We start from the raw sequence: 72089 nt of genomic DNA on the forward strand, positions 1-72089 counted from the left end.
TCTAGGCGATTCTTTTTATTTTCGTGTGCGGACTATACACGCGTGTATGCAGTATTTGGGAAAGAGTGGATCCCTGATCAACTTCGCACGTTTAGACTTTCTATCATTGAATTATTTTCAAACTCTTGGTGATTCTTTTTATTTTCGTGTTCAGACCATACACGCGTGCATGCGGTATTTTGTACAAGAGTGGATCCCTGATCAACTTCGCACGTTTACACTTTCTATCGTTTAATTATTTTCAAACTCTAGGCGATCCTTTTTATTTTCGTGTGCGGACTATACACGCGTGTATGCAGATTTGGGACAAAAGTGGATTCCTGATCAACTTTGCACGTTTACACTTTCTATCGTTGAATTACTTTCAAACTCTGGGCAATTCTTTTTATTTTTTGCGGACTATACACGCGTGTATGCAGTATTTGGGAAGAGAGTGGATTCTTGATAAACTTTGCACGTTTACGCTTTCTATCGTTGAATTATTTTCAAACTCTAGGTGATTCTTTTTATTTTCGTGTGCGGACTATACACGCGTGTGTGCGGTATTTGGTACTAGAGTGGATCCCGATCAACATTGCACGTTGACGCTTTCTATCGTTGAATTATTTTCAAACTCTACTCGATTCTTTTTATTTTCGTGTGCAGACTATACACGTGTGTATGCGTTATTTTGTACAAGAGTGAATCCCGATCAACTTTGCACATTTACACTTTCTATCGTTGAATTATTTTCAAATTCTACGCGATTCTTTTTATTTTCGTGTGAGGACTATACACGCGTTTATGCAGTATTTGGGACAAGAGTGGATCCCTGATCAACTTCGCACGTTTACACTTTCTATCGTTGAATTATTTTCAAACTCTAGGCGATCCTTTTTATTTTCGTGTGCGGACTATACACGCGTGTATGCAGATTTGGGACAAAAGTGGATTCCTGATCAACTTTGCACGTTTACACTTTCTATCGTTGAATTACTTTCAAACTCTGGGCAATTCTTTTTATTTTTTGCGGACTATACACGCGTGTATGCAGTATTTGGGAAGAGAATGGATTCTTGATCAACTTTGCACGTTTACGCTTTCTATCGTTGAATTATTTTCAAACTCTAGGTGATTCTTTTTATTTTCGTGTGCGGACTATACACGCGTGTGTGCGGTATTTGGTACTAGAGTGGATCCCGATCAACATTGCACGTTGACGCTTTCTATCGTTGAATTATTTTCAAACTCTACTCGATTCTTTTTATTTTCGTGTGCAGACTATACACGTGTGTATGCGTTATTTTGTACAAGAGTGAATCCCGATCAACTTTGCACGTTTACACTTTCTATCGTTGAATTATTTTCAAACTCTAGGCGATTCTTTTTATTTTCGTGTGAGGACTATACACGCGTTTATGCAGTATTTGGGAAAAGACTGTATCCCTGATTAACTTCGCACGTTTACACTTTCTATCGTTGAATTATTTTCAAACTCTAGGCGATTCTGTTTATTTTCGTGTGCGGACTATACACGCGTGTATGCAGTATTTGGGAAAGAGTGGATCCCTGATCAACTTCGCACGTTTAGACTTTCTATCATTGAATTATTTTCAAACTCTTGGTGATTCTTTTTATTTTCGTGTTCAGACCATACACGCGTGCATGCGGTATTTTGTACAAGAGTGGATCCCTGATCAACTTCGCACGTTTACACTTTCTATCGTTTAATTATTTTCAAACTCTAGGCGATCCTTTCTATTTTCGTGTGCGGACTATACACTCGTGTATGCAGATTTGGGACAAAAGTGGATTCCTGATCAACTTTGCACGTTTACACTTTCTATCGTTGAATTACTTTCAAACTCTGGGCAATTCTTTTTATTTTTTTGCGGACTATACACGCGTGTATGCAGTATTTGGGAAGAGAGTGGATCCTTGATCAACTTTGCACGTTTACACTTTCTATCGTTGAATTATTTTCAAACTCTAGGCGATTCTTTTTATTTTCGTGTGCGGACTATACACGCGTGTATGCAGTATTTGGGAAAGAGTGGATCCCTGATCAACTTCGCACGTTTAGACTTTCTATCATTGAATTATTTTCAAACTCTTGGTGATTCTTTTTATTTTCGTGTTCAGACCATACACGCGTGCATGCGGTATTTTGTACAAGAGTGGATCCCTGATCAACTTCGCACGTTTACACTTTCTATCGTTTAATTATTTTCAAACTCTAGGCGATCCTTTTTATTTTCGTGTGCGGACTATACACGCGTGTATGCAGATTTGGGACAAAAGTGGATTCCTGATCAACTTTGCACGTTTACACTTTCTATCGTTGAATTATTTTCAAACTCTAGGCGATTCTTTTTATTTTCGTGTGCGGACTATATACGTGTGTATGCGGCATTTTGTACAAGAGTGGATCCTGATCAACATTGCACGTTTACGCTTTCTATCGTTTAATTATTTTCAAACTCTAGGCAATTCTTTTTATTTTCTGTGCGGACTATACACGCGTGTATGCAGTATTTGGGAAGAGAGTGGATTCTTGATCAACTTCGCACGTTTACACTTTCTATCGTTGAATTATTTTCAAACTCTAGGCGGTTCTTTTCATTTTTGGTGCGGACTATACACGCGTGTATGCAGTATTTGGGAAGAAAGTGGATCCTTGATCAACTTTGCCCGTTTACACTTTCTATCGTTGAATTATTTTCAAACTCTACTCGATTCTTTTTATTTTCCTGTGCAGACTATACACGTGTGTATGCGTTATTTTGTACAAGAGTGAATCCCGATCAACTTTGCACATTTACACTTTCTATCGTTGAATTATTTTCAAACTCTAGGCGATTCTTTTTATTTTCGTGTGAGGACTATACACGCGTTTATGCAGTATTTGGGACAAGAGTGGATCCCTGATCAACTTCGCACGTTTACACTTCTATCGTTGAACTATTTTCAAACTCTAGGCGATTCTTTTTATTTTCGTGTGCGGACTATATACGTGTGTATGCGGCATTTTGTACAAGAGTGGATCCTGATCAACATTGCACGTTTACACTTTCTATCTTTGAATTACTTTCAAACTCTGGGCAATTCTTTTTATTTTTTGCGGACTATACACGCGTGTATGCAGTATTTGGGAAGAGAGTGGATTCTTGATCAACTTTGCACGTTTACGCTTTCTATCGTTGAATTATTTTCAAACTCTAGGTGATTCTTTTTATTTTCGTGTGCGGAGTATACACGCGTGTATGCGGTATTTGGTGCTAGAGTGGATCCCGATCAACATTGCACGTTGACGCTTTCTATCGTTGAATTATTTTGAAACTCTAGGCGATTCTTTTCATTTTCGTGTACGGACTATACACGCGTGTATGCAGTATTTGGGACAACAGTGGATCCCTGATCAAGTTTGCACGTTTACACTTTCTATCGTTGAATTATTTTCAAACTTTAGCCGATTCTTTTCATTTTTGTGTGCTGACTATACACGCATGTATGCGATATTTTGTACAAGAGTGAATCCCTCATCAACTTTGCACATTTACACTTTCTATCGTTGAATTATTTTCAGACACTAGGCGATTCTTTTTATTTTTGTGTGCGAACGATGCACGCGTGTATGAACTATTTGGGACAACAGTGCATCCCTGATCAACTTCGCACGTTTACACTTTCTATCGTTGAATTATTGTCAAACTCTAAGTGATTCTTTTCATTTTCGTGTACGGACTATACACGCGTGTATGCAGTATTGGGGAGAAGAGTGGATCCCTCATCAACTTTGCACATTTACACTTTCTATCGTTGAATTATTTTCAGACTCTAGGCGATCCTTTTTATTTTCGTGTGCGGACTATACACGCGTGTATGCAGTGTTTGGGAAAGAGTGGATCCCTGATCAACTTCGCACGTTTAGACTTTCTATCGTTGAATTATTTTCAAACTCGTGGTGATTCTTTTTATTATCATGTTCAGACCATACACGCGTGTATGCAGTATTTGGGAAGAGAGTGGATTCTTGATCAACTTTGCACGTTTACGCTTTCTATCGTTGAATTATTTTCAAACTCTAGGTGACTCTTTTTATTTTCGTGTGCGGACTATACACGCGTGTATGCGGTATTTGGTACTAGAGTGGATCCCGATCAACATTGCACGTTGACGCTTTCTATCGTTGAATTATTTTCAAACTCTAGGCGATTCTTTTCATTTTCGTGTAAAGACTATACACGCGTGTATGCAGTATTTGGGACAAGAGTGGATCCCTCATCAACTTTACACATTTACACTTTCTATCGTTGAATTATTTTCAGACTCTAGGAGATTCTTCTCATTTTCGTGTGCAGACTATACACGCGTGTATGCGGTATTTTGTACAAGAGTGGATCCCGATCAACATGGCACGTTTAAGTTTCTATCGTTTAATTATTTTCAAACTCTAGGCAATTCTTTTTATTTTCGTGTGCGGATTATACACGCGTGTTTTCAGTATTTGGGACAACAGTGGATCCCTGATCATGTTTGCACGTTTACACTTTCTATCGTTGAATTATTTTCAAACTCTAGGCGATTCTTTTCATTTTTGTGTGCTGACTATGCACGCGTGTATGCAGTATTTGGGAAAGAGTGGATCCCTGATCAACTTCGCACGTTTAGACTTTCTATCGTTGAATTATTTCCAAACTCTAGGTGATCCTTTTTATTTTCGTGTGCGGACTATACACGCGTGTATGCAGTATTTGGGACAAGAGTGGATTCCTGATCAACTTTGCACGTTTACACTTTCTCTCTTTGAATTACTTTCAAACTCTGGGCAATTCTTTTTATTTTTTGCGGACTATACACGCGTGTATGCAGTATTTGGGAAGAGAGTGGATTCTTGATCAACTTTGCACGTTTACGCTTTCTATCGTTGAATTATTTTCAAACTCTAGGTGATTCTATTTATTTTCGTGTGCGGAGTATACACGCGTGTATGCGGTATTTGGTACTAGAGTGGATCCCGATCAACATTGCACGTTGACGCTTTCTATCGTTGAATTATTTTCAAACTCTAGGCGATCCTTTTTATTTTCGTGTGCGGACTATACACGCGTGTATGCAGTATTTGGGAAGAGAGTGGATCCCTGATCAACTACGCACGTTTAAACTTTCTATCGTTGAATTATTTTCAAACTGTAGGCAATTCTTTTTATTTTCGTGTGTAGACTATACACGCGTGTATGCGGTATTTGGTACAAGAGTGCATCCCTGATCAACTACGCACGTTTACACTTTCTATCGTTGAATTATTTTCAAACTCTAGGCGATTCTTTTTATTTTCGTGTGCAGACTATACACGCGTGTATGCGATATTTTGTACAACAGTGAATCCCGATCAACTTTGCACATTTACGCTTTTTATCGTTGAATTATTTTGAAACTCTAGGCGATCCTTTTTATTTTCGTGTGCGGACTATACACGCGTGTATGCAGTATTTGGGAAAGAGTGGATCCCTGATCAACTTCGCACGTTTAGACTTTCTATCGTTGAATTATTTTCAAACTCTTGGTGATTCTTTTTATTTTCGTGTTCAGACCATACACGCGTGTATGCAGTATTTGGGAAGAGAGTGGATTCTTGATCAACTTTGCACGTTTACGCTTTCTATCGTTGAATTATTTTCAAACTCTAGGTGATTCTTTTCATTTTCGTGTAAAGACTATACACGCGTGTATGCAGTATTTGGGAAAGAGTGGATCCCTGATCAACTTCGCACGTTTAGACTTTCTATCGTTGAATTATTTCCAAACTCTAGGTGATCCTTTTTATGTTCGTGTGCGGACTATACACGCGTGTATGCGGTATTTTGTACAACAGTGAATCCCGATCAACATTGCACGTTTAAGTTTCTATCGTTTAATTATTTTCAAACTCTAGGCAATTCTTTTTATTTTCGTGTGCAGATTATACACGCGTGTATTCAGTATTTGGGACAACAGTGGATCCCTGATCAAGTTTGCACGTTTACACTTTCTATCGTTGAATTTCAAACAACTTTCAAACTCTAGGCGATTCTTTTCATTTTTGTGTGCTGACTATGCACGCGTGTATGCGGTATTTTGTACAAGAGTGGATCCCGATCAACATTGCACGTTTACGTTCTCTATTGTTGAATTAATTTTTAGCCTTGCCGGCATGGTTTTACTTTATTCGCTTTAATTATTTCTGGGTTTTAAAGTAGCCTTGACCGGCACTTGAAGCCTAGATGACAATAGTTAGGGTTGCCGTCAGGCTTCCCTGGCCTACAAGTTGCCAGTTAAAGTTTTTAATCCCGTTTTTCGGGGTACATGATGGTTTTAGCCAAATCAACGCCACTCCAAGCATTTCTAGAATTTCTTCAGATTGAAATCGTGCATCGGAGAAGAAAAGTCACAAAGTGCGGTGTAACGGTGGGAGGAAATATTGTGTTCTTTCGTATTGTATTGTGGGTAAACGGCGGGAGTAACTATGACTCTCTTACCTCTCACCATAGGCTGGGGGCGAGTGGCTTCCCCCTGTTATCCAGCAACATGGAAGCCGGACAAGAGGAGGGGACGACTCTTGTCTCAATGCCGGGGGCGGGTGGCTGCCCCTTGTTATCCAGCGACTAGGAGGCAGGTGTTGAGGGACAGGAAAGGGTCCGTACGTGCCTGTCGCCATTAGCGGGACCGTGTTGTGGCGGTCTGTCACCCAGTGAATTGTGCGCTGGCGCCTCGTGTGTGCGGTTAGGGGTCATACGATGCCCGCTGCAAGCCGTGGTGATGCGGAACACATAGCCTCTCCCATGGAAATGGTCAACTCCACCTTCTCGTGGTGCTACCTGTTACCCCTGGTACCGCTTCGGCGGGGCAGGGAACTGACGGAGCTCTGGCCTACCCCCCGCGGACCTGGGCTGCCAACCCGAGTCGGCGGAAAACTCACTGGGTGCAACAGCAGAAACAAATCAAAGGGGTAGCCAGCGTCCTAGCGACGCAGGCTCCCAGTGCGAACCTGCGCCCAACGGACCAGCCCACACCGGCCCAACATCAACAACATCGCTCAAGCCCTGGCAATTTCACCTGTTCCTGTGGACGAACTTTTACTACTACAAGAGGCCTGCGGGTGCATGCCACCTACCATCATCACCCCATTGAGAAGCTAGCCCCCGTCTCCAGTCTTCCTGCACAGCAGATACCCCACGTGGGGGAAGTCCATCTACATCCAGAAGCTGCGACGAGTTACACCAGCACCAATGACCGTCGGGACCATCGGGACCGTCCCGAAACAGTACAACAACCGCCATCGAGTGTTTCCGCCTCAACCTCATCAGAGGGCCCAGCACCGAGGGCGGCTTTAAACACTTGTCCGGAATGCGGCTCCAATTTCTCCAGCAAGAGAGGCTTAAGCCTCCACCGTCGGGCGGCACATCCCGTGTCCTACCACCAATTCATCAACACCCAGCGGGTTAAGCCTAGATGGTCTGTCGAGGAAGATCAAGTTCTCGCCCGAGCGTAAGTCCGACTCAGGCCTAATTCTGGTCGCGTCCTCCCCCGTTGGACTCGAGCACCGTCTCCACGAGGCTGCCACCTACCTAGCGTCGCGAGGCCTTCACATCAATCCCGCGAAAACCTTCACCGTGGCGCTAGTGTACTCAGGTCGGGATAAAAAGACGAAGGTTGACTCCGCAAGGACATTCAAGGTCGCAGGCAACCCAATACCGGCAGCAGAACCCAACTTTACATGAAAATATCTTGGGGTTCCTTTCACCTTGACAGGCAGACCATCGCCTCCAACGCAGGAACTGTCGGATCTTCTACAGCGCGTCCAGCGGGCACCCCTCAAGCCACAACAACGTTTGGTGGTATTGAGATACCATCTCCTACCCAGGCTCTTCCACCGCCTGGTGCTGGGGCATTGGTCGAGGGAGCTCCTGGATAGACTTGACACGAACATCAGAGCCGCCGTCCGCCGTTGGATCAAACTGCCCCACGACACCCTGGTGGCGTACTTCCACGCCCCAGTGGCGGGCGGTGGCCTCGGGATCCCTGCCTTGCGGACTAATGCGCCAACGCGACAACCAGCCAGGGTGCTGAATCTACGAGAGTACTCCCATCCAGTGGTAAGGGAGGCAACTACTACATCGTGTATGATGAAGATCTTAAGGAGAGCCGAAGCGGCTTCGACTTTCGACAACCGCCTCCTTCGTACTATGGCAGCCGTGAAGAAATATTGGTGCCGAAGATTATACCAGTCGAACGACGGAAAAGCCTTAACCGACGCCTCACTAGTTCCCTTCGCTCATTCTTGGGTGGCGGAGGGAACCCGGATTATGAATGGTCGCCAATTCATCGACGCCATCAAGCTGAGAGGGAACGCCCTCCCGTGCCGAACAAGATCAGGCAGAGGACTGGAGGTGGAGAAGACATGTCGGGCGGGTTGTCAGTCCCATGAAACGATATCGCATATCCTTCAGACGTGCCATAGGACGCATGGAGCACGAACCCGCCCACACGACAACATCGTTAAATTCGTGAACGAGAGACTGCGGGAGCTCGGATGGGAAACCCAAATAGAACCTATCATTTCGGCCACGCAGGGCGTCATCAAGCCTGATCTCGTCGCGAAAATGGACGATCCCACTTTTCTGCTCGACGCACAGATAGTGGGCACAGGGATAGCCCTTGAGTCGGCCCACGGGCACAAAGTTTTAAAGTATAACCGACCGGAGGTATGTGATCATGTACGTGGCACAGGACAAGACCCCATCGTTTCAAGCGTCACCCTATCTTTTAGGGGGATTTGGGCCCGTGCCAGCGCCGATATCCTCCTAGACATGGGCTTAAACAAGAAGGACATCTCCACAATCATCATTATGGCACTACAGGGCGGGGCGCGATGTTACCATGCATTCGGGCGGATGACCACGGTGGCCCTCCACCGGTGATGTAGGTGTGGGCCCCGAAGGCACGCAGTGTATTTGCCCCTATTGTTAGTTATTTTTGGGGCGAGTGTACAGGTATGTCTTCCCTTAATAAAGACAGAACTGTGAAAAAAAAAGCTAAATCACCGCCACTCCACGCATTGCTCGAATTTCTTCAGATTGAAATCGTGCATCAGAGAAGAAAAGTCACAAAGTGCGGTGTAACGGTAGGAGGAAATATTGTGTTCCTGGGGGGTGTGGCTCAGTTGTTCGTTGCTTGTGCGTTTGAGCGATTTTGTATCGAGCAAATTATTATTAAACAACTGGGTCACGGGCGGACCAGCCTCCTCGTGGCGCCCCCTGGGAACGGCTTGCAGCCGGCTAATGGTGCGCCCACGGCACTTTGCCGTTATGAAAGTGCAAATATTTTGTATGTCCTACTTTTAGGCCCTCGTGCTACGTCCCGCACAGGGGGCAATGCTTTTATCGACCCCTAGCTGGGTCATCTTCACCAAAGCATAAGTCTTTTTACTCTGTGCCAAATCTTTTAGTCATGGAAGAAGTGGTTATCCCCTATTCACCTGATGATCTGGTCTGCACTCTTTGTAAGGCTCAGGTGTCGTCAAGAGTCAAGTTTGAGGCGCACCTTGCAGAAGTCCACGCCAAGACTGTGGGGGTGGAGATGCGGCGTCTGCAACACCAAGACCGCAAAACTCTGTAAAACAATGTCGTCCCACCATTAGAAATGTAGAAGAAAGAGGCCTCAAGAGGTTGTGGTCTCATTGAGGGGCTCTCCTCCGGTGGCTGTGGCTGGGCCGTCTGGCTGATCTACAGCCGTCCTGATCTACTGCAACAGAGCTTAGATCCTTCTGGATTCAATGCGTCCTTGGAGGGGTCCGCCTTGGCGGCACTTCTGGAGGAAGATGGGGCTGTACCCTACGGATCTGATGCGGGTGTCGATATCGGTCCGCAATCGTCAGATCAGCTTGTTGATACCACAATGCATGGGAGAGACATTCGCTCACCTGAGCTGGACCAGATACAGCGGGTGGGAGCAGATGCGGCGGCGGTGGCGTCTCTCCTTGGGGTGGGATCGTCCGGGCCTGCGCCGGTTGGCTCGGGCGGGCCAGTGGAGGTAGTGTCCTACGGGAGGTGGACAATCGCGGAGTTGAAGCTGCTCGCCCAGAAGGAAATCGATATCGGAGCCCATCCATTTATCAATCAAGAATTACATAGACTCTATCCAACCAGAAGTCTGTCAAGCATTAGAGGCATCCGTCATCTTCGGAGATACAAAGGTGTCCTGAGTGATCTTCGTGCGCAGCGTCTAGCTTCTAATCCTGACCCCAGTGGGATGCATCAGCAAGAGGAGTGTGCCCTCGCATCGCCAGACGTCCCGAGTACCCTTCATGAATTACAGAGGGCTGGTATTGACTTGGAACTGGCTAGAAGACTGATTGACCTGCCATTACAATATGAGGATCTCTTAACTATCTTGAGAAGTTTTTGGGGTTACCCCAGGAGGATTGCGGGTTGCTAGGCAGGCGCCCATACCACCTACGCAACCTCGCGACTCGAAACAGGCAAGGCGCAAGAGAAGATATATGTTGCACCAACGATTGTACCGAAAGGGACCTAAGGTCTTATTGCATCACATGATGACAGAAGCTAACGAAGACGTTGAGGTCAGCCTAAAGGGCATACATATCTATATGATCGCCTTTTCTCTACCCCCTCGAAGCGTGGGGTGTCGATTCCATCTACGAGTTGTGAGATGAGGGTTCCTGTGCAGCCCATATCTACAGAGGAGGTGTCCTCTTCCCTGGAGGCTCTTAATGTGCATTCAGCTCCTGGGCCGGACGGTATGACCGTATCCCAGCTCCGAAGAGTTCCTGTCTCCGTGCTGGTCCATGTCTTTAACAACCTGCTCAAATTCAAGACATTTCCTGGGAAATTTAAGAGGTCGCGCACCGTGTTCGTGCCAAAGAAGAATAAACCTACCAGTGCCTCTGAGTTCAGACCTATCACTGTTTCCCCAGTGTTGATGAGACTATTCCCCCGAATACTGCTGCAGCGTTTCAGTGCTCACAATACCTTCCACGATTTCCAAGAAGGCTTTGAAACGGACCGCAGCACAAGCTCCAATCTTTTACTGCTGCAAGCGATCATGAGGGATGCGAAGAGGAAACATCGACGCTTCTACGCAGCCAGTTTGGATATTAAAAAGGCGTTCGATACTGTGAGCCAGTATGCTCTTTATGCTGCTCTCCAGGGACGCAAGCTGGACGAGAGCTACATCACTATAGTACAAGACATGTATTCGGGTGCTACAACCAGCTTCACCCTGAATGGAAAAAGTGACAACATCTCTGTTGCAGTCCGCCACGGTATTAAGCAGGGCAACCCCCTGTCCCCATTTCTATTTAATTGTGTGCTAGACCCGCTTCTGCAGATTCTAAATGACTCTGGATTGGGGTACCACATAGGTGACGCCACTGCTTCGGTCTTCGCCTTCGCCGATGATTTAGTTATATTCTCGGAAAATCACGCTGCCCTGGCTAATTTAATTCAGAAGGTCGAAGCTTACCTTAAAGATGTGGGACTGATGTTGAACCCCAATAAAACGCAGTATTTTGGGTGGACGTGGTCTTGTAGCAGAGGATGGTTTAACTAAGACATCCTTCCTATACAGATCATGGGGGAGACCATTCAGTCTGGTGGTATAGGGGGCGCCTTGTGGAATATCTGGGACTGCGCATTTCGATCAATCGTGGCCCCTGCAACCAAGACCCAGTGGCTTCTTCAGTGTCCCGACTTATCAAGAAAGCGGCTCTGAAGCCCTTTCAGAAGGTGCGGTGTTATAAAGAATTGGTAATACAGCGTAGGATGTATACCATCTCAAACTCTTTGGCGGTCATATCCCATAGCAAAAAGGACGACAAGATCCACCGGGAATACATCGAAGATGTTATGCATCTGCCCCACTCAGAACCACAGGGCGATCCGGCCTCCACGTGGCGCCCCCTGGTAATGGCAGTAGCAGCCGACCAACAGGATTGCCCGCGGCATTTTGCCGTGGATAGAGCCGAAACTGAGGTGTCAGAGAGTTTGCTTAGTCAGAGAGTTGCTTAGTTTGCAAGGAGGTCAACGATTTTATCCACCCACCTGAGGGTCTCGATTTGCAGACTACCCCTCACTGTAAGTCTACGAAGAATTGCCCCAAGATGTCATTACAAGAGGAAACTTGGACTTAAATTCCTGAAGAGCTTGTATGCAGATTGTGTGACTTACGTCTTACATCAAGACCGAAGCTTGAAAACCATGTATCGCAACATTCTATGCGACTGGTTTGGGAGTGTGGAATGTGTCAAGTAAAGACGTCCACGTCCAGTAAAGTCATGTCCTCCCACTACACAAAATGCCGGCGAAAGGCAGGACAGCGCCAGACTGGGAGCGAGGATGCTGCTGGTGCGATGGCTGCTCCCCCCTCGGCCTCGGTCGGGGGTGTGTCGGCCTCTGGGTTGGATGCGGGGTTGGTGTTTGTCCCACGAGGCGGTAGCTCGCTTGTGGCCAGTGTTAAGGTCTCTGTCGCAGCTGACACGGACGTGTCTCATCGCTCTACTATCCGAGAAGGCGAGCCTATTCATTCTGCGTCCCGGAATAACTCTGGGGGAGTGGAAACATCCAGTATAGTACTGGAATCGACGGTAATGGCACCCACATCAGACGATGTCTATGAGGCATCGGAAAATGCCGATATATCTCAGTTGGCAGAGGCCATTGTGGAATTTCAGGCTCAAAATGCTGCTGACGACTATTCTTCTACTGAGACCATGCGTGGTCACATGCAACCTTCGGCCAATGTTCCGCTGGGGGACATCCCTCCTTGCTCTGACCCCGGTGCCCGCTCGGCCCCGGTTGGGGTACTGGGGGGGGGGGGTCCTCTGTACCAGTAGTATCGTACGGACGGTGGACTACTGCCGAGATGAAGTTGCTTGCATCTCTTGAGGTGGAAATTGACCCCCACCCCTTTATTAACTTGCAGTTGTCTCACAAGTATCCAACTCGGTCTCTAGCAGGCATACGAGGAATAAGACATCTACAGAAATACAAGGACATTCTGAGGTCGGTCCGAGCTACCACTCAACAACGCTTGTTGGAAACAAGAAGAGTCGTCCCTTCAGTTTATCCCGACACTGATTGCAACATTGCTAGTATCTGCCGGCAGGCTATTCAAGAAGGACTGGATGCATCCGTGGCGGAGCGAATCCGAGATCACCCGCTCCAATACCGTGATGTTAACGACATCTTCCGGCACTTTAAGGCGGTTCAGGACGAAGGATCCAAGAGAAATCGGAAGAAGCGAAACAATAAAAAGGATGCTGCTACAGAAGAAGGCAACAAGGCTGGAAGGAGAAGGCGTTACTACGAACACCAACGCCTGTATCATAAAGGCCCGCGAGTGCTATTGCACGAACTTATGATTGAGGGCAGTGAGTCACCGATCACCTTGGAGGCGATCCATACAACATACGACCCCATCTTTTCTACACAATCGGCCAGTATAACTTCAGATGTCATCTCCATCCATAAAATGAGCGTTGGGGTGGCGGCCATTGCCAAGGAAGAAGTTGATACGGCGCTGCAGCAATTAAACGCAACTTCAGCTCCTGGCCCGGATGGGGTGACCACCCAGCTACTGAAGAGAGTGCCCTCTGTTGTGCTCGCGCTCCTCCTTAACAACATCACGATCCATCAGTCATGATCCATCAGAAGCATTCACGGACAGTGTTCGTACCCAAGAAGGGAAGCCCTGCCGATCCCTCTGATCTACGTCCCATTACGGTACCATCCATCTTTATGCGGCTGCTATCCAGAGTCCTGCTGAGCCGTTTTACGCAGAATAACCGTTTCTCAGATCTGCAATCCGGATTCGAAGATGACCGCTCCACAAGCTCTAATCTCCTCCTCCTGCAAGCTTTGATGCGGCACGCGAAGCGAAAGCACAAGCCATTCTATGCTACTAGCTTGGGCGTACACAAAGCTTTTGATTCGTTAAGCCACCTTGCTATCTTCGCGGCCCTCCGAGGACGTGGAATGCCAGAGATCTATGTGTCATTGATCCAGGAGCTTTATTCAGGATGTACAACAACGTTTTCGTATAAAGGACAGGAGGATCCGACTGTTATAACTGTTCGCCAAGGCATCAAGCAGGGGGACCCTCTGTCCCCCTTTATCTTCAATTGTGTGCTTGATCCCCTCCTGCAAGAGCTCAATACATATCGACTGGGATATCATCGAGACTCGTCTACGGCGTCAGCTATGGCGGTCGCCGACGACGTCTTGCTAGTTCCGGAGAACAACCCAGCACTCCAGGCTCTGTTAAACAAGACTCAAGAATACTTACAAGGTGTGGGCTTACGGCTCAATCCAGTAAAAACCTAGTACTTTGGGTGGGTCTGGTCCAGCCTAAAGGGCTGGTTTGACTATGCTGTGCCCCCGTTATTCCTTCAGAACGAGCGAATAGACCCCGTGGACAGAAATACACCAGTGCGTTATCTGGGATTGAACATCCTGATCTACAAAGGCCCTGACCTCCAGGATCCAGTTGCCACTCAGATCGAGCATTTAATCTCACGTGCTGCGCTCAAGCCCTTCCAGAAGATCAAATGCTACAGGGAGCTGGTGATTCAGCGTCGTCTCTACCCACTGGCGAACTCTTTGGCTGTCATCCCGCGGAGCGAGAAAATGGATAAGGAGAACAGAAGATACGTCAAGAGGGTGGTCCACCTGCCTCACTCCTATCCAAACACGCATGTTTGACTTTCAGCCAAGGAAGGAGGGCTAGGCATCCCTAACACTCAATGGACTGGCCCAGCGACACAGTTAAAAGCATTGGCCCGTTTACAGAGGTTAGGCAACTCCTTCGTGGATGAAGTGTTTAATGCTGTCCTATCTGTGCACGCTGATAAAATATGCACGCACCTCAGAATCCCGCATGGCCTTACGTCTCCAGCTGATCTAGAAGCCATATTAAAGGATGGCCGACAACAGTGGTTTGAGGATTTGAAGGCTCGCTATGCCAACAAGGGTCTCTTTGCCCATCAACGAGATTCTCTAGGAAACAAGTGGCTAACGCATGATAGTCGGCTACTCAAGGATGGGGATCGAATTAAAGCATTACGTCTTCGTACCGATATTTACCCCACGCGTGCGCTTTTTAACAAGCATGCGGCCGACCCCTCCACAAGATTATGTCACCATTGAAGGACATCCGAAGAAACTGCAGCCCACATATTGCAGCATTGCGAAAAGGCTCACGGGCCGAGGACAGAACGCCACAATTACATCGTTAAACAAGTATGCCGACTAGTCAGACAGTACTCACCCCAAGCTAAGATTACCACAGAGAAGACTCTTAGTATTAACGGGGAACGACTTAAGCCGGACATGATTTTCGAGCAAGAAGATGAGGTTGTGCTGCAATCGATTGGGATAGCTCCACAGCTAACCTAGAGCGCAAGAATACGGAAAAGATTTTAGAGTACATCAGTTTCTCTCTTGTTCAACAGGTGCCGCTTGTGTCGATTTCCGTCGTATGAATGTGTGTATGAGTGAGCAAAAAATGTAAGAGTGAAAGGAGGGTGAGTGAGAGTGAGTGGCTGGTTGTCGTCCCTTCAGATGACGCACCCCGAAAGTCGCTGGAGAGGCGTGTTAGCTTAACTCAATTGGTAGAGCCCTGGACCGGTAATCCAGAAGATGTGGGTTCGACCCCTACAGCTGGCTAACCTTTTCAGTGACTTTCATCTTTCATCTTGATTTCTTAGGCAATTTGAGGCTTTGTTTGTATCTGTCCCTTGTTGTTCCAGCCTCAGAACATCAGTTTCTCTCTTGTTCAACAGGTGCCGCTTGCGTCGATTTCCGTCGTATGAATGTGTGTATGATTGAGCAAAAAATGTAAGAGTGAAAGGAGGGTGAGTGAGAGTGAGTGGCTGGTTGTCGTCCCTTCAGATGACGCACCCCGAAAGTGGCTGGAGAGGCGTGTTAGCTTAGCTCAATTGGTAGAGCCCTGGACCGGTAATCCAGAATATGTGGGTTCGATCCCTACAGCTGGCTAACCCTTTCAGTGACTTTCATCTTTCATCTTTAAAGTATAGCTGTCTCTCTTCATTATTTCCCGGTAAAAAAGTCACTGTTTCGGGTCTAGTCTCTGGAGCGAGAGGTATGACCTGTCCCTCAACTCGAAGAATCTGCAAGAGTCTTGGTCTATGGGCGTCCGACGTGGCGTTGCTGGGCAGCATTATTTGCTTGGGGCGGTTTGTTCGCATGGTCTAGTTGCGACCCTCAGCGTTATTCCCGAGGCAGTTCGGCAGTTTAGTTCCTGTTTCTTTTACCGGTTTTATAAATTGGCAGTAGTCAAACGTCTAACTGTCAATAACCAAAACGGCGCTCCGCGTCGTGAGACAAGCAGACGCTGACTCTATCCTCAATTTTTTTTACCCCTGTTGGGGACATTAACGTTTTAGCCAAATCAACGCCACTCCACGCATTGCTCGAATTTCTTCATATTGAAATCGTGCATCAGAGAAGAAAAGTCACAAAGTGCGGTGGGTGTGGCTCAGCTGATTTTTTCTTGTGCTGTGTGACTCAAAAAGTGATTGGATTGGTGCGAGCTCTTTAGGTGTCAGCAGCTAAGCTGACAAGCAACAAGCAACAAGTATAAGGCTATCCTCCAAGAATGTATAGCGGCAACAACTCGGCTTGACACCATATCTCAAAATCCCATACCAGCTGCCGGATCCAGTCCCTTGCCTGACTCGACGAATCCGGGAACTATACGTTGAGACTTCGCAGCAGTTGGGATTGAGAATGAAGCCTTATGGCGCAATTTAACTCAAGCACCGCTGGCGATGCCAGACCTGAAGGCTCTGTACGACCACTTCGGGGTTCAGCTTCGAACTCCTCCTCGAGCTCCTCGCCCACTCCAACGATTTCATGATGGGAACCACAGTGCCCGGAGAAGGGCTAAATTTAAGGAGCACCAGCGTTTGTATAGACTGGGGCCGAAGATATTGGCCCATGAACTTCTGATGGAGCAGGAGGATGGCGCCAGCAGTATTAATCTGCAAGATGTCCATGAGTTATTTGATCCCTTGTTTACCACACCATCCACTGCTGTGCAGCAAGGTTTGACTTCAACAACCAAGATGACAGTCCCTTTGGGCCCGATACGGTCTCAACGGCCTCAACGGTCTTCATGATAAGGCTGCTCCGGGGCCTGATGGTTTGACGGTTCCTGAACTTAAGAAGATACCGGCGGCGAACTATCCCATGTTTTCAACAACTTCATGACATTTCAGGATGAGCCTCAGGATCTTAAAACATCCAAGACTGTATTCATACCAAAGGTGGCGGCCCCAAAGACAGCAGCAGATCTCAGGCCGATTACCATGTCATCAGTCATCTGTCGAGCATTTTCAAGAATTATTCTGGGTCGACTGTCACAACACAATACCTTCCATCCTATGCAGGGAGGGTTTGAGGACGATCGTAGCACCAGCTCAAACCTGCTATTGTTACAAGGCATTATGAAGTATCTCAAGAAAGGCAAGCGTAGTCTCTACGCGGCTAGTTTGGATATCCGAAAAGCCTTCGATACCGTGTCCCATGAGGCCATATTCACTGCTCTCCGTGGAAGGGACTGCCCTGAGAACTATATTGCTTTGATTAAGAATCTGTATAGCAACACGTCGAGATTCTTCCACCTTAACGGCAGGACACACGGCCGCCGCATTCCCACAAGACAAGGCATTAAGCAGGGGGACCCGCTGTCCCCGTTCCTATTCAGTGTTGTGTTGGACCCCCTGCTGCAGGAGCTAAACAGCTGCGGCCTAGGAGTGTAAGTTGCGGGGGCTAAGGCCGGCTGTCTTGCCTTTGTCGACGATGCCATTCTGTTGTCTTCAAGCTACGAGGGTCTCAGGGCTCTTATTCAACGCACGGAGGCTTTTATGTCCCATGTCCAGCTACAGCTAAACCCAGCCAAAACACAGTACTTTGGGTGGCGATATTGTGGAATTAGAAAATGGTTTGACTATGCCCTCCCACCCATTGTAGTAGCTGGCTCTACTGTCCAACCACACGAGAAAGGCAGGCCGGTGACGTACCTCGGCTTGCAGCTATTCGTCAACAAGCCGCCGAGGACCACCAACGATGTCACAGAGGCTACGGCCAGGGTAATCCGACGAGCTGCGTTGAAGCCTTTTCAGCGCCTGAGTGCATCTCAACGCTGGTGGTGCCGAGATATCTTTATGTCCTTTCAAACGCATTGAATGTCCTGCAGCAGTCGAGGAAGAGAGACAAAGACACTAGGCTTATCGTTAAGAGGATGCTCCACCTGCCCTTATCGTTCCCGAATGTACATGTCCATTTGTCGGCCAGGGAGGGAGGACTTGGCGTTCTCCAACTGGAGTGGACGGCTGCTACCTGCCAGCCCAAGGCTCTGGCCAGATTAGCCCGTTTAGCCGATCCATTCGTGGACGCTGTCTTGGCAGAGGCTCTTCAAGACCAGGTGGTTAAACTGTCGGAAGTCCTTGATGTCCCAGTTGGGATTACTAGTTGCACCGACCTCGCCAGGGCTCTCCATGAGGCTCACAAGAAATGGACTGCAAAGGCTATCCAGGGCTATGACAATGCGGCCCTCTTTTCCCATGTCCAGGAGCCTGTTGGAAATTTATGGCTTCGTCCGGACTCTCGTTTCTTGGGCGACGGTGACCGGATCAAGGCTCTGCGTTTACGGACGAATCTATACCCCACCAGAGCGCTTTCGAATAAACAATCCACTGATCCAACGGCTACGCACTGCCGATTCTGTAAGAATAAAGTTGAATCGGCCTACCACATACTACAGGAGTGCGACCGTATTCACCTACCAAGAATCGAGCGTCACAATTTCATCTGTAGACAGATCGTCCGGCTTGCACAGAAATATGATCCCGCCCTGAGTGTTCAACAGGAAAAAGTCATGACGGCGGTCGATGGAACAAGGCTGAAACCTGATTTGGTGTTATCTAAAGAGGATAATGTGGCCATCCTCGACGTCGCCGTGGATTGGGACTCCTCACCGGCATCCCTAGAAGTAGTAAACAATGGGAAGGTCGCTAAGTATTCAGTCTTGTCGGCTTCCTTCCCTGATAAGAACGTTACCATTGCGGGGCTTTGCTTCGGTGCCCGTGGGGGAACCTGCAGCAGCACACGACGGGTCCTCCATCATCTTGGACTTACAAGGAGCGACATCGGCTGGCTTGCTGCCAGAACTCTTGTGGGCAGCCTTATTTGTCTCTCACGTTTTAATACTATGGTTTAAATTTGTTCCTTTAGCTTGCTGCGAGTTTTTAATCGTCGGTTTTTAAGGACAGTGGAAGTATTTTATCCCGCTTGGTTTTTTTTTTATTCTCCCTCTTTCGGTCTGGCTAAGGGAAGACTGTTGGGGCCCAATGGCTGACGATCGCTGGCCCGTTTTCGGGCCGGGCCCCAAAGCATCCACTTAGACTAGACGCTTTATTTTAACCCTTCTTTAAGGCAAATTGTCGTTTTAGCCAAATCAACGCCACTCCACGCATTGCTAGAATTTCTTCAGAGTGAAATCGTGCATCAGAGAAGAAAAGTCACAAGGTGCGGTGTAACGGTGGGAGGAAATATTGCGTTCTTTCGGGGGGTGTGGCTCAGTCGTTGGTTTCTCTTTTGTGGGAGTTCGTGAACCAAGCCTTCTTGAGTGTTTTGATTGAGCCACGGTGCGGTCCGGCCTCCACGTGGCGTCCCCTGGTAACGGCCGAAAAGCCGGCTAACAGGACCGCACAAACGGCAGTAGCCGTACTAGAAGTGAAAGATTTTGTGTCAATTGCCTTTTAGGCTTCCCTGCCCAGTTAGCAGGGACGCCCACGCTTTTAGACCAGCACAGCAGTGCGATGGAAGAATGGGTAGTGGACTACCCGCCCGAACAGTCGACATGCCACAGGTGTGATGGACGGATGTCCTCAAGGCCTAAACTAGAAGAACATTAGAAAGGTCACGCAGTTGCCCTGATGTGGAGGTGTACAATCTGCAGGGTGAAGAACTCTGCCTCGAGTAAGATCTTGTCTTCGCACTTTACAAAGTGCAAAAGAACAGCCGAGAAGAAGGGGCTCCCTCGCCTGCGGATGCGGCCGACAAGGAGGGGGGGGGGCTGGGTCGATGGGGCGGGCGACCGGCTGCTCCGGTACCGCTGGCGGGGCTGTTCTGTCTTCATCGCTCCCCGACAATGCAGCCGTCGGCGGCCCTGTGCGCTTAAGAGTATCATCGCTGCGCAGCCTAAGTGAAGGTTGCTCCTCTCAGTTCACCCATGCTGGCGAGAGTACTTCTGATCATGACATATCAGCCTTGGCTGAGGCCATAGTGCTTGCTATTCAGGAGCCGCATGGGGGCAGTCGTCGTAGCAGCGAGAGGGAGGTTTCCTCCAACGAACACAACGACGGCCAGGGCCAGCTCTCACCATCTGAGGTTGAGGCTATTTCACTTACGGCGGGGGCGGTGGGGGCTGCTTCGGCCTTGCCGCCGATGATTGGTGCTTCGGGCGCCGGTCCTGTGGGTCTGCGTCCCGCCCCGGCGACTATGTCTTACGGCCGGTGGACCGTGTCAGAGATGAAGATGTTGGCTGGCCTGGAGCTGCAGATTGGGCGCCACCCTTTTATAAACTATGAGTTGTCGAAGAGATATACAGTAAGATCTCTTGCGAGCATCAGAGGCATACGCACCCTCCAGAAATACACGAACATCTTAGCCTCTCTCTGAGAGGAACGTCGGGCACGAGCCAACGTGACTCACGAAGATACAAATGATATTGAGGAGGAGGTCATCCCTGCTCAAGAGCTTAGACCTGAGGACTTGTTGGAGGTGGGTCTACCAGAGGCACTCAGTAGGAGGCTACTGGCACATCGTGTGCAGTACGAAGACATTAAGGACATACTACGAATATACCTCCCACAGCAATCTAACGCTGTGTGACATAAGGGACGGCGTAAGGAGCGGATTACGCAGGCACCTCGATCAAAGACAGAAAGACGCCGTCTGAAGTACTTGGAGCATCAACGCCTGTACCATAAAGGCCCCAAAGTCTTGTTACATCAATTAATGACCGACGTTGAAGATCACACGGTCGTGCTGGAGGAAGTACATGGGTTCTATGATCCCATCCTCTCTACGCCATCTGAGAAGGACGTTGAAGTGCCTAGCATGACCGTGTGACCAGCAACACCTAGCATGTGGCGTCAGTATGGGCCTTTTGCCGACGCAGAAGCGGAAGAGGCTATCGCTCTACTCAACCTAAGCTCTGCTCCGGGGCCAGATGGAATGACGGTCTCCATGTTGCGCAAAGTGCCAGTGTTTGTTCTTGCTTTACTCATGAATAACATTATAAAGTTTCAAGCGGTGCCTCAGGTGTTAAAGGCCTCTAGAACAGTATTCGTTCCCAGGAAGGCCGCCCCGCGCGGGCCCTCGGATCTACGGCCGATCACGATCTCTTCAATCCTTGTGCGCCTGCTGTCACGTTTGCTGTTGGCCCGTTTCACTAGAGCTACCAAGTTTCATGACCACCAGAGCGGCTTTGAGTCAGAAGAGAGTACTAGCTGTAATCTGCTACTACTACAAGGAATTATGAAGATTGCGAAGGCTAGCCACCGACACCTTTATGCGGCTATCTTAGATATTCGCAAAACCTTTGAGATGATTAGTCACTTTGCCCAGTTTGCCGCACTGCACGGGCGTTGTATGCCACCGGAATACATTGACTTGGTGCGGGAGCTCTACCAAGGGTCAACTACAACCTTCCAGATCAATCGAGAAACGGACGGTTCTTCTATAAGTGTCCGTCAGGGAATAAAGCAGGGCGACCCCCTGTCGCCATTTTTATTTAGTTGTATCCTGGACCCTTTACTGCGCCAGCTGAACGATTCGGGACTGGAATTTCATCTGGGCTCACACTCCACAGCCGCAATCGGCTTTGCGGACGATCTCATACTGCTTTCTCAAAATCACTCTGCCTTGCAGAAGCTGGTGGCAATGACTGAAGAATACCTGGAACGCATTGGTCTGCAATTGGACCCAGCAAAGACACAGTTTTTTGGATGGTCTTGGCCGAGCGCAAGTGGCTGGTTCGATTACAAGATTCCCCCCATCAAGGTAATGGGCCATGATATCCAACCTGTGGGCAGAAATACGCCAATCAAGTATCTGGGCCTCAACTTCTTTATTAATAAAGGACCGCAAGTGAATGATCCAGATGCCGCAGCTTCTACAAAGATCATCTCCACAGCGGCCCTCAAGCCGTTCCAACGCATTCGATGTTTCCGGGAGCTCATCATCCCTAAACAGCTGTACACAATATCTAATTCGTTGGGTGTGCTGTGACAGAGTGAGAAAGCCGACAAGACCAACAGAGAGTTTGTTAAGAAAACACGCCATCTCCCGGCTTCGTTCCCAGGCACCCACGTCTACCTGCCTGGAAAGGAGGGAGGTCTTGGGGTACTGGCCCTTCGCTGGACTGCTCCAGCTGTTCAGCTGAAAGCGCTTGCTCGACTGCAACGACTGCAAAATCCTTTTGTCGATGAGGTCTTCAACGCAGCTCTGACGGATCAGAAGGCAGCTATTTGCAGATATTTACATGTTCCCGATGGGATAACCGCAGCCAGAGAATTGGAGGTGGCTCTACATGACGCTCGTATGCAGTGGCTGTCTGAGATGAAGAACCAGTACAAGAACAAGGGACTGTTTGCCCACCAAAAAGACCCGGTGGGAAACAGGTGGCTCCATTGCGACAACCGCTACATGAAGGAGGGAGACAAGATTAAGGCGCTCCGTTTAAGGACGGACCTTTATCCCACACGCGTGCTACATAACAAACACGCGGCCGATCCAGCGGCCAGACTGTGCCAGCATTGTGGTGAGGCGCAAGAGTTGGCGTGCCACATTCAGCAATATTGTGAGCGCATCCACGGCCCCAGAATTGAAAGGCATAATTTGGTTGTAAAGCAGATGTGCCGGCTCATTTCTAAGTACAGTACAACCCGGACGTGAAGATTACCTGTGAGAAGTTTCTTACGGTAGCCGGCACACGCCTAAAACCTGATATTATCGTGGAGCGTGGAAACAAGGTTGCCATCCTTGACGTGGCCATCGCCTGGGACTCCAGTGTGCACAACCTGGAGAGGAAAAATGTTGAGAAAATTGAGAAATACCGGGCGTTGGCCACGCTGTTTCCAGACAAGAGTGTCAGGATATCAGGAATAGTTTTGGGGGCCAGAGGGGCGACCTGCAGTTCTACAAGAAAGGTATGCGCTGACCTTGGCCTCACCACTGCTGATACTGCTTGGCTGGCTGCGCGAACGTTGGTCGGCAGTTTAATCTGCTTGAGCAGATTTGTGAAAAAAGTTTAGGCGGTCTCTGCTTGGCCTGTAGCAAGTTCAGCTCGTTTATATTTGTCGCCAAGTCAGTTGCTTTTATGCTAGTTTTACTTACACTTTTTTATTGGGCTATCACCAGATACCTAAAGCCCACTCCCCTTCACGGCGCACTGCGCTCGTGGTGCTGCAGCGTCTGGCTTGGCCTTTTACTTTTTTTACCCCTTCTTTTAGGCGACAGTTCGGTTTTAGCCAAATCAACGCCACTCCACTCATTGGTGGAATTTCTCATGATTCAAATCGTGCATCAGAGAAGAAAAGTCACAAAGTGCGGTGTAACGGTGGGAGGAAATATTGTGTTCTTACGCCCGGCGTGGCACACCTTTTTCGCTTCTTCTTCTTTGTGTCCTTGCGAATTGCTGTGTACGGTGTGTCACAAATGCTCCCCCACCTCCTCGTGGTGCCGGGTGGTAACGGCTCTGCTTTTTGCATAGCCGGCCAAGTGGGGAGCGCAGGCCTTCGGCCTGGCGCGGGTGAAGACTGTGTATTCTTCTTTTTGGGTCTCCCTGTTCATCGCACAGGGGCCTACACCTGCTCCGTTAAGTGTGAGCGTGTCTCTTTTACCTGAGGATGGCGGTCCATGAATGGGTTACCATCTATCAACCACAAGATAGTCTTTCTTGTCACTTCTGTGACCTTCCTGTGTCATCACGACCCAAACTTGAGAGCCACTACCTTCTTACACACAACACAAGGCTCGTATGGAAGTGTGGTGCCTGAATAAAACATCCAATTCAAGCAAAACAATATCATCACACCACACTAAATGCAAAAGGAAGTTGAGGTCCCAGGCAGACCCCTCTGGCTCGGGCGCGTCCGGGGCGGCTTGCGCCGCGTCTGGTGGGTCTGGCGAGTTGGCGGCTGCAGTCCCCAGTTCAAGTCGAGAAATTCAGGGAGCAGAGTGTCTTAAGTCCGGCTTTGCCGGCTCCACAATCAAGCGGCGAGATATGTTCTCCCCTTGGGGAGGCATCGAACACTACGGGGCAGGTTGCTTTAAGTCCGGCTATGCCGGAAGTCGGTCCTTCTCTTCAGGTAGTGGCCGACGCGCCTGATACCCCTATGACAACGAGCGAGTCACAGTTGGCTCAATTATTGGCGGACAGGGGTATTGCCCCCCCCCCTCCTCTTTTTGCCGAGACAGCTCCTGGATTGGTCTCTGCACCAATAGAGTGGAAAAGAGGTAACATACAACCTCAATATTCTCAGTCTTTTCATTCTGGCGGTTCTGCGGACTGCGAAGCTGACGAGTCGGGTCCGCAAGGGGTGGTGGTGGCCCCTCCGGTTGCGGCGGAGCAGGGGAGGCCTTCTATGTCTTATGGTCGTTGGACTAAGATCGTTGGCTAGATTTGGGCAAACATCCTTTCATCAATCTTGAACTTACCAAGCGTTACCCCACTTGCTCGCTTATGAGCATCAGGGGTATAGGACATCTTCAAAAGTATAAACAAATACTAGCGGCTGCACGGTCAGCTCGTTACAAGGAGGTGCAGGACAACTTGAATCAAGAGCAATGTGTGTCTGAACATAGTATGAGGTCAGAAGGCGAAGTTGCTGAGTTCAGTGTGGAAGACCTTGAAAGAGCGGGACTGCCGCGGGACCTCGCTGAAAGGGTTCTGTCTGGACCATTGCAATATACTGACGTGGAGAGGCTCTATCGGGTCTTCAATGCCTTTCCCCAACAAAAACAACAACGTAATAAGCCCACTAAAAAGCCCAGCCTAGTACGAAGGCAGCAAGAAGGAGAGAGAGATACCGTGAACATCAGCGTCTCTACAAAATGGGGCCGAAGGTCCTGGTTCACCAGCTTCAAGCTGAGGGGGTGAGTTCCCCTGTCACGTTAGCGATGTTCACTCCACTTATGACCCACTCTTCTCTTCTCCTTCTAAAACCAGCGTTTCGGTGCCTGTGTCTAGATGTAAGGTTAAGGCGTACTGCGGCCTTGTTGCCGATTCAGAAGTTGGGGAGGCGTTGAGCTCCTTTAAGATGGGCACATCTCCTGGTCCAGATGGAGTGACACTGGAATTGTTGAAGCGGGTCCCCGCGGTTGTCCTTGCCTCTGTGCTTAACAATTTCATGATGTTTGTGGTCGTTCTACCTGAGCTCAAACATTCAAGAACGACCTTTATCCCAAAGGTGCCAAGGCCTGAGTCGGCTTCCGACTTCAGGCCTATCACGATTTCACCCTTGGTCCTTAGGCTGTTCTCCAAAATCTTATTATCCCGCCTTTCGGCTGAAAATTGTTTTCACGATTTACAGAGTGGGTTTGAGAATGACCGGAGCACGAGCTCCAACCTTCTGCTTCTTCAGGGTATGATGCTGCACTCCAAAAGAACACACAAGCCCCTGTATGTGGCGAGCTTAGACGCTAGGAAGGCTTTTGGCCCTCTGAGTCATAACGCCATTTTCTCAGCCCTTGAGGGCAAGGACGTGCCGCGACTGTACCCGGAGTTGATTAAGGACTTGTACACTGGTAACACGACCACCTTTCACTTGAACGGCAGAAACGACGGTGCTAGAGTCGTTGTACGGCAGGGAATAAAGCAAGGAGACCCCTTGTCACCTTTTCTCTTCAACTGTGTTTTGGACCCTCTCATTGCCCAACTGAACCAGTCCGAGTTTGGGTATCACGCTGGAGCAGCCGCGGCTGCCTACATGGCCTTCGCTGACGATTTGCTGGGTTTCCGAGACCATACTGCTTGAACGAGCTGCTGCATGAACCTACATGAAGTCAGTTGGTCTGACGTTAAACCCTCGGAAAACCCAGTATTTCGGTTGGCGATGGAACAGCGAAACCGGCTGGTTCGACTACGGTGCACCACCTGTGGAAATTGCAGGAGCACGGGTGGATGCTTTGGGAAGGGGAGGTGTTGTCATGTACCTTGGGTTCTCCTTATCTGTCAGCAGGGGTCCTCTGCATGAGGACAAGTACAGCGACTCTGTGGCCCGGTTATTAATGAAAGCATCGTTGAAGCCGTCTCAAAGGATAAAATGCTACAAAGACCTAGTAGTATCACGACAGTTGTACCTCCTTTCCAACTCCCTGGCGGTTCTTTCACAGTCGCAAAAGATTGATAAATGGCACAGGTCCGTTGTCAAGAAAACAGCTCATTAGCCAGGGTCCTTTCCTAACGTCTTGCTCTGGCTGCCTTACAGGAGTGGCGGTATGGGGCTTTTGCCGGTACTGTGGACTGCTCCAGCAGTCCAGTTGAAGTCTTTGGGTAGACTGCGGCGCCTCGGTAACGTGTTCGTTGACGAGATTTTCAACGAGGTGCTTGGAGGCTACGCCTCGCGGCTGTCCACAGGTGCTGGGTGTTCCGGACGGAATAGTACATGGGAAGGAGTTGCAACTGGCGCTGAACGAGAGCAGGAGGAAGTGGTTCGCGGACAAGAAAGGAAGCTGCGCAAAGGGGGATCTGTTTGCTTTCAAGAGGGATCTCTTGGGGAACCGATGGTTGCACCCAGATTGCCAGTTCATGAAAGAAGGCGATAAGATCAAGGCCTTGCGGCTCAGGGCGGATGTTTTTCCCACAATATCGTTGTTCAACAAACACGCTGAGGACCCACGACTAGACTCTGTCATCATTGTCATGAGGCCGAAGAGACGGCTTGCCACATCCTCCAGTACTACGAGCGAGTTCACGGCCCCAGAGTCGAGCGCCACAACTTTATTGCAAAGCAGTTACAAAGACTTGTTGTTAAGTATTCTCCAAATACTACTATCACTGCGGAGAAAGTCTTTTCAGTTGTCGGTGCTCGACTCAAGCCAGATCTTGTACTAGATAGGGGGCATGAGGTAGTGGTGGTGGATGTGGCAATAGCGTGGGACTCTTCTGTGGCCAATCTTGAGAAAAAGGCAAAGGAAAAATCTGATAAGTATGCCTGTTTGGCTCAGCTGTTTCCGGGTAGAAAGTTCAGAGCGGTCGGGGCGGTCCTCGGAGCCAGGGGTCTGGACTGCCAATCCATGCGTAAGTTATGCGAGGAGCTCGGGCTCTCGAGGTCCGATGTGGCGTGGTTGGCGGCCAGAGCCCTGGTTGGTAGTTTGATCTGCCTGAGTCGATTTGTGCGGAAGGTGTGACTGAGTCGGCCATCGGTTTTCCCTGTGGTTTTGCTAGATCTTCGACGCTTAGTGTATTGAATACACTTTAAGATCCAGCGTTAACTTCGCTCGATTGCTCCATTAACATCTTGTAGCAAATACATCTTCTCTTGAACATCTATTTTGTAGCAAATACTCCTTCTGAACACTTTCTTAAGTAGCAAATATTGCCCTGTTATCTTTCCCTGGTGATTTTGCCATAGGGAAGTGGTGAGGAGTTCCCGTGGTTTTGCTTGATTTGATCGGGACTCTTCTGCTTTTTGTTGTTTTAATTCGAGGCTTAATATGCTCCACTCGTTTTAGCCTGTTGTTGGGCATGTTTCTTAGCTGTGGTCTTACTATGTTTCTTTTTTACCGGTCTTAACCCCAAGTCTGGGTCTAAAGCCACTAAGCTCGCGGCACTCCGCGCGGCTAGGCCTGCACATCCCCGACTTGGTTTTAACGCGTTCGCGGGTACAAGTTTGTTTTAACCAAATCAACGCCACTCCACGCATTTGTCGAATCTCTTAAGACTGAAATAGTGCATCAGAGAAGAAAAGTCACAAAGTGCGGTGTAACGGTGGGAGGAAATATTGTGTTCCTTCTGGGGGGTGTGGCTCAGCTAGTCTTTTGTGCTGGACGATTTTTTTAGCAGTTGTGCCTGAGAACGTTTTAGGTGTCAGTAGCTGAGCCACAGTGCGGTCCAGCCTCCTCGTGGCGCCCCCTGGAAACGGCAGCAGCAGCCGGCTAATGGACCGCACGAGGCCTTTGGCCTGGGTGTGAACGACAAATTTGTGTGTTCGCTTCTTTTTTTTTAACTCTCTGTTCGTGACAGGGAGCACCACGCTCCTCCCACCGTTGTGCACCTAGAGGAATCCTATCTCAACAAGAGCTGCATTACGGAGAAGTGGGTGATTGCCTACCCTCCCTACGGCCTGATCTGTCATCTATGCAGCAAGCCAGAGTCATCTCGACCAAAGTTGGAGCAGTACTACGTTTCTCATGGATTGACCTTGACATGGAAGTGCGACATATGCAATGAAAAGACAGCTGAGTCAAGTAAAGTCATGTCGTCGCACTATACGAAGTGCAGACGCCGAGCTTCCGACGGCCGGAGGGCTTCTGTTCCGGCCGGCGCCAGGGCCGCGGGTTCCGTGCTGGGCGGGGATCCTGGCGTCGTGGTTGCCTCCATGGCCTCCAGAGGTGGTTTAGCAGACGATCTATACGATGGCGCTCCTTGTTTCTACACGCAGACGCAGACTGCTACTGATCAAAGGCAGAGTGGGTGCGCGACATAGACAGAAATCGATATTTCTCGGTTAGCCGAGGAAATTGTCGCTGCAGAAGGGGGGCCTAGAGCCTCCAACGACCCCACTTCTCAACACGATATTTCTGCACTAGCAGAAGGCTTGGCTGCGGTGGAGGGCTTGTCCCCTCCCCCTCCTCAGAATTTGGACGGAGTTTCTTTTCAGTGTACTCCTCAGACAGCCTATCGTGATCAGCCTAGTCATGTTGGAGCAACCATGTCTCACCCTGCGGGTGAGCCTGCTGAGGCCGCTGGGGATTCGTCGGATGGCGATCCGGCGTCGGGGCACTCATTCGTCGAGGTGCCTCCTGGGCTGGCGCCTGCAGGGACGGTTCCCGCCCATCAGACGTCTCCTTCCTTCCAAGATGGCGCTGAGGCGCACCTGACGGTGCTTACACCTTATTTATCTCATGGGCGATGGACTGATATTGAGATGCGTGCCTTGGCCCTGATCGAGAAAGAATTTCTGCATCATCTGTTCATTAACCAAGAGTTGGCCCAGCGATTCCCGAGTCGATCGTTAATGGCAATTCGCATGATGCGCCATCAGCAAAAATACAAGTCAATACTACGAGAATGCCTCGCTGCACCGTCCCAAAACTATGCCCAGCCGGATCCTAGCCAACCGTCGTCAGATTTGGTCCAATCAGCAACTTCTTCGGATATCCGGGAGGATTTTGCAGCGGTCGGGCTCACTGATGAAGCTTTAAGCCATAACATCGGCCAAGTCCCTCTACGGATGGAAGACCTGGAGACTGTATTTAAGCATTTTGGAGTGCTCAGGCGCCAACAGCGTCGGCAGCAGGGCAATCCTAGGCGCTCCGTCCGCCACCCTGATAATTTGAATCGGAACGCCAGGCGAAAGGAGGAGTTCCGTGAGCACCAACGTTTGTATCGTCTGGGTCCACGGGTGTTGGCACACGAACTTTTGTTGAAACAGTGCGACGACTCGTCACCCATCGACCTCGAAGAAGTCCATCAGTTCTACGGTCCCCTGTTCTCCTCGGTGTCAAGTCCTGTCCAGGGAACGATTGATTCGACGACTAAGATGAAGGTACCACTGGGCCCGATCGAGGAGGCCGAAGTCGTGCAAGCCATGGACAGCATGAACAATGGGGTAGTTTCGGGGCCTGACGGTATTACTGCTTCGGAGCTCAGGAAGATTCCTGTGAAGGTCTTGAAGCGTATCATGAACAATTTCTTGCGGTTCCAAGATGTCCCACAGGACTTAAAGATGTCAAGAACTGCCTTTATTCCGAAGATATCAACACCGAGGTCAGCATCCGATCTGCGACCCATCACCATGTCGTCGGTACTCTACCGCGTGTTTTCCAAGATCCTGTTAAGCCACTTATCCCAAGGAAACACTTTCCACCCGTTGCAAGGCGGGTTCCAGAACGATCGAAGTACCAGTACAAATTTGCTGCTGCTCCAAGGAGTGATGAAATTTTTTAAGAAGAATAAGAAGAGATTATTCGCTGCGAGTTTGGACGTGAGGAAGACGTTCGACAGGGTCTCGCATGAGGCAATCTTCGCCACCCTCCGTGGAAGAGGATGCCCTGAATACTACATAACCTTGATACCGAATTTATACGGCCATGCCTCTACTTTCTTTTTGAATGGGAGGACGGATGGGCGCCGCGTTGTGACGAGGCAAGGGATCAAGCAGGCCGACCCCCTATCGCCCTTTCTTTTTAACGTCGTCTTGGATCCCTTACTTCAAGAACTCAATCAAAAGGGAGTTGGTGTCCAGGTGGGAGGTTCCCAGGCAGGACGTATGGTTTTCGCCGACGATGTGCTACTAATGTCGTCTAGCTTCGACGGTCTTCGGTCCCTCATACGAGATGCTGAAGCTTACTTCGACAGGGTTCAACTCCATCTGAACCCTGCAAAAACTCAGTACTTCGGATGGCATTACAGTAGTGTTCGCAAGTGCTTTCATTATGTTTTACCACCCATCACCATCGCTGGCACCACTGTTTCAGCAAAGGATAAGACGTCACCCATCACCTACCTGGGACTACAACTTTATATGAACAAGCCCCCCAGACCTACCAACGACATGACCGAAGCTACTATTCAGGTCATACGCGGCGCAGCCTTAAAGCCGTTTCAGCGGCTACGGTGCTTGGAAATGCTGGTCCTCCTAAGATTCCTCTATATCCTGTCGAATGCTCTCAGTGTCCTGAGAGAGGCCAAGAGAAGAGACAAGTGCTTGAGGATGGTCGTAAAGAGGCTGTTACATCTTCCTCTTTCCTACCCTAACATTCATATTCACCTTGCAAACGAGACAGGCTGGCCTAGGCCTCATGCAGTTAGAGTGGACCGCGGCAGCCTGCCAACTTAAGGCGTTGGCCCGAATGATCAGACTGGCCGACCCATTTGTGGACGCAGTGTTTGCGGAGGCCCTTAACGAGCAGGTCCTCAAGTTATCAGAAGAGCTAAATGTGCCTGCGGGAGACACTGTACGAATAGACCTGGCTGCCGCCATTCACGCAGCAAGGAAGGATCGCATCACGAGAACCATGCAGGACTACAACAATATGGGTCTCTTCTCCCATACCAAGGAGCCCGTGGGGAACATGTGGCTCTCTCCTGACTGCCGATTTATGGAAGACATCATGGAAGTGATCGAATCCGCGCTCTCCGGCTCAGATCCAACTTGTATCCTACAAGAGCCCTTTAGAACAAGCAGTCATCCAATCCGGCGGCAACGCAGTGCAGGTTTTGTAAAAATAGGACTGAAACCGCTTATCACATTTTACAGGAATGTGACAAAGTCCACCTGCCCCGGATTGAGCGGCACAACTTCGTGGCCAAACAGATAGTCAGACTTGCCCAAGAGTATAACCCCTCTATTGCGGTTCAGCAGAAGAGAGTTCTGACCGCCGTTGATGGCACGAGACTCAAACCTGACATGGTTATTACCAATGGAGATGAGGTCCTCATTCTCGACGTGGCGGTAGCATGGGACGCTTCCCCCGCCGCCCTGGAAAGTGTGAACCGCGGCAAAGTGGGAAAGTATTCTATATTATCTGCTTCTTTTCCGGACAAGAAGGTTAAAGTTGCCGGGCTCTGCTTCGGGGCGCGCGGTGGAACTTGCGGTAGGACAAGGAAGACCCTGCAGGCCTTGGGCCTCACGGGGAGCGATTTGGGTTGGCTAGCGGCCAAGACGCTTATTGGTAGCTTGATCTGTTTATCGAGGTTTAATAAAATGATTTAAGGATTTCCTCTGGTGTACGTTAGTTACAGCCTTGGATTTTAAGCCGGGACAGTTTTAACTTACGTTTTATTTACCTCTACTGTTTCCTTTTTAGCTTAGCTAAGAGGAGACCATTGGGGCCCATTTGCCATGTCATCGCTGGCCCGGAAAGGGCCGGGCCCCAAGGCATCCGCTTGGTCTTGGCGCCCTTTTACCTCTTTTGGGACATTTCCGTTTTTAGCCAAATCAAGGCCACTCCACGCATTTGTCGAATCTCTTCAGATTAAAATAGTGCATCAGAGAAGAAAAGTCACAAAGTGCGCTGTAACGGTGGGAGGAAATATTGTGTTCCCTGTTGGTTTTGGCCATAGGGTAGTGGTGTGGAGTTCTCGGTGGTTTCGCTCGATTTGATCGGGACTCCTTTGCTTGAGTTGTTTAGTTATTTTAACCTGAGGCGTACTACGCTCCACTCCTTTTAGCTTGTTGCCGGGCAAGTTTCTTATCTGTGTTCTTATTATGTTGTTTTATTGGTCTTAACCCCAAGTCTGGGTCTAAAGCCACCAAGCTCGCGGCGCTCCGCGCGGCGAGGCCTGCAGATCCCCGACTTGGTTTTAACGCGCTTGCGGGTACAAGTTTGTTTCAGCCAAATTAACGCCACACGTTTTTACCACAACTTTTTAACACTTTTTTGGTGTAAATGGCTTGTCCCATGGCGCACACCTTTTTGGTGTTGCCTTTACACTCAAATGATGTGTGTTTTCTAATACACCCTTTAGTTAAGTGTATTCCTAATAAAACACCGTTACAATGGGCGTTTAAAAACGAAAACACCCTTAAAAGGGGAGTATTCTATTGAAAATACCTTTTAGATGGAATTGTTTGCAAGCAAATACTCCCTCGCAAACAGCTAGTGTAATAGAATCTTCCGCGGCAGCATACGGAGACCAGTGGCCGACACATACAGTTCGACGTCCTTGCTTCTATGGCAAGCAGCACCATGAACACGGCAGACTTCCAACCGTGGTTCCATTGTAGAACCTAAACCGGAGCGCAATGCGTCGCAGGCACGCCTCGTTAGCTTGGTAACACTGTGGGACCAACGTGAGTGCCGAGGCTTGAAGAGACCTCGGGCACCATCAGTAGCCTATATTGGCGTGTCGGATGGATCATATACTGACATAAAATTTGTTGGGGCACGTTCGTTACATGTGGTGGGGCGGGAAACGTTTGTAACGGTGACGGGAATGCGCTTTTGCAATTAAGAGGCCATACCAGTCGGGGAGCAACTCCGATTCATGATTTTCCCGGTTCTAGATGGAGCCACGCTCGCCGACCTTATCACGCCGTTCGCCTCCGACTCACGAAATAATCCCCATTGTGCATGGTTGACCTCGCGAGTTTAGGGCGGCCCGCGCCCTCTGCGCTGTTTGTCGAGTGGTAAAGTGTCGGACTTTACCACGAAAGTTCCGCAGTTCGATTCGAGACATTCACGTCTTTTCGCTTGTCTCCTATTGCTACATGAGTACTTTATTTTTTTTTTGTTCTTATATATTCATGCTACAATTATTGTTTTCACAAGTCACTACCGCCTGTACTGACTGATTATGGAATTTTTAGTTGCTCTTCGTATTGTTTTACTAGTGCATACTTACTGTACGCCGACGTACAAGTGTGATCGGATAGTACGGATGCCGGTATCTCGGAGGCTCTCAATTGGATCTACCAGCGGCTGTAAATTAGGCTATAAACATTGCCTACACACAGCGCTTACAATGACAGTCTGGAAAATCTGCTCGAAACGGTATTCCTTTTTTTCTGTACTCGCTTACATAATAATAATAAATAATAATAATAATAATTTTACTCAAGAAAGCAAACTACAAATATAATAAAACACGCCCGTCTAAGCGGAAAAGCTTGTGGCACTGGGCCTGAAGCAATCAGCGGCATACAGTTTGACTTTACATGAACATATAAAGGTACTACATCCTATGATAAAGTTGCCGTAGCGCTTTTTTTAGTTTGTACTTCGATTCCAAAGGAAAATTGTCGAAGGGGAGCTCATTAAAGATACGAGGTACATAGCATTGCCTGCGACAAAGTCCATATTTTGTGTGTGAGAAATGTACAACAGGGCAGCATTCGCTAACCGGGGTCCTATATGAGGGGTCCCAAAAATGTTTTTACAACATGCAATTTACCTTGATAATAACTCTATTATTCATGCAAAAATGACATTTTGATATGTATATTTCTGGTAAGTAAGCATTATCATATATCTGAATTCATTTATAAGGCGTTTGTGCAAAAGACTTTTCAAAATTTCCGTCGTAGAACAGACTTCTTATTATGACCCGAAAACTTCAGTAACATATTTGACAGGCTCCTTTCCTCCATATTCTCCCTTCTTTTTCTTTCACCTAACACCCGCTCAGAAAAATGATGTCAGTCGACAACCCCAGTGACAGGGGACTCCCTTTCTTCTGGTGTACGAGTTTGCACAACCGTACAAAGGAGGTGAAGGGCGATAAAGGCTTCGGGTCGACACACAGAAACCAACCAAAAAAGATATGGGAAGGTCGAGCGGCAAGGCCTTGCAGCGGGAGTCGCGATATTCCCAACACAGCTTTTTTTTTTTTCCTGAACGCCAAGAGGAACGATTCGACAAAAAATAAAAGGACACATTGTAGAAAAATATAACTATGGTCACCTGACAACATAACAGGTTCTTGTTTGAGTGTGGCAAAAAAGTACAGTTCGGCCGCCTTATTATGTGGGACATAATAATATATGCCTTCTTTTCTTTTTTTAGAATAATTTCCGAAGCGTAAATTTTTACTCCAGATTTCGTTGTGTTGAATGCTGAGGTCTCAGTTAATTCAATCCAAACTTGAAAACGTGAAATTCGGTCGTGGAAAAGCTGAAGAACTGGACACCATGTGAGCCAAATTTATGCGTATTTTAGGAAAATCACTATTCTTGAAGGGCAACACAGATGCAATTACAAAATTGGGGTTTCCAGATACAATATGAGCGCTAGTTGCCAAATGAAGGAACGATCACGGAGAAGTCGTTTCATATAATCAAAGCTCGCCCGAGATGCCAGATTTTCTTCCCCGGAAAAAATGTCCCCAGGCAGAACCGTCCCCAGGGAAAAATGTCCGCCAGAGAAATCGTCTCCGCAAGAACGAAAGCCGTTTGATCGAAACGGCAGCGGTCGTTTGATTGATTTTTTTATTGCTTCGTTTGGAGCAGATGCATACTCTAAACAAGACTGAACTAAAGTTTTATATGGATGTTCATACTATATCTGTATTTTATACTATGGCGAAATTTCCTTCTTAGCATTCAGACTTCGAGTGCCTTTCGTGCACATATCTCTATCCCATTTCGGATCCCAGCAATGAAAAGGGTGCCCAGAAGAAGCACAGGCTATTGGCTGCTCCGAACTTGAAGACATTTTCTTCGGTATGTGTCCTACAGCTACGGGTGATGCTTCCGCATTGTTCTATTCAATTCAATTCAGTTTTATTCAATTTTATTTCCTTTCGGATGGGAGAGAGTAAAAAGCCAGAAGGCTGTGCTGTTCGTGAATGACCAATAAAACCTTTCTGCAAATGACCAGTGGTCTCCCCTCTTTAGCTGAAAAAAAAAGCAAGAAGCAAACAAAAAAGGAGAGGACACTGATTGCGTCATGCTCCATATGTTCGAATCAAAAGTCACAGAAAAAGAGGTGCTAAGGACACGCTGCGAGCTTCGAACTCCCTTCAAAAAAACGTCTTTCGAACAAACGGCGTCGATCAACCGGCTTTCGATCGAACGGCTTGCGACCAAGCGGTCTTCGATCAAACGCCTTCTCCAAACAGCTTAGGATTTCGGAATAACTCCTACAACTCAATCTTTATGTATAAATGGACAAGACAAAATGAAAGGAACTTGACGCGCGACGAGGCCTCGGAGCACGATTTCCGTCTCATAACGCTCTGATTATTACCCGGAAACTTCAGTACTATATTTTTAGACACTCCTTGCTTTTCACAGGGTACTTCACATTACACCAGACCTTTCGTTCAGCGGAGACACTAGTTCAGCGGAGAATCCCCAGTGACCCGGAGCTTTTCCTTATCTTCCTCAGAAGGCCTCCCTTTGTTCGCCGTCCAAAGACAGACGGGTACAGGTTTTGGGTCATCCAACGTGCAACTAGCAAGGATTGTCGAAAGATGGAAAATCCAGGGAACCGGTCTCGAAAAATTGGCCGTATCTCAAAATAACGTGATCGAAGTCCCCGTTGCAAAATAAACTACTGTAAATAAATGTTATCTGGTTGTATCTGCGCGGAAACTGACAAAGCCCACTTAGACTAACCTGAACATGAAAGTGCAAACACCGAACTTTTACTAACCTAATAATCAACTAACTAACGTGCTGTTCCGTCGCGTCCGTTTCATTTATCTCCTATTTCTTAATTTTATTTATTTATTTATTTATGTATTTTTGGAATAGCAAGTCGACGTCCCGTTTGGCTGACCTTTAGCCCGTTTTTTTTTTTCCTTTTCGTCTAATCAATATATCCCCCTTCCCCGTCGATGTCGTTGGTTTTCCTTGCTACGCGAACGTGAATTTGGGTTCCGGAAAAGACTGTTGCTCATTGCGTGGGCGGAAATAATTATCAGCGGTCGCTTGATCGATTTTTCTTATTGGTTCACGTGGAGCGTTCATGAAAATAAATAAATAAAATAATAAAGATAAAAATAAATCGATCAATAAAAGAAAGAAAGAAAGAGAAACAACAAATAAAGCTGCAGTTCTAAGTACCGTTATCCTAAGAAACATTTATCTGTGTGTAATCCGCTTGCTGGCTGTTTCAACATTACGAACATTACAGGGCAGTCCTGTTGAACGTTACTGGAATGTTTGTGAAGTCGGCCTTCCACTAACCGTAAATACGAGAGATTCTCGTTAGCCTTATGAGACAGTTGACTGAGTAAGCGCAAACCCGAAACGGCTGTGATGTTCGTGAATGACAAAGGTCTGCCAATAACCAGTGGTCTCCCCTCTTTAGCTGAAAAAAAAAGCAAGAAACAAACAAACAAACAAAAAAGGAGAGGACACTGATTGCCTCACGCTCCATATGCTCGAGTCAAAAGTTACAGAAAAAGAGGTGCTAAGGACACGCTGCGACCTTCGAACTCCCTTCGAAAAAACGTCTTTCGAATAAACGGCGTCGATCATCCGGCTTTCGATCGAACGGCTTTCGACCAAGCGGTCTTCGATCCTTCTCCAAACAGCTTAGGATTTCAGAATATCCAATTATAATGTGATGAGGAAGATGCGATGGACTGTGGACGGTGAACTGTCAAAAACAAGCCTAAACTAACCTACCCTGGAAACTAACCTAGGACCCGGCTCTAATCGGTCTGGGTGCGCTACGTCCAACGAGACGTTACATCCAACGCGCCGTTACATCCATCGGTGGACGCAACGGCGCATTGGATGCAACGGCTCGTTGGCTATAACGGCACTGTATGGATGTACCGACACGTTGGATGTAACCGCACGGTGGACTTGATGATCTTTTGGATGTAAATGCTCGATGGATATGCGGCTTCAGGATATGTTGGTCGTGAACTAATATGGCACCGATGTAGTTTTGGAATCAGCTACTCCATAACACATATTTCGCGGCGTATCCTCGGAATGTTTTTGTTTGTTTGTTTTCATGATGTGATGTGATGTGATAAGGAAAAAAATGGGGATGTGAGTTTCGACGACGTCGAACTGCCTACCCCAGTACTCTTACACAAACACATGATGAGATGATGAAAAACAGAGATGATGATTTTTGTTTTCGTGAGAGTTCGTCAAATTACGATGTTTTACGATTTGATATGTTCACAAGTTACGGACAGAGTTGCTGTCGTGAGAGAATAAATTAGTCAGGTTCTAAATGACGAGGTTGGTCCACAAGTTGAAATCCCCAAATCTCAAAATATTCACGAAATAATATAGTATTAGGTAAAAAGGTAAAAGCGCATTAGGTAAAAAAGCTGCTGGTCGTGTGTGTCATATTCTGCTTGCCGTCGTAGTTGGCCTCGCTGAGGGCGGGCCGCTCGTCACGACCAACGCAACAGCGCGCGTCCTAGGCCGACTTCCAAGGAAACCGTACCGGCATGTGATCGTCGGGGAAAACCCAGGCAAAACGTCCTGGCAGCACGGCTGGACTGGGCATAAGTAAGAAAGCGCCAACACGGCTTTACGACAACGAATGGCGCGAAGGCAGCCAATGATAAAAGTGACAACAAAGCAGCGACAAAGATAACTTCCCGGAATGCAGACGCAGCATTGCGATTTTTTTCTATTTTCAAAGTGCTGTCTGTTGACAATACACAAAAACAAACATCTGCTGTACACCTAACATTTTATTAATATGCGCGTTGCTCCACACATGCGCATTGCTTAGAACTCAATTGATGTTGATGTTGACGAAAAAAATAATAGGGAGAAATAGGGAACTCAGTAACATGCTTCATACCCTAACGACCTTCGTTTTGTGGTTGTACCAATATAGCAGCTGTCTATGAACAAATCAATGTCAATCCGTATTACAGATCACTTCTTTTCATTTAGTTATTTTTTTCCTATTCAAAGAAGTACCCGTGAGGTACCGCGTTGGCATCTAGGTTTGACACAGGCGTCTATATTCAGCGACACCTGCGTTCTTTGCGCTGGCATTGGAACCACTGTCCCACACTTTCCTACGTCTGTGGATGTAGCATGAAAACGCAAACACCGAACTTTTACTAACCTTATAATCAACTAACGAACGTGCTGTTCCGTCGCGTCCGTTTCATTTATCTCATATTTCTTAATTTTGTTTATTTATTTATTTATGTGTTTCCGGAATAGCAAGCCGACGTCCAGTTTAGCTGACCTTTAGCCTGTTTTTGTTTTCGTCTAATAAATATATCCCCCTCCCCCGTCGCTGTCGTTGGTTTTCCTTGCTACGCGAACGTGAATTTGGGTTCCGGAAAAGACTGTTGCTCATTGCGTGGGCGGAAATAATTATCAGCGGTCGCTTGATCGATTTTTCTTATTGGTTCACGTGGAGCGTTCATGAAAATAAATAAATAAAATAATAAAGATAAAAATAAATCGATCAATAAAAGAAAGAAAGAAAGAGAAACAACAAATAAAGCTGCAGATTGCGTGGGCGGAAATAATTGTGCAGCGGCCGCTTGATCGATTTTTGTTATTGGTTCACGTGGAGCATCCATGAAAAAAAAAGAAAATAATCAAGATAAAAATAAAAATAAATCGATCAATAAATGAAAGAAAGAGAAACAACAAATAAAGCTGCAGTTCTAAGTACCGTTATCCTAAGAAACATTTATCTGTGTGTAATCCGCTTGCTGGCTGTTTCAACATTACGAACATTACAGGGCAGTCCTGTTGAACGTTAGTGGAATGGTTGTGAAGTCGGCCTTCCACTAACCGTAAATACGAGAGATTCTCGTCAGCCTTATGAGACAGTTGACTGAGTAAGCACAAACCCGAAACGGCAAAATCGAGCAAATTGACGTTTCATGTCAAGCTAATAAACTCATCTCACTCTCTATAAGCGCATCGAAAAAAGAAGAGGTTTATTGGTCTCGGTGGTCTCTTACACGGGCCGCGACAATGCTGGCTCGTATACCCAACGTCCCCCCCCCCTAAAATGCTGGCTGGCGATAATACTTTTACGAGCAGCTAAGTAAGCTTTTGTTCTGGTCTCCAAGGCCATGCTATAAGTCCGCTGTCTATGAAAGTAAAGAGGAGAGAGGGAGCACTACAGTGCGCGTGCACGCCGCATGGTCGGCGGATGGATACGGTCAAAATGTTCTGCGCGGTTTTTCCTGTGCTACGGCTAGAGGGCGACACAGTATGACGCGGTTTACGGGGCTCTGAGACGGTATTTATCCGTTCTCACGTTTCACGCTTTTTTATAAAAACGGAAAGTGGTAGACATATAAATTTGATGTCTATCGATTCCTGAAACAATTCCAGAGAAAGTAAATGAAAAGTTTTTTTCCCCAAATGGCTATAGAAGTTTAATAAAACCTGTTCAAAGAGGGAGGAGAAAAATTGTGTATTTTTTTTCGAATTCGTGACGTCGCCGTAAAATACACACGACATATATGAGAAATCCTGTAGCGTAAATAATTTCATCGCGTCTTCCTCTTTATGATGAAACCACCCGCGTCAAAATCTGCGCGGTGGTTACCGAGAACAAGCATAAAAACTGTTCCATAGGAAATGCATTGGGACGGAGAGCTGGTATGCCCTCTTAACACCCACGCTTGCAGCGAGTCAAAGATATCAGCTAAATTCCTAACATCCCTCCCTGTCAAATACTGTGTTTTGAACTCATGTTATCGTCTATAATGTGATTACTTGCTGAGCGGAGCTGTGAAACCAGCATAATTTTTCTCTCACGAAATAAAACACCATTTTTAACACCATATTCCCACTTCAAATGGAGTGTAAAAAAGGTGTATCAGATGGCAAACACCTGTTTCAACACCCCAATTTACACCCATAATGATCGACATTGGATAAAACGTGGTGTATGTCGATATTACTCCTTTAGTAATCCTCTTCTTGCACCCTTTGCGGAATAGAAAATTGTGTTTTTGTAAGAATACACCTTTTTTGAGCAAATAAAGGTGTAAAATGATTTACTGTACACTCCACGCATTTGTCGAATCTCTTCAGATTGAAATAGTGCATCAGAGAAGAAAAGTCACAAAGTGCGCTGTAACGGTGGGAGGAAATATTGTGTTCTGCTGTGTATTGTGAAATATTGTGGGCAGCTGTCCAGGCTAAGGCCTTTGCTCGAATGGAGAGGATGGCCGATCCCTTTGTGGAGGAGGTGCTCTCCCATGCGCTGAGGGAAGATCAGGAGAAATTATTTCGTTTCCTCGGAATTCCTTTGGGTATTTCCAATCGACAGGCTATTGATATGGCGTTAAAATCTGCCAAGCGAGATTGGGTTAACAGGCACATTCGGCAGTACGATAACGGGGGTTTATTCTCCCATCGCCGTGAGCCTGTGGGCAACCAATGGCAGCGCCCGCATTGCAAACATATTAAGGATGGAGATAGAATCCGGGCTTTGCGCCTGCGGACGAACCTGTACCCAACGCGCTCCTTGTCGAATAAGCATTGCGCGGATGAGATGGCAACCCTCTGCAGATTTTGTAAAGAAAAGAAAGAGACCACTTCCTCCGATATTTTGCAGGAGTGTGAGAGGGTCCATCTCTCCCGCGTGGAGCGACATAATTACATCTGTAAACAGGTCGTCCGGTTGGTGCAAAAGTACGACCCACAGGTTCAGGTGACCCAAGAGAAACTGATCACTGCCGTTGACGGGAAGCGCCTGAAACCCTATCTCGTTCTGTCAAAAGGTAACAATGTCATTGTGCTAGACGTTGCGGTTGCATGGGATGCCACCTCCTCCACATTGGAAAACGTGAACAGGTCTAAGGTCGAGAAATATTCTTGTCTGGCTTCGTCCTTTGCTGGCCGTTCCGTCCAAGTGGCAGGCCTCTGCTTCGGTGCGCGTGGTGGCACCTGCACGACTACAAGAAACTCTCTTAAGGCGCTAGGAATGTCATGGTCGGACATTGCCTGGTTAGCCTCCACGGTCCTGGTGGGTAGTCTCATATGCCTATCTCGCTTTAATCGTAAGGTGTAGAGGTTTTCCTCGCTGTTATTCTGTCGTTTTTATGTCACTTAGGTGTCTCTTTGGATCAGCTTATTTCAGCGGTGTCCTCTGTTTCTTGGAGTGTTTTCACCTCTTATTCGTTTTAAGATTTCCTTCTTGCCCGCATGAAGGAGAACCGTTGTAACCCATTTGGCTGACCACCGCTGACTCTTTGAGTCGGGATACAACGTGGGCTCCTTTGGGCATTGCGTTTTACCCTCGTTCGGGGGAAGTTGTTTTAGTAGACAAATCAACGCCACTCCACGCATTTGTCGAATCTCTTCAGATTGAAATAGTGCATCAGAGAAGAAAAGTCACAAAGTGCGCTGTAACGGTGGGAGGAAATATTGTGTTCTTTCTGAACAAATATTCTGTTCTTTCTGGCGGGTCCGGGGTGGCTTGTGCCGCGTCGGGCGGGTCTGATGATTTGGCTACTTCAGTCCCTCGTTCTACTTCAGACTACTGTTCTCCTGCTGGGGGAGGCAAAAGCAGGGAGCAGAAAGTTTCAAGTCCGGCTATGCCGGTTCCATCTTCTCATGCCGAGAGGTGCTCTCCCATCGAGCAGAGCGGGGCAGAAATCTCTCAGTCCGATAATAATGAGATCGGAAGTTGGCCCCTCCTTGGAGGTGGCTGACGAGTTCGTCCCCTTGACAACGAGCGTTGATAACGAGACCCAGTTGGCTCGAGCTTTGGCGGACAGGGATATTGCCCCCCTGCCCTGTTTGCCTAGACTGCACTTGCGCTAGTCTCTCCGCCAATTGAATGGCAACGAGGCAATAGTATGCCTCCTTTGCATTCTGAGGAACCTGGGGACTGTGGTGATGATGAAGCGGGTCCGTCCGTGGCGGGGCTGGCCCCTGTGGGGGCGGCGGAGCAGGCCGGGCCTGTGATGTCTTATGGTCGATGGACTAAGGCTGAAATGAATCTTTTAGCGGAACTGGAGCTTGAGTTGGGTAAACACCCATTCATAAACTTAGAATTATCTAAGCGTTACCCCACGCGCTCTCTCATGAGCATAAGGGGTATCCCAATTTGCAGAAATATAAACAGATTCTGGCGGCTGCTCGTTCAGCTAAATACAAACAGTTGAATATTACATCAAATCAAGAACAGAGTGTGGAACATAGTGTGACGGAACAAAGTCCGAGGTCTGAAGGCGAGATGATTGAGCTCAGTGTGGAGGACCTGGAGAAGGCAGGGCTTCCAGGGGACTTTGCAGTGAGAATTTTGTCAGGGCCATTACAATATCCAGATCTAGAGGAGGTCTACCCAGTTTTCGGTACTATCCCCCAACCAAGGCATCCACGAAGTAACCCAACTAAAAAGACCCTGCCTAGTACGGAGTCAGCTAAAAGGAGAGAGAGATACCGTGAATATCAGCGGCTTTATAGGATGGGGCCGAAGGTCCTTGTTCACCAGCTCCAGGCTGAGGGGGTTAGCTCCCCTGTAACGCTAGCTGATGTTCACTCTGTATATGATCCGCTTTTCTCCTCTCCTTCTAAGACTGGCGTCTCTGTGCCTACGTCTAGTAGCAGGGTTAGGGCATATTGCGGCTCTATAGCTGATTCCGAAGTGGGGGATGCATTGAGCTCGTTTAAGTTGGGTACGTCTCCTGGTCCTGATGGAATGACTGTTGAATTGCTCAAGCGGGTTCCTGTGGTTGTCCTTGCTGGTGTGTTGAATAATTTCATGAAGTTTATTGCGGTCCCACCTGAGCTCAAGCATTCACGAACAATCTTCATACCTAAGGTTCCAAAGCCTGAGTCAGCTTCTGACTTCAGGCCCATTACAATATCTCCATTGGTCCTTAGATTGTTCTCGAAGATTTTGTTGTCCCGCCTTTCGGCTGAGAACCGTTTCCATGATCGTCAAAGTGGCTTTGAAAGTGATCGCAGCACAAGTTCCAATCTCCTGCTACTTCAGGGCATCATGCTCCATTCCAAGTGGACCCATAAGCCCCTATATGTTGCAAGCTTGGATGTGAGGAAGGCTTTTGACACTTTGAGTCATAATGCCATCTTTGCAGCTCTTGAGGGCAAGGACGTGCCGAGGCTGTTCCAGGAGTTGGTCAGAGAATTGTACACAGGTAACACTACCACCTTCCACTTGAATGGCAGGACTGACGGTGCGAGAGTCGCTGTACGGCAGGGGATTAAGCAGGGTGACCCCTTGTCGCCTTTTCTTTTTCATTGTGTAATGGACCCTCTGCTCGCCCAACTTTACAACTCCCAGTTCGGATACCATGTCGGTGCAGCTTCGGCTGCTTCCATGGCACTCGCCGAAGATTTACTGGTGTTTTCGGAGAACCATGCTGCTGTAGCGAAGTTATTGCACATGGTCGAGCAATATATGGGATCTGTTGGCCTTGCGCTAAACCCAAAGAAAACCCAGTATTTCTGTTGGCGATGGAACAGCGAATCCGGTTGGTTTGATTATAGCGCGCCACCTGTGGAGGTTGCTGGAGCCCGGGTCGACGCATTCGGCAGAGGAGATGTTGTACGGTACCTCGGGGTCTCCCTGTCTGTTAGTTGTGGTCCCCTTTTAGAAGACAAGTACAGTGACTCTGTTGCCCGTCTACTAGCCAATGCTGGGTTGAAGCTATCACAGAAGGTGAAGTGTTACAAAGACCTTATTGTATCAAGACAGTTGTACCTCCTGACCAGCTCCTTGGCTGTTCTGGCACAGTCTCAGAAAGTTGATAAGTGGCACAGGTCCTTTGCTAAAAAGATACTACCCTTGCCAGGGTCCTTCCCTAACATCCTGCTTTGGTTGGTGGTAAAGGTGGGGGGTCTGGGTCTTTTGCCAATACTGTGGACAGCGCCAGCAGTCCAGTTAAAGTCGTTGGGTCGACTGCGGCGCCTCGGGAATTTCTTTGTTGATGAAATTTTCAACGAGGTGCTGGGAGGTTACGCCTCGCGTCTGTCCTCAGTACTTGGCGTTCCCGATGGAATTGTGCATGGTAAGGAGCTTGAGCTGGCCCTGAATGATAGTAGGAGAATGTGGTTTAGTGAGAAAAAAGGCTCCGATGCCAAGAAAGACTTATTTGCCTTTGAGAAAGACATTTTGGGGAACAGACGGCTGCACCCAGACTGCGGGTATATGAAGGAGGGCGACAAAATTAAAGCCCTACGACTTAGAGCACATGTGTATCCTACACGCTCTCTTTTTAATAAGCATGCTAGGGACCCCTCGACCAGACTCTGTCATCACTGTCACGAGGCCGAAGAAACTGCGTGCCACATCCTCCAGTACGGTGAAAGGGTTCATGGCCCCAGAGTCGAGCGCCACAATTTTATTGCTAAGCAATTCCATAGACTTGTCTCCAAGTAGTCTCCAGCTACCATTGTTTCGGCGGAGAAGGTCTATTCGGTTGCTGGCGCCCGGCTCAAACCATACCTTGTTTTAGACAGGGGGCATGAGGTGGTGGTGGTGGATGTGGCAATCGCATGGGGTTCGTCAGTTCAAAATCTTGAGAGAAAGGCCAGTGAAAAATCAGCCAAACATTCCTGTCTGACAGAGTTGTTTACAGGAAGGAAATTTAGAGCGGTCGGGGTGGTCTTTGGTGCCCGGGGACTGGTTTGCTTGTCCACGCGAAAGTTATGTGAGGAACTCGGATTCTCTAAATCCGATGTGTCGTGGCTGGCTGCCAGGGCCCTGGTTGGAAGTTTAATCTGCCTAAGTCGTTTTGTTCGGAAGGTGTAGCTGGGTCTGCCGTCTGTTGAGGTTTTCCCCTGGGGTTTCGCTCGATTTGCTGTTTGCAGCAAATACTGGTGCTTTTTGAGGTTCCCCTCGTATGTTGTAGCAAATACTACCATCTTTATCTTCTTGGCACATTACATAGCAGTCACCGTAGGCTGTCTTCCCTGCTGGTTTTGTCAGCCCTGTTGAAAAAAAGCCAAATAGGTTGTATGCGATCCTATTTATCCTATACAAATTGATGTAGGATCCTTTTTGTCCTATTTTGTATCATGTGGGAATAATGTGGGATCCTACATGTCCTATATTCATTCACATATAGGTGAGTCATAGGATCCTACATGTCCCATATTAGGCTATGTAGGAGAGTTTTGGTGTCCTACTTGTCCCATATTCGGCAATATAGGAGAGTTGTAGGACACTACATTGCCTATATCCGGCTACGTAGCAGACTTGTAGGATCCTACAAGGCATCAAAAAGGAGCTATGGGAGATCTTACGTGACCTGTTTGGTTTCATGTGGGGAGGACGTGGGGAATTATTTTGAGATATGGAAGTGATATATTAACACAGCAACAAACATTATTTGATTTCAAAAACTGGGGCCCAGAACGAACTAGTCATATTCAATCATGTTTGCCAACGCGCACACATACGGCAGGTTGTCAAGTGCGAATTCTATTAGAACCACTGCAAATGAATATATTTTTTTAGGTTGAAAACAACTGAATGGACTGGTTGCATTCATTTATGGAACATCGATAGAGTATGTCATACAATGATGCGTGCATTCCTTTGAGTGCTATTTAAGCACAAACTTCGGCAGCAGTGCGCAACAGGTCGAGGTGGCGGCCGGTTGAACCCCATCGAGCGACATTGCGGTGTCGATGGGGTTCTCGGTCTAATTTCTAGGACTAAACCGGTTCTATCAGGACGCGGTTTGTTGTGACGGATTCCCGAATCCTTCGCCTTCATGTGCACGCTCACGGCTCGCGGGAATCCTAAGAGCAGTCGAGATACTTGAAAATTCCAGGCCTCCGTCTGCACTTCCGATACATTCGGAGCTCCGTAACATCCGCCCCGCTGGTCACGTCGACGCCAGAATTTCCGTCCTAGTAGGACTTGAGTCGCTCTATGATCGGTCAAATGGAACCATGGGTCGGTCTTTAGCGGTTCGGGGGTTGTGGGCAGAGACGCGTTCGTAACTCTGTTTTTCTAAGCTTTGATGCCCTTTTTCGGACGGAAGCCCGCGATGGACAGTTTTCATCTTTCTAGAGTGTACTCGCCTCAACTCGGTGAACGTGGCAAAATTTACTACAGCTGTCAAAGTCTTCTGGTTCTCGAGCTACCGGTTTCCGTGTTTACACTCCTTCCAATACATGGGACTGCCGGCTGTTTTTTCCCTAAAACCGTTTCCATCGCACCTACAGAGTCGTGTTTGACATAGTTTTGAAGCTCTTGACGTGCTCTTTCCAACCGCTTTAATCCCGTAAGCGCTCGACTCTCCGTTCCCCAGATATGGGCTTTGGAGTTGGAGGGTCATGGCACTGGCGCCAGCAAGTCTGGCTGACGCCGCTCGGAGACGCTTCCGTGGGTGCCGTTCCTTTAGTGCCGTAATCTCGCTTACATAACGTCCAATTTACTGGAAATTTTGGATGCGTGTTCTTCGTTCTTTGCTCTACAACTTTTCAATTCGCACCTTCCGTCTATTTACTGCAGGTTATGGCGTTATTCCCGAAATTCCTTAGGCTGACTCTCCTTCTGCAACCTTCGGCCCTGTTTTTAGGTTTGAACCCTGTCGGAGATCTGAATCACCTATTAACAGATTTGTGCACTCCGAACACCGAACGGCTAGAAACTTGCGGGATCTTTTTATCTCTTTCCATTCTCGAGTGAGGACAACATGGCAAAAGCGGCTCGTTACACATGGGGCTGGGGGCATTTTTTTCGATGTCGGTTGTTTGTTGGCGTAGAATTGTGAGTGAAGACTTATTTTGACGGGAAGAACGTCCTCTTTCCAATGGCACTGGTCACCCGTACGCGCGACTTTCTGCTTTCTGGATGTAGCGCGAGGAGAGTATGGTGGAGAGCCGTTACAGCCAGGTGGCGCCATTGGAGCTTGGAATTCCTCCAGCTCATTTGGAAGGGAAATCTTAGAAGCGTTTGGACGCATGTCCAGAGAGCTCTCGTTCGGGAAGCGTCTTTCGTCGTAGTTTTGGTGGTTTTGGTGCCCCGCAGTGCTGTGACTGTATTTCATGCCTTACTAGTGGTATCTGGACCTGTTTCTGTGTGTGTACCTTGGAAGACCGAAAGCTGTTGGATTTCGTGAATTGAAGGTTAGTTGTGTGCATGTAATGCCATGTTTCGTGCACCTTTTGCTTTGTATTCTTCCTAGCGTGTGGGTTCCTATAACTTTATCCGCTCAGTGCGATTATTACCCTATTGTTACCTATTTCCTTATCCTCCATCTGTAATCTTGTGCTCTTACCCTGTTGGTTAACCTGTATCATCACTTAACATCAGGTTGATATCATGTGTGATGCTTCAGCGGCCCTGCTACAGGGTACCGGTGCTCTAAAGATACAGATCTTCCTTTTTTGGTTATTAATTCATAATAACTCAGCTTGGGTCATGCATATTTTCCCCGAGTGTGGAAGGAATATGTACAGAATGTAAATAATTGCGGATATTATAACTCAACGTGCATTGTTTTCACCCTGTTCAGGTAATGCCTTGCTGACACCCTTGCTGTAGCCCCAGTTGTCATAGTTAATTGATCTTACTGCTAACAAACAAAACCATTGTCTTTGGACCTCAAGTAACAGCATATGTGGGAAGTCTGGTTAACCTGTGCACGAGTTTGGCATATTTTATGTGACATATAATGTATTATACCTTGTTAAATCTAGCTTCCTAACTCACTTTATTTTTTCAGATGCCTACAAGAAATATATCTTAGAGCTATCATCTAGCATGATCTGTAAAGGTGTTGAAGACGCTGTACACCAGGCAAGAGTGTGATTGTTCAACAGACATGTCAGAGGGATGATGAACGATATCAATAAAAAATAAAAAATAGAAGCTTGATGATTTGTTATTTCCTAATATACACAACACAATAGGGTGCACAAAATTACAAAGGGTCACCACGAGAGACTTGGACCTATTTGCATGTAGGACCCAACGTAGGTTCCACAATCAAATAGGATCCTGTTTATATGTAGGATCGTATTTGCATGTAGGTCCCACAACCAAATAGGATCCTGTTTATATGTAGGATCGCATTTGCATGTAGGACCCACAATTAAACAGGATCCTATTTGTATGTAGGTTCCTTCATCATGTAGGACCTGGTGTCATAATACCATATGGAGTCAAGTAGGAATTTCCAATAGGGAGAGGGCGAGGTGGGAGGTCCCGTGGGATCGCTCGGTAGTTCGGGGCTCCTCTTTGTGTTTGTGTGAGGCAACTTACTCACTCCACTCGTTTAACCGATATTGGGCAGTGTTTTAACCTGGTATATTTTTATTATGCATAGTGCATATTTTATTCATATATTTTCTTATGGTCTTAACCCCAAGTCTGGGTCTGCGACCACTAAACTCGCTACGCTCCGCGCGGCGAGGTCTGCAGACCCCCGACTTGGTTTTTAAACCCCTTGTGGGTGAATTTAAGTTTTAGCCAAATCAACGCCACTCCACGCATTTGTCGAATGTCTTCAGATTGAAATAGTGCATCAGAGAAGAAAAGTCACAAAGTGCGCTGTAACGGTGGGAGGAAATATTGTGTTCTTTCGGTAGCCAAATCAACGCCACTCCACGTATTCGGGGGGAGTGGCTCGGCAGTTCCTTGTAGCGTTTTGCTAACCTTTGGCTACTTGTGCTACATTGATTGATTATTTCCTTGTGTGGCGTGCCGAGTCACAGGGCGGTCCGGCCTCCACGTGGCCCCCCTTGTAACGGTGCAACACCGGCTAACTGGACCGCCCACGGCCTTTGGCCGTCTAGGCTGAGCGAAATTTCTTGTTGAAAGCTCTTGTATCTGGGCCCTGCGAGTTAGCAGGAGTCCAACGCTCTTGCCTGAGCTTTTAGATCCTCAGAGTTGTTGGGTTTTCGGATCCAGAAAAAAAGTGATGGAAGAGTGGGCAGTGAAATACCCACCTGCAAGCCTTGAGTGCCACCTCTGTGGAGTGCGGCTGACGTGAAGACCAAAACTTAAGTTGCACTACGCCGACCATCAAGTTCGACTTATCTGGAGATGCGGCATTTGCAACGTGAAAACAGCTACTTCCAGTTAAGTGATTTCCTCGCATCACACCAAATGCAGAAGAAAAGTGGCGATTGCAAGCGAGGGAGGCGGCGGTGTCTCGGGGGAGTCGGGGATGATGGCCCAGGCCGTGTCCTGTCCTGGCGGGGTGGCGGGCGCTGCCTTTGTGTCTACCGGATCGACCTCTGCTGATGCGCAGAACTGTGGGCCTGTGGCCCCGAATGTAGGGAGTGCTGCACACGAATGGATCAACGATCGCCCCTGCACTTCCTCTGTGAAAATCTCCTCGTTTGGTAGTTTCTGGAACTTTCTCTGTGATTCAAAGACTCATTATGTGTGTGTAAACATCTCAAGACCTCCCGGTGAGTGTTTTTCGTAATCGGTGACGCTTAATTTTCATGTAATCTGCATAAATTCAACGATGGCCTGCTAACCCTAATCACAAAACATGTGATTTCTAACTTTTGAACTACTTCACCTACATTGATGATCTAGGTGGCTAACGATAGCTCTTCCATTCCGGTTTATGAATCTATAAAATTTTTGAAAATCCGACTGTTAGTTTTCAAGAAAAATCTAAAAATCCACGCTCGATACGAGCGCTGGGCGCCGCCATCTTGGTTGGACCGCTATTTGGGCTAGCAGGATGCCGCCGAACGATGTTGGGCCCCCTGGCGAGCTCCCTGAAAAAGAAAGCAAGCGACAGAAAGGCAAATCTTCGAAAGACGTACCGGAAAGCCAGAAAATCGACTTGAAGGTCGCCGACCCCCCCCCCCCCCCCCCCCCCCCGAGAATGAATCTCAGGCTACGGAGCCTCTTGAAACTGAAAAGAGCGAACAGAAACGTTTGGAAAAGAAGCTCAGGAAGCTTCGGAATAGATTTAGAGATATTCACAAGCTCCTTGATTCAAGCATCTCTGAAGAAATAAGATCAATCATGGACGACTACGAACTGTTAATCAAAGAAACAGACCTCAAGAAGCGTCTTCTTCAAGAGAAACTTCAACTAGCTCAAGAGTCCATCGAGACTCAGGAAGCCTCCATCCAACAGCACCAATCTTCCGCTATCAATTACTCTCGTACCTATGCCCAAGCCTGCAGGCAAACGGATACCCCTAAATGTAAGCGCACACTTTTTCTAAAGACCAAAAACCCTAAAGAGGACATCTAAGCAGCACTAAAGCAGAACTTCCAGCCCTCCCAGTTCGGTCTCACCGACGTCGAACTTAGAAGAACCGCAAAAGGAGACGTCCTTGTTAGGGCTTCAAACCAACAAGGCTTAAAAATCTCGCTGCTGCAATAGAAGAAGAATCACAAACAAGGAAGCTCATGACTGCGGAAATCCGTAAACTCAACAACCCCCGTATCAGAATCTCAGGAGCTGACCCGAGCATATCCGAAGAGGAGTGAGTGAGTGAGTGATTAAGGTTTTTCTGGCGCATGAGGAACTACGGCTATTATGCGCCAAGACAATGATAAAATGTTATCTATTTAAAAAGGGAAATAATTCAATTAAAATGTAGTTTAAAGGTATTTGATGCAACCGACATCGTTTAAAAAATTGTATACACAATTAAAAGTAACCAGGGGCTCATCACCCAGCAAAAGTGCGGGATGGAAGGGAATGTTATATTTATAAAAGACGGGAAAGTGGCGGCGACGGTGAGCTTCGTGCAGTGGGCACATTACCAGAATATGCAGAACAGAAAGCGGTTCCCTGCAAGGCACACACTGGGGTGGATCCTCCTCCCGTAAAAGGAATCCGTGTGTCAGGTAGGTGTGGCCAATACGCAACCGAGCTGACAGAATTTCGTGAACCCGGTTACTGAAAGCATGTGTGGGCTTGCCTATGTCATGTTTGATTAGATGGAGTTTATTAGTGTTCTGTGTGTTCCATTGTTTTTGCCATTTCTCATTAATCGTCTTTCGTATGACTGAGCGCAAGTCTTCAGCTGCCACTTCTGTAAATGCGAGGTCGCCGGACAGTGCCTCGACAGCGGCCTTGTCGGCTTGCTCGTTGCCATGTATACCTACGTGACTTGGCACCCAGCAGAGTGTTAGAGAGAAACCTTTGTTTGTAATTCGGCTGAATAAATGCTGGGCCTGTTGCACAAACGGGTTCTTTTGTTTCCGTAAGCTACATATAGCTTGTAGACAGCTCAGGGAATCAATGTACACGACTGACGTATCAATGTGAGAGTGTAACACATGATTAAAAGCAAGGATCACAGCATATACCTCTGCACTGAAAATGGAAAAAGTGTTTGGCAGACGGCGAGACACAACAGACGTGCCTGTGACCATTGCACAGGAAGCCTTTGAGCCCGCTTTAGAGCCATCCGTGTAAAGGGCGACATGGTCTCCAAAACTGTCCTTTAATGATAAGAACTCCTGCTGGAGCACAACTGTAGAAGTTTCTTGCTTTTTATATTTTAATAACGATGTGTTGTGTGTTGGTGGTGGTTGCCATGGGGGAAGCCTCCCACCACTTGCTACTAGAGTCACCCTGCCCTGGTCAGGGAAGCCGTAAGCTTCCATTTCCAGGGACAGTCGCATACTAAAAGGAGGGATGACAGAAGGTCTGTTCAAAAACAGCTGCTGGAAACGGGTTTCTGTGGCACAGGCTAGGGCAGGGTGCTGCGGGTAAGATCTCACCTTCATTGCATATGTAAAGGCAAGATAAAATCTCCGTTTTTCCAGCGACCATTCATTGCACTCTGCATACAAGCTTTCAACTGGTGATGTTCGAAAAGCTCCTAACACCAGACGGAGACCCTGGTGGTGAACTGGGTCTAAAATCGCCAGGGCAGACCTCCGTGCAGAGCCATAAACCAAAGACCCGTAGTCAAGCTTTGAGCGAATGACGGAAATATAAATACGACGCAGGACTTCCCGGTCTGCACCCCAAGACCTGTGCGACAAGATCTTGAGTATATTTAAGGCCTTCATTGACTTGACTCTGAGATTTTTTATGTGAGACACGAAATTGAGCTTTTGGTCAAAGATGACACCAAGGAATTTGTGTTCATGCATGACAGTAATATCCTGGCCATTCATTTTGAGTGTGGGCTCAGGAAACACACCCCTCACTCTTGAGAATGGGACACAAACAGTTTTCTCAGGAGAAAACTTGAAACCGTTTTTGGTGGACCAGTCTGAAAGTTTGTTTATGGTGAGCTGGAGCTGTCTCTCACACCTAGAAACGCTTGTGGAAGAACAGGATATTTGAATGTCATCCACATATAAGGAGTACGTGACAGACGGTGGAATTGCATGGACGACAGAGTTCATCTTTACAATAAAGAGTGTTACGCTTAGAACACACCCCTGCGGGACTCCATTCTCTTGTGTGAACAGGCGGGACTGTACAGTTCCCAGCTGCACCCTAAATGTTCTCCCCTGAAGAAAGTTTGCAACGCAACGGAACAGCCGACCACGTATCCCAAAAGAGTGTAGGTCACGAAGGATGCCATACCGCCAGGCGGTATCGTACGCCTTTTCGAGGTCGAAAAAGATGGATACACAATGCTGCCGTCTGACAAAGGCCTCCCTAATAACAGTCTCCAAACGTAATAGCTGGTCTGTTGTTGAGCATGCAGTTCTAAAGCCACACTGATATCGGTCTAGGCATTCATTTTCTTCAAGGTAGTACATAAGCCTGCAGTTCACCATACGTTCAAAAGTTTTTCCTAAGCAACTGGTAAGGGCAATAGGCCTGTAACTGCTTGGATTGGAAGGACTTTTCCCTGGTTTTAGCAGTGGAATGATGATCGCCTCCTTCCAGCGGGACGGGAGGCAGCCCTCATTCCAGAGAGAGTTAAAGAAGCATAGAAGGGTTTCTAGCGATGAAGGTGTTAAATGCTGCAGCATAGAGTATGTGATGCGATCTGGCCCTGGAGCTGTCTGTTTTGAAACGCTCAGTGCTCTTAAAAGTTCTGTTATGGTAAAAGGCCTATTGTAAGCGTAGTTGTCGCCAGTACCACATGACAGGGTGCACTTCTCGGCAGAATCCTTGATCTTCAAGAACTCCCGTGTGTAATGAGTAGAAGAGGAAATGTTTCGGAAATGTTCACCTAAGGCGTGAGCCTGGTCTTCGATGCTCTGACACGTGCTTCCATTTATTTGCAGAAGTGGAACAGAGAAGCTCCTGTAGTTGCCTCTGATTTTTTTCAGTCTGTCCCATACAAACTTGGATGGAGTGCTACTATTTAGGGTGGATACGAAATTTTCCCAAGATTGCCGTTTCGCTTGTTGCCGTGTCCACCTTGCTTTCGCACGGGCTCTTTTAAAAGCGAGTAAGTTTGCTGGGGTTGGGTATCGTCTAAACTTACCCCATGCACGGTTCTGCTCCCGTCTGGTGTTCGCACAATCACTCGTCCACCAGGGCTTGCAGCGTCTAGGAAGACGACCTGAAGATTGCGGAATGGATTTAGTGGCTGCATCAATAATAATGTCTGTAATAATGTCATTTGCTTCATTAATGCCGAGTCCATGGAGTGATTCTGCTGACAGAATGGCTTCTTGTTTAAAGGAGCCCCAATCGGCAAATTGTGTTTTCCAACGGGGTGGTCGGGTAGTGAGGGTAGCTGCCAGTTGATTGAGTTTTAATACAAGGGGGAAGTGGTCGCTACTGTAAGGACTGTCGGCAACTGTCCATGAAATGTCTTGGAATAGAGATGGACTACATAGTGAAATGTCAATAGCTGAGAAAGTCTGTGAAGCCGAATTGACATGTGTTGCACTCCCTGTGTTGAGAAGGCAGATTGGCAAAGATGTTAGCATTTTCTCTAACATCCTACCTCGTGTGTCAACTTTTGAGCAACCCCACAGAGGATGGTGTGCATTAAAATTTCCAAGCAGAAGAAAAGGCTGTGGCAGCTGTCTGAGAAGGTCTTGAAGTTGCTTTTCTTCAACCTTAGCTGATGGCGGCAGGTACAGAGAACACACCGTCATCACACGGTCAGTGCAAATCTGCACTGCAACAGCCTCAAGATTTGTAGAAAGTTGGACATCTCTCGTGGGAAGTGTTCTGGCCGTGAGAATGGCCACACCTCCGGAAGCACGTGCCGTGTCTGTTCGGTCCTTACGGTAAACGTTCCACCGTCGGAGGTGGAAAGGGGTGTCTGGAACCAAATTTGTTTCTTGGAGACAGAAACAGACAGCATGATGTTTGTCTGCCAAATCATGGACATCATCAAGATTTTTCAGCAAACCCCGGCAGTTCCACTGAATAATGCTCTGAGAACCCATAAGAAATGCACAGAAGAGGAAAAAGAATATGGACTGAACGACTACTCTAAGGCGTAAAGACCTTGTGGAACAACTGTCCATGAATGCGGAGGGATTAAGGAGCTTGTATTCTCGGTGGAGGAACCCTTTGTTGTTGTTCCTTGGCTTTTCCTCCTCGTCCTCGGCCAGCTTTTTTCCCTCTCTGTTCCTTGCCCATGGAAAGACTTGGTAGACTCGAAGACGACTTCTGAGAGCAGCAGTCGTCGTCATCGAGATCCATGCTCTGACTCGTGTTTTGGGACAGGCCCATGGCAATCCCGTCCCAAACGGAAGGGGATGCAACAACCTCCTCTGAGGTTAACATTGCATCTCCCTGGCTGTTCGTCTGAGAGGCCACTGGAGGAGAACCCTCAGTGTCCCTCTCTTTGTGTTGGGGCCGGGTCCGAAGAGGACCTCATTGAAGAAATCAATGAGAAAAATGATCTGAATCTCTCAAAAGAAAACTTCATCGTCAAGACAGCCTTCAGACAACGAGAGACAAAGACTTGGATCGTTGAGACCCCCCCGGATATTTTCAGGGATCTCATGCATCGCCAAACTGTCTACATTGGATGGCTTCGCGCCACAATTGAGGAATCCATCGAAATTCGCAAGTGCTATAACTGCATGTCTTTTGGACACAACACCAAAAACTCCAAAGAACTACCCAACAGAAACTGCTATAAGTGCGGAAGCTTCCACACTGCACAGGACTGTAGAGCTTCTGTCGGTCATGTCCGCTGCCTTTGCTGCCAACAGGCAAACTTAAAATATAAGACAAGGCATGACCTGCACCACGTCTTTGCGACCAGTGCCTGTCCTTCCCTTAAGCGTTGGGAAGAGATCATTGTGTCACGCATTAACTACTCTCCCTAGATGAAGTACGCAATATCCCTCGGCATGTCCTTCGGCACCCTTCCCCCCCCCCCCCCCACATGGACATCAAGCATTTCAATTCTTTCCACCCTCACCATGGTTAACATCTTACAGCTCAACTCACCCCGCTCACAAGCAGCTCACCTCAACGCCCTCAACACAGCTCTAAATCGCAAGACAGATTTCCTTCTATTGCAAGAGCCGTACGAAGGACTTCATTATGATGAAACAGCTTTCAAAATCCACTCCATACGCAATATTGAAAAAGCTAAGACTCAAATTGTCACCTTCAACGACTTATGGGATATTTTTCCAATCTTAATAACGGAAGAGATTGTATTCATAAGATGCTCTCACAAAACAGAGGATCTCCTAATAGCCAACGCATACGCCCCTCCTAAAAATAATTTCAACACCACCCTAAAAAATCTAGAAAATATTATCAAACAAGCCAACTCTTCTTTTTTCATAATAACAGGCGACTTCAACGCAAAATCTACCCTATGGGGTCACTCTAACGACGAAAGAGGAGACATTTTATTGGACTTCCTCATCTCCAACAATGTATCTACAATCAATCATCCCTATTGACTGCGTACCTTTGAATCAAATAACGGCAGATCCTGGATAGATCTTACAATAACTCCACTTAACACTACTCATAAAATCCGACACTGGAATGTTTTAGACATAATCTCTCTCAGTGATCATAGATTTATTGAATTCAACACCTCCGCCCCCAAAAAAGAAAAACAACTAAAATTCACAAAAAACAGTCAATTACAACTTAATCAACTTATCACACAAGACTCTTACTTCAACCAAATTTCTAACTTCTGAAATAAAACAAACTTAAAAATCACTCTAAAAACCTTCTCCGATAAATTACACTCTTACAGAAATAAACCCTTAAAAACTGTTTATCGTACTCACCGCCAAGTCCCTTGGTGGTCCCAAAACTTAACTGATGTAAGAACTAAAATCAGAAAACTACGTAGGAAATATCAAAACGAAAAAAATGACGAATTAAAGCAACAACATAAAATCATATTCTACCAAGCCTTTAATAACTATAAATAACTTATAATTGATGCTGAAACAAGCCACTTCCAACAAATTTGCTCAGAAGTTAACCCCAATAACCCCTTTACCCTCCCATACAAAATTGCCACAAATAAACAAAAACAACATTGCATCATTCCTCCTTTACAGACTGACAATGGAACTACAGCAACATTCTCCGAATCAATAAAATGTATAATTAAAGGGATGTTACATACCCCCATTAGCTATACCGTATCTCAACTTTAAGAAAATCCTCCCGCAATCGAACTATTCCCCCCAATCACCTCAGAAGAAATAAATAAAACTCTAAATTCATTTAAAACAAACACAGCCCCAGGACTAGATAATATCAATCTCCCATCTCTCCGTGCTCTACACAATGGACACCCCAACTTTCTCACTCTCTTATTGAACTCCATAATATAATTTGAATACTTTCCAGATCATTGGAAAAATGCCAAATTAATTATTATTCGTAAACCCAACAAACCCGCCAACATTGCCAATGCATACAGATCCTTAGGCATCATACCCATCATCAGCAGAACTTTTGAAAAAATTATCTTTAAGAGACTTTATTACTTCATACACAAAGAAGCCATTATTCATCCAAACCAACATGGATTCATTTACAACAAATCCACTACAACAGCACTAAGAAACTTAAAGAATATAATTGATAAATCAAAACAATGAAAAAAAAAACACGTAACCATAGTCTCTTTAGATGTTCAAGCTGCATTTGACTCAGCCAACCACCAAGTAATATTAGATCAGCTTAGAAAAACAAAATGCCCTCACTACATCTTTAAACTCATCCGAGACTTCCTTCATAACAGAAGTCTTACTTTCCAAACATCCTCCGAAACGCTCAGTTTCCCTATTAAGCAAGGATGTCCCCAGGGCTCAAGCTTAAGTCCACTACTTTGGGTCATTTTAATTAATGATTTATTCACTTTAAACATACCTCCTAACTGTCAACTCCAAACGTATGCTGATGATATAATACTCACCATTATTGAATCATCCCGACGGGAAATAGAAGTTAATGCTAATCATTCACTAAACCTTATTAATTCCTGGGCCTATAAGAAAGGTCACATTAATCATCAATCCTAGCAAAACCAAGGCCCTGATAATACCTTACGGACAGAAATATCAAAACAGGCCTCCAACCCTCAAATAAATAACGAATCAATAACATTCACATCATATCTCAAAATTCTTGGTATTACATATGACAACAAATACAACTTCCTACAACACCTAGACGAAGTCAAATCAAAAGTCACCGTCATGACAGCAGACCTCCAAAAATTCATTGGACAACATTGGGGATTAAATCAAAATGTGCTACGACAGATATATTTGAAATCAACAGAACGAATTATTTTATACGGAGCTAACGTATGGTGGAAAAATACCAATAATCCTCACATGCTTAGAAAACTTCAATCCATTCAACGAATTCCTCTTCTTCCTATTAGTAAGGCTTATCGAACTACCCCTAATGAAACCCTACCCCTTCTCTGCAATACACTTCCAATCACTAATAAAATCAATGCCGAAACAAAAATACAATCCATCATGTACCTAGAAGAACCCACTTTTATCAATGAAAAACTTATTACCCCCGCAGATATCCTTTACCCACCAAGCCCCTGGGCATTCCACCCTTCCAAAGAAATACGAATTCCATATGTTGACTCTGACTCTAAACCTTTCGGTAACTACGAAATTTACATTCAATCCAAACAACTTAACAAGCACATCGGTGCCGCTTACATAATTTTAAATACACATCACAATGAAAAAATTTGCAAAATCTTTCGCGCATCAAATGACTCCAATAATCACGAAACCACGCTTATAGTTACACTATACGCAATTCAGTTCACCAACGACTTCTCTAATATTGATACAAAAATTAATATCCACCTAACAAACATATCTATTCTTAAAGAATTTAACTCTAACCACCCCAGAAATCCTCTGGTTTCTCAGGTGTTACAATTTCTTCAAACACTATCCGCTAAATCAATCTCATTTATTTATCATCAAAAACTCTATCCTCCCCCACATAGAGATTTCAACAAAATCATTAAAAGAACATATATTAATGGAACTTACATCCCCTTAAAACTTGACAAAAATCGCATAAAAACCCTCGTTTACAGATCTGAATATAAAAAATGGGAATCTCACATGAAATCTTCTAATAAATATACTCTTAAATGGTTGCCAACAACTAACCTAGCTGGATACCTTTTCCCTCTTAAACCTCAATTGATTCAATTAATAACAAACCACGGAGGATTTCCATATTACTTTCAATCCATTAACCTCACCAATCATTCTCCATGTAGCTGCGGAAACTTAGCCAAAAATCTAGATCATTATCTCTACCAATGCACTATAACAAAAGATTTTATTAACAAAATAGAACAGGAACTCAATCACTCACTTGACGAGTCTTTTTATCCACAATTAATCAAAGAATCAAAATTTCACCCATTCCTCATAGATCTCGTCAACACAATATCAAACACTATAAACAATATAGAAAGGCCTCCTTAACACAGATGTACCCCTGAATTTCGCTATAAACAAAACTGCTGTCTCACGTATCATCACGTCACAGCATGAGTATTTCTTGGGGTACATCCCTTCATAAACAACATAAACAACACCAACAACATTAATAACTACCTCTATCTCTATAATTATCACATCCATCCCACATACCCATCTTCACTTTTCATCTCCAAATCCCATCATCAACCAACCATCCTCAGCAAGACCACCCCAAGCAAAGACTTACCGAAGACGACACCGAAGAGGATCACAGAGTATTTCAGGAAAATTATCACTGTATATACTTAATTCCATCTTAATTAACACCTTCACTTAAAAGTAATAAGCCTTACTTCATCCACAGGAAAGTACCTGTTAATTATATAATATCATTCACTTTTATATTTTTACTCTTTTAAATAATTCACAAGCACCCTCTAGTTTTTATATGAATTTATCCCATCTATCCTCACATCAATGTATCTTTGCACTGCAATGGTTGTATCTATCTTGTAATACATTCAATAAATCCGCATTTGCCCTGCTTCGTCCCCTTGGTTGTGGTTTCGCTCCCCTCCCTCTCCCTCTTCATCTTCCTTCACCGCTTACTCCCCCTTTCCACTTTTCTTTAAATTATTTTTACTTCTTCTCTCCCCTATTCCTGCAGTACCTCGTGTGGCACGGGAATAGGGCTGATTAACCTTCCTTCTTTTCTATTAATATTTTTATCCTTCTCCCTCCCAGGGAACCATGCACCTTGCTCCTTTATATTTTCATTCAAATACTCCCATACCAACGAGCCCGATAATTTGGAGGAGGGACAAGTGTCACCCGAGCGCTTAAGTCCGGCGACGTCGGTGAGTTCAGAAGGGTTGATATCCCAATTGGCTGATGCCCTTGCTCGAGCGGGTGCAGTCCCCCCGGGAATATATACGAGGACACGAGTTTGGCCTGCGCTCGAGCGGCCAGTATAGAGCGAGAGTCCCAGGGCACGGGCAGAGCAATAGGTCATTTTGGTGACTCCCTTGAGGTTGGCCGGTGTGACGCGGGGCCGGTGCCTGGGGCCCCGTCCGGTTTGGCCGGGGTTGGGGCCGTCGTTTCGGGGTCTTCCGGGATGACGCCGTCTGGTAATCTGGAAGGAGCCTTGGCTGATGCTGGGCTGTCGGGAAGACAGATGCTCTCGTTTGGGAGATGGACCGATGCCGATATGCGGGCGCTTGCCCTGTTGGAATTACAGCAGTCCGGACATCCTTTTATTAATCAACAGCTTGCGAAGTCTTTTCCAAGTCGATCTGTGACCGCCATCTCTTTAATGAGGCGACAGGAAAAATATAAAGGAACCCTCGAAGACATGAGGGCTCGGACTCATGTACAACAGCCAGCAAATAGAATAAGGGTTGTTGCCGGCAATGAAGAGGCTCCACTATTGAGGATGCAGAAGGAGAAGGTGAAGGAGGACTTTGAGTCGGAGGGCCTTATCAGCGAATCCCTTCACGCTAACGTCGCTGGCGTCCCATTGACTATGGAAGACCTTCTTGAAATCTTTAGCAATTTTGGAGTCTCTGCTACTCGGACTCGACCCAAGAAATGGTCCAAGCCTCAGAAGAGGAAGAGAATTGAGCCCACGACCAGCAAAGCAAGAAAGAAGGCTCAGTTAAATGAGCACCAAAAGCTGTATCGGTTGGGCCCGAGGGTACTTGCCCACAACATTCTGCTTCAAGGAGAAGGCCCGAGTGGATTAGGCCTCAAGGATATTCATGATGCATATGATCCTCTTTTTACGGCACCTTCAGGTTCGGTTCTCGAGGCGATCCCGTCTACAACTACTTGTCATATGGCGGTGGAGTTGTTCACCTTGGAAGAGGTCCAATGGGTGCTGCAATCATCCAATCCTAAGTCTGCTCCAGGCCCGGACGGTTTATCTCTCTTTGAACTGCAGAAAGTCCCAGCGAAGATCTGGTTGCACATTTTCAATAACTGTCTCGCATTCCAGAATCTTCCGTTTGAACTGAAAAGATCGAAGACGATATTTAGTCCCAAGAAGGCAAACCCTGCAACTGCAAGTCATCTCCGTCCAATTACAATGTCCTCGATGGTTTCGAGACTTTTATCCAAACTACTATTACAGAGATTCAGTGTCAGCACTGCCTTTCACAACCTCCAGGGAGGCTTTCAAGACGACCACAGTACCAGCACTAACTTATTACTCCTGCAGGGCATGATGAAATACGCTAAGCAGAAGAAAAATAGTTTCTATGTAGCGAGTCTTGATGCGCGCAAGGCGTTTGACACTATTAGCCATGAGGCCACCTTTCAGGCTTTGCGAGTACGAGGATGTCCGGGCTTCTACATTGACATGATCCGGAATCTGTACAGCGGCTGCTCGACAGAGTACTATATGAACGGAGTGACGGATCGCCGCAGAGTTATAGTACACCGTGAAATTAAGCAAGGGGATCCACTCTCTCCCTTCCTATTCAATGTGGTTCTCGACCCGCTTTTACAACACCTGAACGGGTCAGGTCTGGGTATGCAGATTGGCGAGCAGAACGCATCCAGTCTAGCGTTCGCAGACGATATCCTTGTGACCTCCAGTGGCTATGAAGGACTCCGTCATCTTCTGCGAGAGGTTGAGAAATATTTGTCGGGTGTTCATCTCGCATTGAATCCGCAGAAGACTCAGTATTTCGGATGGCATTAGGACGGAGTCCGGAAATGGTTTAATTATGACATACCACCCATCCACGTTGCGGATGTAGAGGTCGCACCTGTAAAACCTGGTTCGCCAATCTGCTATCTAGGCCTTCAATTATTTGTAAATAAACCACCTTGAGCAAATGATGATTTCACGGAAAAGATAACTCGTATAATTTCTGCGGCATCCCTCAAGCCGTTTCAGCGGCTCCGCTGTATAGACACCCTCGTGGCCTCTAGGTACTTGTGCATATTGTCAAACGGGCTGAATCTGAGGTCAGAGGCTGTGCGCAGAGATAAGACGCTACGAATTTTAATCAAAAGACTGCTGCATTTGCCAATGACATTTCCTAATGTGCATATTCATCTGCCCTGCAAGGAGGGTGGTCTGGGCCTCCTCTGGTTGGAGTGGACGGCGGCCGCCGCTCAGGCTAAGGCATTCGCAAAAATGTAGAGAACGGCCGACCCCTTTGTGGACGAGATGTTATCCCACGCACTAAGAGAGGAACAGGAAAAGTTGTATCGCTTCCTCGAAGTGCCCTTGGGGGTTTCAGACAGGCAGGCCATTGATATGGCATTAAAATCTGCTAAACGAGATTGGATCGATAGGCAAATCCGACAGTACCACAATGGGAGTCTCTTATGTCATCGTCGAGAGCCTGTGGGGAATCAGTGGCTGCGCCCGGATTTCAGACATATTAAGGATGGTGATAGGATCCTACCGTTGCGGCTTCCGACGAATCTGTTTCCGACGCGTTCCCTGTCAAACAAGCATAGCACGGATGAAATGGCCACCCTCTGCAGGTTTTGCAAAGAGAAAACCTCCTATCATATTCTGCAGGAGTGCGAGAGGGTGCATCTCTCCCGTGTGGAACGCCACAACTTTATTTGTAAACAGATCGTCCGATTAGTCAACAAGCATGACCCACAGGTTCAGGTTACTCAGCAGAAACTCATCAATTTGGGGAAAGGAGAGTTATAGCCAAATCAACGCCACTCCACGCATTGCTAGAATTTCTTCAGAGTGAAATCGTGCATCAGAGAAGAAAAGTCACAAAGTGCGGTGCAACGGTGGGAGGAAATATTGTGTTCTTTCCGGGGTGTGTGGCTCAGTCGTTGGTTTCTCTTTTGTGCGAGTTCGTGAACCAAGCCTTCTTGAGTGTTTTGACTGAGCCACGGTGCGGTCCGGCCTCCACGTGGCGCCCCCTGGTAACGGCCGAAAAGCCGGCTAACAGGACCGCACAAACGGCAGTAGCCGTACTAGAAGTGAATGATTTTGTGTTAATTGCCTTTTAGGCTTCCCTGCCCAGTTAGCAGGGACGCCCACGCTTTTAGACCAAGAGCTGAGCTCCATAAACAGCAGTGCGATGGAAGAATAGGTAGTGGACTACCCGCCGGAAGAGTTGACATGCCACAGGTGTGATGGACGGATGTCCTCAAGGTCATGCAGTTGCCCTGATGTGGAGGTGTACAATCTGCAAGGTGAAGACCTCTGCCTCGAGTAAGATCTTGTCTTCGCACTTTACAAAGTGCAAAAGAACAGCCGAGAAGAAGGGCGCTCCCTCGCCTGCGGATGCGGCCGACGGGGGGCGGGGGGAGGGGGGACGACCGGTTGCTCTGGTACCGGTGGCGGGGCTGTTCTGTCTTCATCGCTCGCCGACAATGCAGCCGTCAGCGGCCCTGTGCGCTTAAGAGAATCATCGCTGCACAGCCCAAGTGAAGGTTGCTCATCTTAGTCCACCCACGCTGGCGAGAGTACTTCTGATCATGACATATCAGCCTTGGCTGAGGCCATAGTGCTTGCTATTCAGGAGCCGCATGGGGGCAGTCGTCGTAGCAGCGACAGGGAGGTTTCCTCCAACGAACACAACGACGGCCAGGGCCAGCTCTCACCATCTGAGTTTGAGGCTATTTCACTTAAGGCGGGGGCGATGGGGGCTGCTTCGGCCTTGCCGCCGGTGGTTGGTGCTTCGGGCGCCGGTCCTGTGGGTCTGGGTCCCGCCCCGGCGACTGTGTCTTACGGCCGCTGGACCGTGTCAGAGATGAAGATGTTGGCCGGCCTGGAGCTGCAGATTGGGCGCCACCCTTTTATAAACTATGAGTTGTCGAAGAGGTACACAGTAAGATCTCTGGCGAGCATCAGAGGCATACGCCACCTCCAGAAATATGAGAATGTCTTAGCCCCTCTCCGAGAGGAACGTCGGGCACGAGCCAATGTGACCCAAGAAGATCCAAATGATATTGAGGAGGAAGTCATCCCTGCTCAAGAGCCTAGACCTGAGGACTTGTTGGAGGTGGGTCTACCAGAGGCACTCAGTAGAAGGCTACTGGCACAACCTGTGCAGTACGAAGACATCAAGAAGATACTACAAATATACCTCCCACAGCAATCTAGCGCTGTGAGACATAAGGGACGGCGTAAGGAACGGATTACTCAGGCTCCTCGATCCAAGAAAGAAAGACGCCGTCTGAGGTATATGGACCATCAACGCCTGTACCATAAAGGCCCCCAAGTCTTGTTACATCAATTAATGACCGACGTTGAAGACCACACGGTCACGCTGGAGCAAGTACATGGTTTCTATGATCCCATCCTCTCTACGCCATCTAAGAAGGACGTTGAAGTGCCTAGCATGAACACAAGGATGCGGCTTTAGTATGGGCTTTTTGCCGAAGCTGAAGTGGAAGAGGCTATCGCTCTACTTAACCTAAGCTCTGCTCCGGGGCCTGATGGAATGACAGTATCCATGTTGCGCAAAGTGCCAGTGTCTGTTCTTGCTTTGCTTATGAATAACATTATAAGATTTCAAGCGGTGCCTCAGGTGTTAAAGCCCTCCAGAACAGTATTCGTTCCCAAGAAGGCAGCCTCGCGCGGGCCCTCGGATCTACGGCCGATCACGATCTCTTCAATCCTTGTGCGCCTGCTCTCACGTTTGCTGTTGGCCCGTTTCACTAGAGCTACCAAGTTCCATGACCACCACAGTGGCTCTGAGTCAGACAAGAGTACTAGCTCTAATCTTCTACTACTACAAGAAATTATGAAGATTGCGAAGGCTAGCCACCGACACCTTTATGCAGCAAGCTTAGATATTCGCAAAGCTTTTGACATGATTAGTCACTTTGCCCTGTTTGCTGCACTGCACGGACCCGGGTATGCCAACGGAATACATTGACTTGGTGCGGGAGCTGTACCAAGGGTCAACTACAATATTCCAGATCAATGGAGAAACGGACGGTTCTTCTATAAGTGTCCGTCAGGGAATAAAGCAGGGCGACCCCCTGTCGCGATTTCTATTTAATTGCATCCTGGACCCTTTACTGCGCCAGCTGAACGATTCGGGGCTGGGATTTCATCTGGGCTCACACTCCGCAGCAGCAATCGGCTTTGCGGACGATCTCATACTGCTCTCTGAGAATCACTCTCCCTTGCAGAAGCTGGTGGCAATGACTGAAGAATACCTGGAACGCATTGGTCTGCAATTGAACCCAGCAAAAACACAGTTTTTTGGATGGTCTTGGCCGAGCGCAAGTGGCTGGTTCGATTACAAGATTCCCCCCATCAAGGTAATGGGCCATGATATCCAACCTGTGGGCAGAAATACGCCAGTTAAGTATCTGGGCCTCAACTTCTTTATTAATAAAGGACCGGAAGTGAACGATCCAGATGCTGCAGCTTCTATAAAGATCATCTCTACAGCGGCCCCCAAACCGTTGCAACGCATTCGATGTTTCAGGGAGCTCATCATCCCTAAACAGCTGTACACAATATCTAATTCGTTGGGTGTGCTGTGACAGAGTGAGAAAGCCGACAAGACCAACAGAGAGTTTGTTAAGAAAACATGCCATCTCCCGGCCTCATTCCCAAGCACCCACGTCTATCTGCCTGGAAAGGAGGGAGGTCTTGGGGTACTGGCCCTTCGCTGGACTGCTCCAGCTGTTCAGCTGAAAGCGCTTGCTCGACTGCAACGACTGCAAAATCCTTTTGTCGATGAGGTCTTCAACGCAGCTCTGACGGATCAGAAGGTAGTCATTTGCAGATATTTACGTGTTCCCGATGGGATAACCGCACCCAGAGAATTAGAGGTGGCTCTACGTGACGCTCGTATGCAGTGGCTGTCTGAGATGAAGAACCAGTACAAGAACAAGGGACTGTTTGCCCACCAAAAAGACCCGGTGGGAAACAGGTGGCTCCATTGCGACAACCGCTACATGAAGGAGGGAGACCGCGGCCAAACTGTGCCAGCATTGTCGTGAGGCGGAAGAGGCGGCGTGTCACATATTGCAATATTGTGAGCGCATCCACGGCCCCAGAATTGAAAGACATAATTTCGTTGTAAAGCAGATGTGCCGGCTCATTTATAAGTACAACCCGCACGTGAAGATTACCTGTAAGAAGGTTCTTACGGTAGCCGGCACACGCCTAAAACCTGATATTATCGTGGAGCATGGAAACGAGGTTGCCATCCTTGACGTGGCCATCGCCTGGGACTCCAGTGTGCACAACCTGGAGAGAAAAAATGTTGAGAAAATTGAGAAATAGAAATACCGGGCGTTGGCCACGCTGTTTCCATACAAGAGTGTCAGGATATCAGGAATAGTTTTTGGGGCCAGAGGTATGACCTGCAGTTCTACGAGAAAGGTATGCGCTGACCTTGGCCTCACCACTGCTGATACTGCTTGGCTGGCTGCGCGACCGTTAATCGGCAGTTTAATCTGCTTGAGCAGATTTGTGAAAAAAGTTTAGGCGGTCTCTACTTGCCCTGTAGGGAGCTCAGCTCGTTCATATTTTTCCGCAAAGTCAGTTGCTTTTATGCTAGTTTTACTTACACTTTTTTCTTGGGCTATCGCCAGATAACTAAAGCCCACTCCCCTTCACGGCGCTCTGCGCTCGTGGGGCTGCAGCATCTGGCTTGGCCTTTTACTTTTTTACCCCTTCTTTTAGGGGACAGTTCGGTTTTAGCCAAATCAACGCCACTCCACGCATTGCTAGAATTTCTTCAGATTGAAATCGTGCATCAGAGAAGAAAAGTCACAAAGTGCGGTGTAACGGTGGGAGGAAATAGTGTGTTCTTTCTATATAGGTGTCTTAAGCTGAGCCACAGTGCGGTCCGGCCTCCACGCGGCGCCCCCTGGTAACGGCAACAGCAGCCGGCCAACGGACCGCACGAGGCCTTTGACCTGGGTTAGAGCGCTACTTGCGTGTTTACTTTTTTTACTGAGCTCTCTGTTCAAACACAGAGTGTTCTACGCTCTTCCCGTTCTCACAGAGAAGTCGAGGGGACTTTCAGTGTTTTGAGCAGCATGGATGACAGAAATACGCAGAGATGTAAAAGATCCTACCCACCAGAAGATCTTGTTTGCCACCATTGTGGTGGCAGAGAGTCTTCAAGAGTCAAGCTCGAACGCCACTATACGTCATATTCTATGGTGCTTGTCTGGAGATGTGACAACTGTCAAGATAAGACTCCGGAGTCAAGCAAAGTTTTGTCTTCGCATTATACGAAATGCAAAAGGAAGACCTCAGTTGGACGGGGGGCTCTCCCGCCGACGGTCGCCGGCGCGGGGGTTCTGTGTCGGGCGGTCGGACGGGCGGTGTGGCGGCTCCGGCTCTCCCGGGTGGCTTTTCGGCAGCTTCTGGAGAAGGTGTCTCTCCTTCGGCCCACACAGGCGGCACTACCAATACGTCGCAGGCTGATAGCCAGAACGAACCATTTGGGACACGGGAGGTCTCCCTGTTGGCGGAGGCTATAGCTGCGGAGATTGTCGGTCCCGTTACTACGGGCGATTCAGTTTTTTCGACAATGACATCTCCGAGCTGGCGGAAGCGCTGGCTAGGGAAGGGGCTTTGACCACCCCTGTTATTCGAACATCAGTTGGGGCTTCCCTTTCCGGGGCTCCCGTAGTGCTTCACCAATATGTGCCTGATAACACTGAAGACACTGATTTCTGCCATAACGGCAGTTCTGCTGGTGCCACCTCGGGGGAGTCGTCGGGCCGGCCGCCTGGCTTGGGTTCTCCTGGGCCGGCGCCTTCTGGCGCGGGTGCCCCCTCTTCTGAAAGTCATTTACCGAGAGGATCTGAAGGCGATCTATCAGAGGCTACAGGCTCGTATGTGCCATACGGTCGATGGACAGACACCGAGATGCGGGCCCTGGCCCTGTTGGAACGAGACAGATTACATCATCCTTTTATCAACCAAGAATTGGCTCGTCTCTTCCCTAGTCGATCTCTGATGGCCATCAGAATGATGCACCATCAGAAGAAGTACAAAGCCATTCTTCAAGAGTGTTTGGCTGTTGCTGCACAACCGCATGCTATTCCTCGTCCCGATCCGGCCGTGGAAATTGCTTTGCCGGTCACTTTCAGAGATATAAAAAGGGACTTCGCTGAGGCAGGAATAGTGGATGATGCTCTTTGCCACAACCTAATCCACGCACCACTCAGTATGGATGATCTCAGGGCCATCTACCGTCACTTCGACGTCCGGTCAAGATCCTTCAGAGGCAAGCAAGATCGACCTGTCCGACGACCCGCTCAGGGAAGCCGCAATACGAGGCGTAGAGAGCGATTTAGAGAACACCATCGACTCTACCGTCTGGGACTGAAGGTGTTAGCTCACGAGTTATTGATGGAGCAGTGTGACGGTACGAGTAAGGTGTCGCTCCAGGAAGTTCAAGATTTATTTGATCCACTATCCTCTTCTCACGTCGAAGCCAGTCGCCGATGACCACGCAATTACGGGAACAATGAATGTTGCTATGGGCCCCATTACACAAAGCGAGGTCATACATGCCGTGGGGGGACTGCATCATAAGGTTGCTCCGGTCCTGACGGAGTGACGGCTCCCGAGCTGAGGAAGATTCCAATTGCTATTCCCCAGCACGTCTTTAACAACTTCTTGAAATATCAAGATGTCCCCCACGAATTGAAGACATCTAAGACAATCTTCATCCCGAAGGTTCCGGCACCAAAAACTGCGGCGGAGCTGCGACCCATCACGATGTCGTCCATCTTATGCGGAGCCTTCTCCAAAATCTTGCTCAGTCGTTTGTCCGAGAGCACGTCTTTTCATCCCCTACAAGCCGGATTTCAAGATGATCGGAGTACCAGCTGTAATCTTGTGATTCTACAAGGCGTGATGCGCTACTTGAAGAAGAAGAAACGTAGCCTGTATGCGGCCAGCTTGGATGTGAGAAAAGCCTTTGATACCATTTCTCACGAAGCCATATTCACCACCTTGCGAAGCCGTGGATGTCCTGAGTTCTCAAGCTCTCAACTCGTCAAGACCTTATACTCCCAGACATCCACGTTCGGCTGTTTGAACGGCAAGACCGACGGCTGCCGCATTCTCACCCGCCAGGGGATCAAGCAAGGCGACCCTTTGTCGCCCTTTCTATTTAACGTGGTGCTTGATCCCCTGCTGCATGAATTGAATAATAGTGGTCTGGGTGTCCAAGTAGCTGAAGCGAATGCCGGAGGTCTTGCCTTCGCCGATGACGTCCTGTTAGTGTCATCCAGCCTCGAGGGATGACGAGCTCTTACACAGAAGACCGAGGCCTACTTGGCTGGGGTGCATCTCCAACTAAACCCAGCCAAGACCCAATATTTCGGGTGGCGCTACAGTGGCGTCAAGAAATGGTTCGAATACACACTGCCGCCACTCTCAGTCGCAGGTGCGCTTGTAAAGCCCCTAGACAAGTCCTTGCCGGTGACATATCTTGGCCTACAATTCTACGTTAACAAGCCGCCTAGACCAACAAACGATCTTACAGAGGCTACCGCTTGGGCCATACGTAAAGCGGCGCTGAAGCCATTTCAGCGGATAAAATGCTTGGGATCGCTGGTGACTCCACGTTACCTATACATCTTGTCAAACGCCTTGAACGTGCTACAACATGCCACGAAAATGGACAAAGCGATGCGGATGGCCATCAAAAGAATTCGCCATTTGCCCCCCTCATTTCCCAACATGCATATTCACCTTCCAGCCAGAGAAGGGGGGCTCGGAATTTTACAACTCGAGTGGACGGCGGCGGCGTGTCAACTTAAAGCCCTCGCCCGGCTGGCTCGTTTGTCCGATCCGTTTATCGACGCCATCCTTGGAGAGGCTCTCCACGAGCAAGTCGTGAAGCTCTCGACAGCCCTCGATGTTCCGACGGGCATCACCAATCGGATCGATTTGTCATCTGCCCTGCAAGAAGCTCGCAAGCGCTGGATCCTGAGAACCATGCAGCATTATGAAAACCAGGGATTGTTCGCCCACCTGCACGACCGTCTAGGAAATACGTGGCTTCAACCCGACTGCCGTTACATGGCTGATGGCGATAGGATGAAGGCCCTTCGCCTCAGAACGAATTTGTGGCCGACCAGAGCGTTGTCAAATAAACTCTAATAAAATCTCTCGACCCGACCGCAACGCTATGCAGATTCTGCAAGGACAAGAAGGAAACTGCGTATCATATCCTGCAGGAATGCGGCCGGGTTCACTTTCCTAGGATCGAGAGACACAATTTTATATGCAAGCAGGTCGTCCGGTTGGCGCAAAAATATGATCCTGCCATCAGCGTCCAACAAGATAAGCTCTACACGGCAGTCGATGGTACAAGATTGAAGCCCGACATCGTCATCACTAAGGGCGACATTGTGACCATCCTCGACGTGGCTGTAGTCTGGGATCCCGACCCTGCGGCTCTTGAGGTTGTCAACAACGGGAAGGTGGCAAAGTATTCAGTTTTGTCGGCTTCCTTCCCTGATAAGAATGTCAGAGTCGCCGGGCTCTGCTTTGGAGCCCGCGGTGGCACCTGCGCCAGCACTCGTCGAACCTTCCAATCCCTCGGGCTTACACGAAGCGACGCAGCATGGCTAGCTGCCAAAACACTCTTCGGGAGTGTGATATGCCTCTCGCGCTTCAACAAGATGGTCTGAATTTTCTGCGTCCTCGATTTCACTGTGGACTTTTTAGCGTCTGGTTTTAGACAGTGACTGTTTTAGCCCCAGTTTTTTTTTTTATAGTTTCTTCTTGCAGTCTTGGTAAGAGGAGACCGTTGGGGCCCAATGGCATAACATCGCTGGCCTGTTCGCAGGCCGGGCCCCAAGACATTCGCTTAACCATGACGTTTCTTCTTTTACCCCTTTTTTGGGGACACGATAGTTTTTAGCCAAATCAACGCCACTCCACGCATTGCTAGAATTTCTTCAGATTGAAATCGTGCATCAGAGAAGAAAAGTCACAAAGTGCGGTGTAACGGTGGGAGGAAATATTGTGTTCTTGTGGCTATGAAGGACTCCGTCGTCTTCTGCGAGAGGTTGAGAAATATTTATCTGGTATTCACCTCGCATTGAATCCGCAGAAGACCCGGTATTTCGAATGGCATTATGACGGAGTCCAGAAATTGTTTAGTTATGACATACCACCCATCCACGTTGCGGATGTAGGGGTCGCACCGGTAAAACCGGGTTCGCCGGTCTGCTATCTAGGCCTTCAGTTAGTTGTAAATAAACCACCACGAGCGAATGATGATTTCACGGAAAAGATAACTCGTATAATTTCTGCGGCATCCCTCAAGCCGTTTCAGCGGCTCCGCTGTATAGACACCCTCGTGGCCTCAAGGTACTTGTATATATTGTCAAACGCGCTGAATCTGAGGCCGGAGGCTGTGCGCAGATATAAGACGCTACGAATTTTGATCAAAAAACTGCTGCATTTGCCAATGTCATTTCCTAATGTGCATATTCATCTGCCCTGCAAGGAGGGTGGTCTGGGCCTCCTCTGGTTGGAGTGGACGGCGGCCGCCGCTCAGGCTAAGGCATACGCAAGAATGGAGAGAATGGCCGACCCCTTTGTGGACGAGGTGTTATCCCACGCACTAAGAGAGGAACAGGAAAAGTTGTATCGCTTCCTCGGTGTGCCCTTGGGGGTTTC

The sequence above is a fragment of the Ornithodoros turicata genome, unplaced genomic scaffold, assembly GCF_037126465.1.
Source record: "Ornithodoros turicata isolate Travis unplaced genomic scaffold, ASM3712646v1 Chromosome12, whole genome shotgun sequence".
NCBI classification, from domain to species: Eukaryota; Metazoa; Arthropoda; class Arachnida; order Ixodida; family Argasidae; genus Ornithodoros; species Ornithodoros turicata.